Here is a 72089-nt window from a genome sequence, read left to right on the forward strand (position 1 = left end):
CTTTGGCTTAATTTGTTGAGTCACACAGCATATCGCTGAGAGGATTTTTAAAATTGTGAGCACTTGTGTATTCAAACCAGGTACTGCCCAACATAATATGGGTTCCTTTTTAAGTCCACTGACACTAAAGGGACGTTGATATCACTGTTTGACACTGCAGTGATTTTGATAAGATGATTAAACAAAAGGCTGGAACCCAATTGTTTGGAGCTTTGTGTGACTATTTGAATTCAGTCTTTGTTATTTAATGATTAGTCTGCTTTTCTGCTTTATATCTTAAAACTTAGCATTGAGCTTCCTTAAATTGCAGATTCACAATGCACTCAGGAATCAAAGATTTGTTGAACACTTAGTTTGTTTGGAATATTTTTAAATGATTATTATCCTTAGTGCCGCACTGGGGGCACAATTTTAACTTAATCTTCCCAGCAGGAGATGGAACTGGTGGCTGTTTTAATTCCCCATCTAATTTTATGTTCTATTTCCAGAAAAATACAATCATCTGTAACAAATGCATTATATAATGGGTTCACTAAATCTTGGTGGATCCTACATTTGATCTATTGTAGTGCTAGACATTAATAGTTGTTTGTTACGACAACACTTCGGTATTACTAGAAAAAGAGACATGCTGTTGAAACTTTCCATCCTGCACTCATCAGGACAGATGCAAGAATGCCAAATCTCAAAGGAGCAGCAATTTATACTGTATGAAAAAAGAGTGGTTGGTTGGCAAGTGGACTGTGATTGGTCAAGGTTTTACCATGGAGAATGCATTAGGAAACTATTTGGTTTAATTTAAAAATTGCCTGGACATGCTCCTTTTCCCTCCAGATGATAGGTCCCTCTGTATGGGTACTTACACAGTAAGAAGTTTAACAACACCAGGTTAAAGTCCAACAGGTTTATTTGGTAGCAAAAGCCACACAAGCTTTCGGAGCTCTTAGCCCCTTCTTCAGGTGAGTGGGAATTCTATTCACAAACAGAGCTTATAAAGACACAAACTCAATTTACATGAATAATGGTTGGAATGCGAATACTTACAACTAATCAAGTCTTTAAGAAACGAAACAATGTGAGTGGAGAGAGCATCAAGACAGGCTAAAAAGATGTGTATCGTCTCCAGACAAGACAGCCAGTGAAACTCTGCAGGTCCACGCAACTGTGGGAGTTACAAATAGTGTGACATGAACCCAATATCCGCTCGACAATCACCAGGCAAGACTGTTCTCTTCCTGTTGGGGAGCACTTCAGCGGTCACGGGCATTCGGCCTCTGATATTCGGGTAAGCGTTCTCCAAGGTGGCCTTCGCGACACACGACAGCGCAGAGTCGCTGAGCAGAAACTGATAGCCAAGTTCCGCACACACGAGGACGGCCTCAACCGGGATATTGGGTTCATGTCACACTATTTGTAACTCCCACAGTTGCGTGGACCTGCAGAGTTTCACTGGCTGTCTTGTCTGGAGACAATACACATCTTTTTAGCCTGTCTTGATGCTCTCTCCACTCACATTGTTTCGTTTCTTAAAGACTTGATTAGTTGTAAGTATTCACATTCCAACCATTATTCATGTAATTTGAGACTGTGTCTTTATAAGCTCTGTTTGTGAACAGAATTCCCACTCACCTGAAGAAGGGGCTAAGAGCTCTGAAAGCTTGTGTGGCTTTTGCTACCAAATAAACCTGTTGGACTTTAACCTGGTGTTGTTAAACTTCTTACTGTGTTTACCCCAGTCCAACACCGGCATCTCCACATCATGGGTACTTACAGCCAGAGTAAGTGAGCTGCATTGCAAGTCTGACTGATAATCTTACATTGGCTGTTAGTGTAGCTCTTAGCACACTCAGGACTGTTCAGCAAGTGCTGCCCAATTGCAGAAGCATATTTAACATTAGACATTATGTTCTAAATTTTATAAGCACGGGCTGGTTAAGTACAATGGGTACTCTGCCTATTGTGAACAGCTGAATGGAAGTGCTGTTTGTTATGATACAACAGTTATTGGGACGTATAGGCTACATACCTGGCATCAAACCAGCACCAAAATTCATGTACCAGATTACTCAGTTGTGTAAAAGGCAGAACATCCTTTCGGCTTGATGGTACCATCTTTCTAGTGAAAAATACCACCCATGTTGCTACCGCATAGTAGCAGTATGAAATGGCTAGTTTCAACCGTTGCACAATTTTTTGAGATACTTTACACTTTCAGGGTAATTTAAGGTGGACTGGGCACTTTTCAGGCCTGAAAATGGCAGCCTGTCATTCGCATGCATGATACAGAGTAAGCAATGATCTGATTAATATACCTTAGTCTTTGTGGAGTTTGTGCATTCTCTCCATATTGCATGGTTTCCTCTGGGTGCTCTGGTTTCCTCCCAAACTCCAAAGATGCACAGGTTAGGTTGACTGGCTATGCTAAATTGACCATTAGTGTCAGGGGGATTAGCAGGGTAAATACATGAGGTTACGGGGATAGAGCCTGGGTGGGATTGTTGTCAGTGAAAGCTCGATGGGCTGAGTGGCCTTCTTCTGCACTGTAGGGATTCTATGATTCTATGAATATAGAAGCAGGCCAAATAATTAACAGAAGATTTGGTGTTCCAATATCTGATCAGTTTTATATTACTCCCAGAGAGAGGGCTGACAGAAAGAACCTTTTAGTTTGAGAATGTTGCAAGTGGCACAGTAACTGATAGCTATATGATACAGGAGAAGGACACCATGTGAGACACTGCCACAACAATGTTTTGATGTGCATGTGGGTAGTACACTATCATCCTATGTTGTTACTCATGGAATCATAGAATATTACAGAAAGGAGCCAATTAGCACATTAAATCTATGCCAGTGTTTTTTAAAGCAAGGCTAAGTCCAGTCTTCTGCAAGATATCTATAGCCTTTAATACATCTCTTTATTAAGCAGTCACCTAATTCCATCTTCAAAGAATTCAGCCTTGCAATAGGAAATTGCACACTCGCTAAAAGGACATTTCTGACCTTCCGTTTAGTGCATCTTGTAACTATTGTAAATTTGTTGTCATGTGCCACTAACTAGTAGGAACAATGGAGGGTTCTTAAGCCCACTCTCTCCATGCACGGGATTGGCAGCGGGGGCTCAGGATCCGGTGAAATCCGGAAATCACGAACCTTGCCGGTGAGATAAGAGGTTTCCGATTTTCGCAGCCCCTCACCAGCGACATAATACATTTAAATACATTTCAATAAAATTAAAGACCCCTTTGATGTATGGGGTGCCAATTAAGAAGGTTGTTTAAGAAGGTCCTGGAAGGTGTCAAGCTTCTTGAGTGTTATTGCAGCTGCACTCATCCAGGTAAGTTGAGAGTATTCCATCACAATCTTGACCTGTGCCTTGTAAATGGTGGCCAGGCTCTGGTGAGTCTTTTCTTTTATTTGTTCATGGGATGTGGGTGTCCCTGGCTGGGCCAACATTTATGGCCCATCCCTGAAGGGATTTAAGAGTCCACTACATTGCTGTGGATTGGGAGTCACATGTAGGCCAGACCAGATAAGGATGGCGGATTTCCTTTTCTAAAGGACATTAGTGAACCAGATCAGTTTTTACAACAATTGACAATGGTTTCATGGTCATCATTAAACTTTTAATTCCAGATTTTTATTGAATTCAAATTGCATTGGGGGTTTCGAACCTGGGTCCCCAGAGCATTATCCTGAAACTTTAGATTACTAGTCCAGTGACAGTATCACTATGCCACCACCTCCCTTAAGGAGGTGAGTCATTCGCTACAGAATTTCTAGCCTCTATCCTGCTCTTGTGGCTACAATATTTACATGGCTGAACCAGTTCAGTTTCTGGTCAATGTAACCCAAACTGATAGTAGGAGATTCAGCAATGGTAATGCCATTGAATATTAAGAGGGGATGATTCGATTCTCTAAAATTTCCCAAAGCCCGACCATTTGCTTTTATTTTTTCATACTGTCACAACACTACTGAGTCTGGTCCTATCCCATTTTGTTTTAGACCCTTAATCAGGCAGTTATACACCCAATTGGAAAAAAAGCTGGGGTGGCACAGTGGCAAGCACTGCTGCCTCACAGCTCCAGGGACCTGGGTTCGATTCCCAACTTGGGTCACTGTCTGTGTGGAGTTTGCACATTCTCCCTGCGTCTGTGTGGGTTTCTTCCGGGTGCTCCGGTTTCCTCCCACATTCCAAAGATGTGCAGCTTAGGTTGATTGACCATGTTAAATTGCCCCTTAGGATGTGTAGGTTAGAGGGATTAGTGGGATAAATGTGTGAGGTTATGGGAATAGGGCCTGGGTAGGATTGTTGTCGGTGCAGTCTCGATGGGCCAAATGGCCTCCTCCTGCACTGTAGGGATTCTAATTAACATGTGTAAATGAGGGTACTTTGTTGTATATAAGGACCTCATACCATTACAGAATTGCAATTTCTTTTACTACCGGCTTTCTTTATTCTTTGCAGAAGTTTCCAAGGTTGCTTTTCGGTCTGGGTCACTAGGTCTTGAAAATAGTTAGCCTGAAGTTAGAAGTGCTTTTTTTGCCTTTCTAACTCTTTCAGAGTAACCATTGAGGTAAAACTGGCAGAATCTGAAGATAGAAGTTAAATTGCTTTATCGGATGATTCCCAGCCCACTGAAATTGTCCGGGGAAAGTTGCCGCTTTTGGGCAGTTGTCGGGTAAACCCTTACGTAGGAAATCCCTAGAGGGATTCCCCAGGGATCATTGGGGTACCCCCAAATCTGATGCTGGGGAGCCAGGAAGCTATGGCCATTCACCCTGGGGTGATTTTCAGACCCCTGGAGCAGATTGCCCCCAATCTGAGAAAATAACGTGTGAGCCTAGAAGTTGGCGTCACACCTGGCATCAAACAATCCCGGTCTCTTTCTAATGGTGCCCGCCCCCTCACAACAGGTGCACAAATTACCACTCTCCTGGACCGCGCCTCAGAGACCGGCGCAGAGTGCTCCAGTATTCTCGCGGTTGTGACATTTTGGGGGGAAAAGTTCGACCCTCCCCGTATCTGCAGGAGATACAGAATGGAGCTTCACAAAACACATCTCACTCAAGCTCAACTTGGATTCTCCAGAGAATGATTTTAGGAAATTGTATGATTTTCGTTATACATAAGTAAATGAGAAGTAAAAGTCTTGTAGAATTGTCTGAAACCAGATTGATCATTAAAACCAATTCAGAAATATTCCATTCTGAACAATGAGCACTGGATTGAACATCTGGGTTGCAAATGTAATATGTCACCATGGCAACTAGAACTGGGTTGTAGTTTACCGGGTTGCAAAATCCTTATTTGAAAAGAGTTTTTCTCAAAGTTGTTGTTTTTATAGTCACTTAATTTTATTCAGATGTTTATGAGGAATATACTGCTCCAATTATTATCATTGCTCGTATGTGTTCCGAGGATAATTGAAAAGGCTCAAAGCTCCAGAAATAAGTTTAGTGATTTAAACATTACGAAAAAACAAATAGTAGAAATTGGAAACAAAGGATGGGATTTTCCTCATAGCGAGAGGATTTGAGTATAGGGATAGGGGTGTTTTCCTATAATTGTATAGGGCATTGGTGAGGCAACACCTGGAGTGTTGTGTGCAGTTTTGGTGTCCTTACCTGAGGAAGGATGTCCTTGCTATAGAGGGAGTACAGCGAAGGTTTATCAGGCTGATTCCTGGGATGGCAGGTCTGTCATATGAGGAGAGACTAAGTTGGTTAAGATTATATTCACTGGAGTTTAGAAGAGTGAGAGAAGATCGCATTGAAACTTGTAAAATTCAAACAGGGTTAGACAGGGTAGATTCAGAAGGAATGTTCCCAATGGTGGGGGAGTCCAGAACTAAGGGTCACAGTTTGAGGATAAGAGGTAAACCTTTTAGAACTGAGGTGAGGAGAAATTCCTTCACCCAGAGAGTGGTGAATGTGTGGAATTCACTACCACAAAATGTAGCTGAGGCCAAAACATTGTCTGATTTCAAGAAGAAATTAGATATAGCTCTTGGGGCTAAAGGGATCAAGGGATATGGGAGGAAGGCGGGATCAGGACATTGAATTCGATGATCAGCCATGATCAAAATGAATGACAGAGCAGGCTCGAAGGGTCGAGTGGCCTACTCCTGCTTCTAGTTTCTATGTTTCTATGTTTCTATTTGCCACATTCACCACCTGCTGAACCTGCATGCTTACTTTCAGTGACTAGTGTACAAGGACAGCCAGGTCTCGCTGTATCTTCCCCCTCTCAATCTATAGCCATTCAAATAATAATCTGCCTTCGTGTTTACGCTACCAAAGTGGATAACCTAACAGTTATCCACATTATACTGCATGTGCCATGCATTTGCCACTCACTCAATTTATCCAAATCACACTGAAGCATCTCTGTATCCTCTGCATGCTCACCCTCCCACTCAGCTTTGTGTCATCTGCAAAATTGGAGATACTACTACACATTTAAATGTAATTAGCCGGCTTCCAGCCTGAGTTGGATGGCCCTTGTTAATCGCCTACTTCCCCAGCAGGACCTGCACCAAGCAGGCATTGGTACAGGTCCTCACAAGCGAGGATCTAGCGTGTTGAACGCTGAGGGTTGAGGAAGCACCACCACCCTTTCAGCAATGAGAGGCATCCTCCCCAGCCACACCACACAGGTATGAGGTTTATCTGACCCGATCCCTGACTCAGCTCCCCCTTGGCCCCTCAGCTCCCCCCTGCCCCTCAGTCCCCCCCCCCCACTCAACCCCCCTCAGACAGACCTCTCACTCAGGCCCCCTTTCCCCCTCCCCTCACAGACTCCCCACACAGCAGTGCTGATTCCAGTCTTGGGTCACCGTCCATGTGGAGCTTGCATGTTCTCCCCGTGTCTGCGTGGGTTTCCTCACGGTACTCCGGTTTCCTCCCACAAACGAAAGATGTGCGGGTTAGGTGGATTGGCCATGCTACTGCCCCAAGATGTGTAGATTGCGAGGATTGGCTATGGTAAATGTGTGGGGTTACAGGGATACCCCACGCAGGTCTTTTGAAGAGTTGATGCAGACTCAATGGACCAAATAGCCTCCTTCTGCACTGTAGGGATTCTATGGTTCTTCACCTTAATTGAACCAGAGGCAGAATTGGTGCCCAACTAATGGCACTGAGAATAATTAGGAAGCAAGAATTAGCAGCAGAACATGAGCGGCTAAGGCAGACAGCAACTGTAATGGAGACAGGAAATGCTGGAAAGTCTTCGGGGTCATCCAGGCTTGAAACGTCAGCTCAGTTTCTCTCTCCACAGCTGCTGTCCGGCCTGCTGAGATTTTCCAGCATTTCCTGTTTTTGCTTCAGATTCCGCAGTATTTTGTCTTTAGCGACAATAATGGGTCCTGCTGAAGGGAGGAGGCAATTCTCCTGAGGACAGCAGCCTCGCCAAACACAAAAGTGATCAAAAAGCAAGGTGGAAGGTAAAGCACACGATCTGGCACAAGATCACCCGGATCTAACATTTATCAACATGAGAAAAGACTTTAACCACTTGCTTTGAACCTGACAACTGTGCATTAACATGCACCAGACTGGATTCAGCGTTTTTTAATGTTGAAAATCCCCTTTTCATCCTCTGTGGCCCATTAACAAACTAATCGAGGAATTTAATGGGCCATTAATTGGAGGCAATTGGACTCCCAATATCCGCTTCTACTCTCCCTTCAAAAATTGTGTAGTGTTCCAGAGGTAGTGGGATCCAACGGCACCCTCCAGGAATGCAAATTTCAAACCATACCCGCACTTATTCCTCTTTATGTGATCTTTTATAATTTAATGGCTTGCATTAAGTCACATCTCAGCCTTCTCTTTTTGAGAGAAAAGAGGCTTAAGCTGTTCATCATTTTGTTAGGTTCTAGTCCATCATGAAATTTCAGTCAATAATTGATATTTTTAAAAGCTACAAATGGATATAAAAGGATAGCTACCTGAGGATCGCCAGAATTCTCTTGTAGGCTGGACCAATCTCCCGTCTCAAGAGGAAACAAAAGCAAATTTCCACATTGACGTTGACTCAATCCCTTTTCCTAAAACTAATTCACAAGTGTAATATCAAATTAAATGGGTCATTCAGATAAGAAGGTGCCAGCTGTCTCAAACTCTCAAGATGTGAAAGTGATCAGGTCAGGTTATATTATCGACCTGACCATCTACCTTATTTGGAAAAGGACTTTGGACTTGTACAGGTTATATGGTGAGACACCCATGCTTTATTTTGAAACAGCAAGAAGTTGTTCTGTGGACAAATTCCACTGACAACCATCGACCAGCTGCCAGACATCCAATAAGTCAAGATAATAAATAACAATAGCTGGAAGGTGGGAGATTCTCAACAAAGAGAAGGTCTTTCTCTAGCCTGTTCCAACTTCAAGTTCACATGAGAACGTGCCTGCTGGAACTTCAACGACAATAAACCTCACAGCTCACTGACAATCCTTTGCTTTACAAAATCTTCGCTTCAACCGAAGCATCAACTCATCGAAGAAACTCTAGGTCTGCCACAAAAGGTACTGAGACAATCATAAACTGTATCTGCATTGTCCCTTATCTGTTTCAAATCTTTACGTGAGTGCTAATGTGAAAGAGTGAAAGAGCATTTTTGAACGTCTGGGACAAATGTGTGACAATAAATAACCATCATTATTTTTAAATTCACACAAGGCTGTTTGCTGGAATTACTTAAATTGTGATAATCATTCTGAGGGTAAGAAAACACACACCCCTACCTTACAAAACACACTTATAGTGGACAGTAAGAAAATACATAAATTCTTTCTGTGACACTTTCCTGATAGATCTAACCCTGCAGTTGTAAGTATAGATATTGATAATTTTATTTCTACTTGTCCTTGCTAGCAATTTAATTTTTACAAAATCTACAACCACTTGGTGACAGAATATTGCAACCTTGATTCAGACTACAGAGGAAACCTATCTTTTGCTCTGAGACTCAGTACAGTCCAAGGTCATTCAGGCCAATAAATGTAATAATGATGCCTGTTTCCAAGCCAGAGTTCACACTCTATAATATATAAGAAATTTATGCTTATGGCTCTCAGTTCTCTACAAGATTATGACTAGATCAGTACATTCGAAGCTGGCAATATTATCCGTGCAAGGCTGAATCATTGGGGGCAATTTTCATTTCCTGATTGCCTCATTTGAGGTCAAAAATGGGCCAGGAGTGGGCGGAAAATAAACTGGCTGTTTGTGGCACCTATTTACCATTGCTTTTACAGCTGATCAGAGCTTCCACAGAATATCAATCCTAGCAGCCAGAGCTCTCATCTGAAAATGATTACATTTAAATTGGGGTCAAAGGAGAGCATTACATTGCTAATACCATTTCCTGCCTTGACCAATTGCATGGGCAATAGATATCCTGAGATGCTGTTTAAAAGGGTCCACACCTGTTTTTTTTTAATGCCCAGTTGTACTGAACTTCTGGAGGCATTTTGTTTGCGGTAGTCTGTGGGATTCTTTTGTCTTTAAAGAATTTTAAAATGCTTGTATATACTGTCGTAAGGTTTTGAATTGCTAAAGGGTCTGAAGTTGCTTTTATATTCTGCTCTGTCGAGAGTAGAAGGAGGAAGATGCAATCAGATTTATAGCAGGAAGGAGACTAAACAGAAGGAGGTGCACTTATAGGAATCCGCACAGTTTCATTGGCATTGATAGACAGGGAATAACAGATTGAGAGTTCTCCGAGGAGCTGTGCATAAGAAAGCTTAATTATACTGAAAAGCAGTTGCAGAGTTGTGTCACATCATCCTGCAAGAAGACTGACAGTCAAATGCTAGGACTGGCACAGCTCTGCCTGATGGAGACAAAGTGACTGCTGCCCTCAACTTCTTTATCTTCAGTTCCGTACAGGCTGACAGAGGATAGCAGCCCCATCAGTCACACGCGGTTCACAATTGCTTTAAGCAAGTGGTTGATGCTGCCTTTGCTGGATTCAACCCCCACCCCACGGATATCAGGATAAGTTTCTGGATTTCACACAGTTGACAGGATTCCCCCAAGTCTGGGATATCATTGATTGCACCAATGTCATTACATGTCTTTCTGCACACAAAACATTCCTACATTTCAAGAACTCCAACTTCACTAATTTCTGATTTGATTTATTATTGTCACATGTATTAGTATCCAGTCAAAAGTATTGTTTCTTGCGTGCTATACAAAGCATACTGTACATAGAGAAGGAAAGGGGAGAGTGCAGAATGTAGTGTTAAGTTGGAATTGGTGTATTTTGTGGGTCTGTGCTTGGAAGCTACCATTTTATATTGTGTTCATTGTCCATCCCCATACTGGTTGTCTCACTTGAAGACTAGCTGCTTGGAGGCAGGGGCTAATCCCTGTACTTTTGGCCCATGTAAGTCATAGAAATCATAGAAACCCTACAGTACAGAAAGAGGCCATTCGGCCCATCGAGTCTGCACTGACCACAATCCCACCCAGGCCCTACCCGCATGTCCCTACATATTTTACCCACTAATCCCTCTAACCTACGCATCTCAGGACACTAAGGGGCAATTTTAGCATGGCCAATCAACCTAACCCGCACATCTTTGGACTGACTTTCAAAAGAGCAGCTCTAAGGGTCAACAGGAGCTCTCATTAAGCAGAGACAGGTCCCCAAACAAGAATGCTGATATCTGGATATGACTGGTTGCATCACAGCCATGAGTGTGTTGTATGATAATTTGTTTTCTGTATGTTGTATAACCTTGCTCAGCAAAAGGGATAACACAGGAAGGGGAAATTCAGTGGGATTAAGGGAAGCACACTGATAAGGCAGATGATAGCCTGGAATAGGAGGCAGCAAAAATTTCTGCAGCTGAATTTCACACTAGGGCAAGAACCCTATACGTGACCCCCCCCCTTCCCCCCCACTCCCCCAGGGGCATGCCTCTGGCTGGCTGGCTCTCCTCACTGTCATTTAATGGTCACTGGGCCTTTATTTGGCTTGAGGCTGGCCTTCTGCTCCCTTCCACCACAAAGAAATTCCGTCTCAGAGAGTTGCTGGCCAATCAGATAGCTGCCAGCTCTCTATTCTCAGCAGTGCCACTGGGAGTGGTGGCCACTTCTGGGATTGCAGCAGCCGGGAATTCTCCCGAGAAAGGCATTCAGCTATGGAGCCAGCACCTCCACGTGAGTTTGGGATCTGTCTGAGTCTGGTTCATGCTTTCCCCACGGGGTCACAGCAACCAGCTCATACCTGTCTTTACTGAAATTAATTTGCCATTTACATGCCCATTGTAGGAGCTTTGATAACGTGTTCTTTTATTTTGTATTTTATATGACTAGCAACTACCAGGATAAAAATGGACTGTTACACTTCTCTCTCCAACAACGTCTTAGAAGAAATATCACTTGTGGCATGAGGTAGTCAGGATGGAATTACATATATTGTCATGTTTGAAGAAATATAGTGAAATCCTGTTCAATTATCTTTGAGATCAGACAGAATTTCTCTTACAGATTACCTGAGACTACTCACTGCCCTCAAGAGATTAATTAAACTGGAAAGAAGCTATCTTTTTGCATATTCTACATAAATGATTGGAAACAAAAATAAATTTCAAAGGACCAATTTTCTGAATGCATTCCCCCCATGGACATGAATGTTCATCCATTAAAAGAAAACCAAGTAGAAAAGTATGGATAGCTTAAGTTTCCAACATGAACTGCCAGTAAGTAGGGCACCCCATTTTCACAAATTCAGCCCTCATATAATCAATTCCTCCTTCTTGTTCTAAGTCTATTTCTTTGGATATAGGATTCTCAGGAGCCAATAATGTGGTCTCTCCATTTACACTATCAACCTGGCTTGGTGGCACAGTGTTTAGCACTGCTGCCTCACAGCTCCAGAGACCCAGGTTCAACTCCAGCCTTTGGTGATGGGAGTTCACACAATCGCCCCAAGTCTGCATCAGTTTCCCCCAGGTGCTCCAGTTTTCTCTCACAGTCCAAAGATGTGCAGGTTAGGTGGTTTGGCCATGCTAAAGTGCTCCTTAGTGTCCCAAGATGTGTAGGATAGATGGATTAGCCATGCAAAATGTGTGGGGTCACAGAGATAGGGTGGGGGAGAGGGCCTGGGTAAGATACCCTGTCAGAGAATCGGTGCGGACTCAACTGGGCAGAATGGCCTCTTCTGCACATTAGTGCCAAGTGGGCACTTCCCAATGGGCACGACATGCCCCAGGGGTTTCAATGGCCTCCAAACACCCCAGCATGGCCATTGCAGAAGATCTCCACTGGTGCAAACCGATACATGCTGGCATGACCTCACGCCGGAGAGGTGGGAACATCCTGGGAGGGGTGGGGGGGAGCGATGATCACATGCCGAAATCACTAATCAGATTGAAATCCAGTCAATTGCTAATCTGCCTCTTGCCCTTTCTGGGCACGATCCAGTTTGCGCCAGTAGAAAGAGGGCCAGACGATTACAAACTGTTTGGTGCCGAGTGCTGAACTATTCTCCAGGCACAATCTGCCGTTTTTCAGTAAGATTTCCCCCTTTGTGTTTTGAACCCACAGTGCAGTTCAGCACAGATATTTACAACTCTTCAGTCTGGGTCCCCTTATCTCAATGTTCCATATTACCACCATGAGACACACTCCACACATAGGGTTACACCACAACTGGTCCACATTGATTCATATGAATTAATTATTAATATTAATTAATATTAAAAAATAAGGAAACAGTTACATAGTTAAAATGTAGTTGTACATTTAAAAGGTAAATAATGTGTTGGCTTACAGTTCCTCTGCAATCCCTAGCTTTTTGCTTTTCAGTCACTCAGTCTGAACAAACAATCAACATCTATCACGGGAATCTCTCTGAGGGGAGGACATTTCCGAGTTAGAAACAGTGTACCAAGGACGAACTCAAAGCATGCACCGAACAAAGCAACCTTGTAAATAAAGTTTCTTTGTTCAACTTAAGAAGCCTCAGGAGTATATCTTCACAGGCAGCTAGTGTCATAACGAGGGGACATGTTCTCTCTTCCTCTGTCTTTTATTTTGCTTGTTGAATTTGCCCTGAAGAGGCTGCTCTGGCCCATTTCTGCATCAGTTAAAGATGGGCGGTATCTTCAGGACGCAGAATGCTTCGCCGGCAGTGGCAATGCGCCCAGCTCGCTGGCGGTGGCAATGTGCCCAGCTCACTGGCAGTGGCAATGCGCCCAGCTCACTGGCAGTGGCAATGTGCCCAGCTCACTGGCAGTGGCAATGTGCCCAGCTCACTGGCAGTGGCAATGTGCCCAGCTCACTGGCAGTGGCAATGCGCCCAGCTCACTGGCAGTGGCAATGCGCCCAGCTCACTGGCAGTGACAATGCGCCCAGCTCGCTGGCGGTGGCAATGCGCCCAGCTCACTGGCAGTGGCAATGCGCCCAGCTCGCTGGCGGTGGCAATGTGCCCAGCTCACTGGCAGTGGCAATGCGCCCAGCTCACTGGCAGTGGCAATGCGCCCAGCTCGCTGGCGGTGGCAATGCGCCCAGCTCACTGGCAGTGGCAATGCGCCCAGCTCACTGGCGGTGGCAATGTGCCCAGCTCACTGGCAGTGGCAATGCGCCCAGCTCACTGGCAGTGGCAATGCGCCCAGCTCACTGGCAGTGGCAATGTGCCCAGCTCACTGGCAGTGGCAATGCGCCCAGCTCACTGGCAGTGGCAATGCGCCCAGCTCGCTGGCAGTGACAATGCGCCCAGCTCACTGGCAGTGACAATGCGCCCAGCTCACTGGCAGTGACAATGCGCCCAGCTCACTGGCAGTGACAATGCGCCCAGCTCACTGGCAGTGACAATGTGCCCAGCTCACTGGCAGTGGCAACGTGCCCAGCTCACTGGCAGTGGCAATGCGCCCAGCTCACTGGCAGTGGCAATGTGCCCAGCTCGCTGGCAGTGGCAATGCGCCCAGCTCGCTGGCAGTGGCAATGTGCCCAGCTCGCTGGCAGTGGCAATGCACCCAGCTCACTGGCAGTGGCAATGCACCCAGCTCGCTGGCAGTGGCAATGCGCCAAGTTCGCTGGCAGTGGCAATGCACCCAGCTCACTGGCAGGGGCAATGCACCCAGCTCACTGGCAGTGGCAATGCACCCAGCTCGCTGGCAATGGCAATGCACCCAGCTCGCTGGCAGTGGCAATGCACCCAGCTCGCTGGCAATGGCAATGCACCCAGCTCGCTGGCAATGGCAATGCACCCAGCTCACTGGCAGTGGCAATGCACCCAGCTCGCTGGCAATGGCAATGCACCCAGCTCGCTGGCAGTGGCAATGCACCCAGCTCGCTGGCAATGGCAATGCACCCAGCTCGCTGGCAGTGGCAATGCGCCCAGCTCGCTGGCAATGGCAATGCACCCAGCTCACTGGCAGTGGCAATGCACCCAGCTCGCTGGCAGTGGCAATGTGCCCAGCTCACTGGCAGTGGCAATGCACCCAGCTCGCTGGCAGTGGCAATGTGCCCAGCTCACTGGCAGTGGCAATGTGCCCAGCTCGCTGGCAGTGGCAATGTGCCCAGCTTTGCCTCTGACCAGCATATCTGGACCACACTTCCTCTCCGTTGCTTCTGAAACATTCTCATCTCATTGCCTGGCTGACCTCCATCAGTCATTGTGTTCCCCTCAGGATCAGCCTCCCTCCAGTTTCACCTACCAAGGGAAAAATATGTCACCAACTGGACTCAACCATTCTCAAGTCAATTGATTTGCAGTCCACAGCATGATAAGGTGCCGGGAAAGTCCATGCCCATTCAAAATCAGTTAATTATTTGCTGAAGTATGATAGTGCGTGTGAAAATTGTTTTTTAAATTCCATATCAAAAGAGAAGCAGTGCAGAAGAAAGCAAGAACTGCCATATTTGGTCTTGTTATAAACTCTATTAGACTGGATCTAATGAAGGCCTGAAAGTTTGCATTGTGTTGAGAATTAACAGTTATCTTTTTGCTCATATCTTGAATGCTGCAGTTTGTAATGTCATGCATCAATTTTACATAGCATTCCCTTAACCGAGCTCTACAATGAGAAACAAGATGTTTGCTGCTTTGTCAAGGACTTACGTGTTCAAGCTGGGATAAATTGTTGTTCCTCCAATGACCATGAGGGCGAATCTCCCAGAAAAATTCAAATTCTCACATAAACTGGAGTAAATCATGCTTTTTCTTTCAGCGGAAGTTTCAAAATGAATCTCCCACACTCTGTGCACTGCAGTGTGCACTAGCATGATTCAGTCTAAAAATCAGTGGGCAGGGCCTATTCCCACTGGAGAGGCCGTCTGCATAGCGCTGAACGGGTCATTGCGATCTGTCAGAATGGAGATCAACGCATGCACGGTGGCCCCTGTCTGCCGGCCTCCTGATTGCTGGCCAATTCGATCGCTGGCCAGCCCCGCGACCCCACATTGCCAGCCATGCAACCCCACCACAGCACAATCGCTGGCCCCCCAAACATGCCCGGTCCAGCCGCGCCCACACCCAGCCTGCTTCAATGTTCATCCCCCCACCCCCACTGCAGCCCCAATCTCCGCATCCCATCCCCCAATCTCCCCCCTTCCCACTGGCAGTCCCAACCACATTCCACCCCCCACCCCCCACAGCCCCATCGCCCTCCCCCCGATGTCCAGTCCCGATCGCTGACTTCCCTCTCTCTGTTACTCAGCCCAAATGCAGAGTGGCAGTGGGATCCCAGCCCCCACTGATCATCCCCCAGAGGCCCCACCCCTATTATGTTCCACCCCTTGGCACTGCCCTATGCCCGGTGGGCAATGTCAAGATGTCCCCTGGGCATTGGCACTTTGCCCCTTGGGTCATGCCAAGGGCCTAGGCTGGCACAACTAAGGTGGCAATGCCCAGGTGGCAACCCCCAGGTGGCAACCCCCAGGTGTCCAATCCTCTGGAAGGGGTCGATTGCCCCCTCTTCGCTCCAGTGAGGTCGGGCCACTAGTTCCCTGCAAGTGGGGAGCTATACTAAACCCCGCTGCAGTGAAATACTCCTGGTGGGGTGGGCTGAGGCTAGCGGGCCTGGAATTCCAGTCCGGGGCCCACTAATGGTATTCCAATTGTATGTTAATGGCCATTTCAATAAATTATGCAGCTCCCCCAAATTTCCGGAGATGATGGTGCCAAACATCCGTCTGCCGGAGACCCGTGGCACCCACGAAATGGCCTCCGCTGGAGTCTCCCAGCCCGCAGCAGGATGGGAGAATCACCCCTCTCCCACCCCGGGATGGGAGAATCACCCCCACCCTCCCCCCGGGATGGGAGAATCACCCCCCACCCTCCCCCCGGGATGGGAGAATCACCCCCACCCTCCCCCCGGGATGGGAGAATCACCCCCACCCTCCCCCCGGGATGGGAGAATCACCCCCACCCTCCCCCCGGGATGGAAGAATCACCCCCACCCTCCCCCCGGGATGGGAGAATCACCCCCCCCCCCCCCCCACACCGGGATGGGAGAATCACCCCCACCCTCCCCCCGGGATGGGAGAATCAGCCCCCCCCCCCCCACACCGGGATGGGAGAATCACCCCCCTCCCCCCGGAATGGGAGAATCGCTCCTACATTTTTGATGCTTTTCCTGTGCTTATAGGAGAAGTCTGTTCACAACCTCAGTACAAGGCTGTTGGAGCCCAACTTAGTACTCTGCAGTCACCTTTTCACAGGCTATCAGTCAGACCAAGCGCATCGCAAACCTAACCTTCTGACAAATGATGCATTGTACATTCTGCCAGCTTAGAAATAAACAGCCTGGGATTTTTATGTAGGCAGGTTTAGAAAGGAACACCAGGCCACACGCAAGCACAAGTGCTTCTGCTCGACAAAGATGAGAGTGGAACCTAGTTAAACCAACATCAATGTATCCTCTTTTTCAAATGGGCTCTTCAGCCCGTTCCTCAGAGAAATGATTTCAACAGCTCTTCCCTCAATGCGATAGCTGGTTATTCTGCTGGATTCTCCCATTTATAAGTCACTGCTTTTCCTTCTAGTTTCGAAGTGTACAATTTTAGTATCTTTTCATTTACCTGACTACGATTGACAACTGACAACTCTTTCCAACATATTAATGTTACTTATGGTTTATACAACCCAGTAGCAGTCACTACCTGAAAGTGTTCAGTGTGATTTTATCCCTGATCTGTATCTGTTTCACCCCCTCCCCACCCTCACTATGCCCATCCTCAGCTGCACAAGGAGTACTCTCCTACCCAGAAAATAGTTTGAAGTTTCCTTTCTATTTCTAATTTTAGGTTTCTATGGCTATGAGCAAGACTCTATTGGCCTGCCATAGCCAAGAACATGGTGACGGCTCTATAGATATGAAAAGTTCAGAGTCGAGATCCTAGCACTCATGGCTGTTATGTCCTCCAGCTTTGAAGTCACTGAAGTATATAGAGTTAAAGGGAAGCCTTTTAATCTGCCTGAGGCTAGCATGTATGCCCATCCCACAGCCCAGGGGCTGTATCAAAATCACTATGTAAATTTGCCACAAAGTGTCCAACTCTGAACCCCGATCTGTAAGCCAAGTGAAGCTGTTAGACACCAGATCAGAAACCCCAAAGTATATTATGAAGTTAGACTGGACTCCAACATTTTTTGATTATATTGCCTATTTCTCTTAGTTACAATTTAAGCATAATAGACATAAACTCTTCTTCAAAGTCAGCAAACTATACCGACTGTTTTATTTGTTAACAGTCCGAGAGCCTTGAGATACCCCTGGAGAGAAAGATAGAGAGAGACAGCAATCCCCTGACAGCTCCAGAACAGCAGCCTCCAGAGAGAAAGAGAGAAAGACCTCTTGCTTCTTGCAGACCCAAGCAGAAACTGCCTGCTTTTCTCTGTAAGCTTAGCTCATCCCCTTCACATGTCCCTGCCTCTGTCAATCAATCTAATCAAACCCTATTCTGAAACCCTCAGGAAAAACCAAAAATAAACCAAAAAAATGCATTAGCTCAGATTAAAGCAAACACCCCATTATCTAGGATCAATTGTACTCCTGCATTCATAGTATGTAAACTGCCTGGTGCAGACAAATTGGCACTGTATAAACAGAGCTGACTTCTAAACATACCCTTCACAAGAAGCATGATATAAATACATTTCTTAAGGCACAGCATCACCACAAAGCCTACTTCCAGATTTCAGGATTCCTGTATATCTCCAAAACCAAGACAAGGTTCTTTTTAGGCCAAGCAAATAAAAACTCCAATGTATCCAATTAGTAATGTACCTAGTAATTTTAATGTCATTCTACATCTGGAAACATAAGATGAAAATAAATAAACAAACTTTATTAGTGGCTGGTTTAAATTTGAGAAATTTCCAGATAACCCAGTCAAAGTGGACTGTCTAATAAGATAAAAGAAAGACTTGTATTTAGATAGCATTTTTCATAACCATTGGATGTCTCAAAGTGCTTCACTTAAATTGTAACTTTATTACAACTGGAAAGAGTTGTAAATGCATGCATATTCCGCATAAACAATCGCACTTCACTTTTGAACTGCAGTCACCCTTATTGGAAAATATGGCAATCAGTTTGACCCACAGCAATCTCCAACAAACAGCAATATGACTACAATGACTCAGGAAGCCTGACTGGAAAGAAACATAGTTTATTACAGAATGCAAAGTAAAACCACCACTGTGGTGTACACACACCAGTCCCTGCCTGGGACTGCAGTTCAGCAGGCCCAGTCCTGGGCTTGCCTTATAAAAGGCTCAGGGAATGAGTTTCAGCTGGGCAGGCCACTGTTTCCAGGGGAACTCATACTCGACGGGCCCCACAGGGAGATCAATCAGTGATTCCCCGTGAATCCCGTGGGGGTTGTTGATTGAAAGGTAGTTTTAGCCAGGGATATTTCCCCCACTCTTCTTGAAATTGTGCTAAAGGATCTTTTATATCCAACTGAGAGGGCAGATGTGCATCCCCTCGGTAATGCACTTAAGGGACAGCCTTGTTTTTTGTGGTCAAGTCCTGGACCACCTTCTGACTCGGAGATAAAAATGCTATCAAATGAGCTGTGGCTAAAACACAAAACCAGATGGGAGGGAACTCTGAAATAGAGGTAATATGGTAAAAGTTTGATCAGAAAATGTTGGAAATACTCTGCAGGGCAGGTAACATCTGTGGAGGCATCTGGAGGCATCCAATATTTTCCTTTCAGATTTCCACATCTGGAGAATTGTGCCCTTTGGAATATGTTACAGATCTGCTTGGCCATAACAATGATTTATTTAACCGGACAGTGTTTATGAACTCAATGCTGTTTCCAGCATTGTTAGAAGATTTTCGCAGCGCATGTGTCACATTGCAGGCCTGGATGCTTTGGACCTGAGGCAGTTTCAAACGTTGGATTTCATTGATGAAGTAATATCACTCTATTATTTGGAGAAGAATTCTTTTCAATGTTAGCTTCAGGTGAGACAGGGTGTGAACCATCTAAAGCCTAAGTAGGATTTGTTAACTGTGTTCCGTGGGTAACAAGCCCCATGTAGATAACAATCGACAGAACTGACTTTATTTTAAACAGCAAAAATACGTGTGGATTACTGTGATGCTTCTACTTTTTTTAGGAGCTCATTGTGAACAGGTTTATTGGAAAAGCATTCATCAGGGCTGGGAGGGGGTCAGTTGATGTAAGTCCAGGAACAACTGCGTTTTCACAAGCTATGGCGCTACTCATCTTTAAATCTTTTTATTTATGCTGATGCATAACCCACAATTGTCCAATCCTGGAGTATAGACTCCGTAAAATGGGACTGGAAGATCTGGGTAAAGTTGGGGTGATGGGGAGCTGAGTAAAGTCAAGAATGATGGGTGGCACGGTGGCACAATGGTTAGCACTGCTGCCTCACAGCGCCAAGGACCCAGGTTCAATTCCTGGCTAGTCTGTGTGGAGTTTGCATGTTCTCCCCATGTCTACATGGGTTTCCCCTGGGTGCTCCGGTTTCCTCCCACAGTCCAAATATGTGCGTGTTAGGTGGATTGGCTGTGCTAAATTGCCCCTTAGAGTTAGGGGGACTAGCTAGGGTAAATGCATGGGGTTATGGGATTAGGGCCTGGGTGGAATTGTGGCCAGTGCAGACTTGATGGGCGGAATGGCCTCCTTCTGAAATGTAGGATTCTATGATAAGAAAATCCTTGTTTGATCAACGCCATCAGAGATGACTGGGGTGGGGCCTTGTTGGCAGTGGCGGTTTAGCTGGTGAATGGGCTCACATTCTGGTGATGTTGTCGACACCGAGATGACGGCTGCCATTCTGGATGATGGTCTCGGCTCCCTGGCACAAATCACTGATGCTCACATTGATGAACTGCACGATATGCAAAAGGAAGTGGATGAAGCACAGGAAAGAATCCTGTCAGTTGAGTGGGCAGTTTCCTCGTTGGAGATTCACCTTCAGTCTCTGGAAATCCTGCTACATGATATGTCGGACATCCTAAATAATTCAGAGAGATAGAGCCAGAGAAGGAATGTCCGTGTGCCCAATCCCCCAAGAGGAACCCTGGATAGCTTCCCGGTTGAATTTGAGATCCGACTACCATGCTTTCATCATCTTGATTTGAAGGCTGGGCGTATCAATTTCAAAGAGTCATACTGTATCCGCTCTTCAGGATCTGGGGTCGGTTATAGTCCCTGATCACTGGTCTTGCATTGTCTTGACCTCCGTGTTCACCGAGGGTGAAAGGAGACGGCCGGATTCAGTTGGATCTCGTCTTCTGCCAGGGCCTCGGTCTCTCGCTACCGGGGCTTCTGGGCGACGATTCAAAGGAGGTGCAGAGGCTTCGGTGAAATTACAGACGGATCCTTGGTGTTGCTCGACAATCCTGCCAAGGCTTTGGCCTTTTCAAGCTCTGTGGATTTTTATGTTATACTGCAGTTCATCATTAGTCCTGAACTACTATCTTTGGGATTATAATCTGTCCACGCTACTTCTGGCCCTGTGTCAAATCCAAACTCTGGGGGGTCTAGTGTTTGTAATAGGGAGATATTTCCTTTGTTTGTGGGCTGATAATGAGTTACTTTCATTCCATTGGGGAGCGTGCTGGGTTGGTTACATGGTATCAGGATTGTGCGACATTTATCTGTTTCTTTATGAATTGTAATCCTGTAATGGAGGCTTATATGGTCAGGCATCCTTTATTTTAATTATGGATAACATGAGTAGCACCACAGTTGGGTTTTGGGCTAGTGGTTTGGTGCTAAGGTGGTGAATCTGGCCTTATAAGTCCTCAATGGGTGAGGGAAACCCCCTTTGGAACTAATGGTGTTGTGATGTTCTTTTTTTGTTGTTAGTTTGGGATTAAAGAATCTTTGTTGATCTCCTGTGAAGGTACAGGTAGAGCATGTATCCTGGAAAGGACCGGGTTTTACTTTCATTGGTGCCTCCAGTATAGCTGGATTCACACCCGAGAGTGGTCAGGGGATCCTTGGTGGTCTAACCTTTTTTGAGTTGGTTGGCATGTGGGACACTTGCCTTTATCAATCGAGGGATAGATTACAAAAGCAGGGAAGTCATGTTGGAGTTGTATAGAACTTTGGTGAGGCCACAGCTGGAGTACAGTTTTGGTCACCGCATTATCGGAAGGATGTGATTGCACTGGAGGGGGTGCAGAGGAGATTCACCAGGATGCTGCCTGGGATGGAGCACTTAAGTTATGAAGAGAGGTTGGGTAGGCTTGGGTTGTTTTTGTTGGAGCAGAGAACACTGAGGGACGACCTGATCGAGGTGTACAAGATTATGAGAGGCATGTTCCGAATGGATAAGGAGCAACTATTCCCCTTCGTTGAAGGGTCAGTCATGAGGGGACATAGGTTCAAGGTGAGGCGCAGGAGGTTTAAGGGGGATGTGAGGAAAAACTTTTTTACCCAGAGGGTGATGACGGTCTGGGAGGGTGGTGGAGGCAGGTTGCCTCACATCCTTTAAAAAGTATCTGGATGAGAACTTGGCACATTCAGGGCTATGGGCCAAGTGCTGGCAGATGGGATTAGGTGGGAGTTCAGGTGTTTCTAATGTGTCGGTGCAGACCCAATGGGCCAAAGAGCCTCTTCTGCACTATATGATTCCATGATTCCTATATTTTCCTTGGCTACTCAATAGTTTGGAATATACGGTGAGCATATCATCCTGTTGGGAGGAGGAGATTCTTGTCCTCCCCTGAGATATCCTGACTGTGGATATCTTTATGACTCCTCCTCCTGTTGCTAGGGTTTCCTTGATGGGTGAAAATTGGGTGGAATGCTGTTGCTGGCGGGGCCTCAACAGTGTTGGGTTGCTCTGTTTTGTTGCATTTGACCCCAAAGAGGCTCCCTTATGCTGTGTAGCCCAATTCCTGTTACCCTGTGGCCAAGGTTGTGCAACACTGCGCCATGTGCTCATGGCTTTATCCTGTTATCCTTCACTCTGTGTAATATCCTTTCATTATCCGTAGAAAGGGAGGCACAATTACAATGATTGTAATTGATATTTCAAACTAATTGTAATGATAATGCTGGTCTTTTCTGTATGTATATGTGGGAAAATGATTATGCTGTACTGTACCAATCCTTGAGGGTTTGTTATGATGATTGTAATAACGGAGAAAAATCTTCAATGTAAATATTTTTTTTTAAAGTGAAGCGTTGAGCAATCCTACTTTTCCTGTACTTACTCCTGGCTTTCAGCATTCGATCATTTCCCCGTCTCTTCTCTCCCTTTTATCCTTTTGTTCCGTAGAAAAGAAAGTCAAGATAATGGGGCTCTGCCAGTATCTTTATAAAGGAAAGTCTGGCTGTAAAAGATAAAAGCAGGCCTGCCAGAAATGCCTGGTAAATCTTGACTTCTTCAGCTGAAAATTATTCAGGTGAGCAATTAGCTTTTAGATGTGTAAAACTTGTTATTTTGAGTCATTTGTCACTGTTTGACTTTTGTTAGCGAGTGGTCCTGATTCACATTTGGTGTTGCCAAACTATGGGACTGAGTGAGATCCATGAACAAAATACAACGGCTCCTTTAGGTTAAGTATGTTAACATGTTGCTAGCTAGAAGCACTACAATGCAGAAGGAGGCCATTTAGCCCATCAAATCTGCACTGACCACAATCCCACCCAGGCCCTATTCCCATAGCCCCACATTTTTGCCCTGCTAATCCCCCTGACACTAGGGTCAATTTAGCATGGCCAATCCACCTTACCCACACATCTTTGGACTGTGGGAGGAAACTGGAGCACCCGGACGAAACCCATGCAGATACAGGGAGAACATGCAAACTCCACACAGACAGTGACCCGAGACCGGAATCGAACCCGGGTTCCTGGTGCTGTGAGGCAACAGTGCTAACTGTGCCACCATGCCACCCTAGTTTGGACAGATTTTCGTGACACTTTTTGCCACACAAAACATCCTAGTTCTAAGAATCTGATTGGAGAGTTTTTGTTTTCCTAATTTTAAAATGTGTATCTTCTTTGTTCCGGAAAGAGTCTCATTCTTGTTTTGTTTACCAAGAGCCTGCACATGCCAATGCAATTTGCTGCAACATCTGTTGTAAAAATAATATCATTGCACGCTTCCCTGGGCCTCACTGTGATGATGTAATGCAAGGCTGTTCCACTCCTCAGTCATACTGACAACGTCTCTGTATATTACTTTACCTCCTCCTAGTCTTTACTTCCTGAAACACAGTGGGGGATTCCTCAACATTTGGAAATGTTATTCTAGATTTAGCCATAGGTTAATTTACAGCACAAAATCAGACTGCTCATGTTAATTATATATCAATTGTGTTGAATTATATGCAGGTGGAGGACATTAATTGAGGTGTAACATATAAAGTGGCGCACTGAAATTGTGCATGGCTGCATTAGGAAGTATATGCTTGTGACATTTCACTCTGTTAATAAATACAAGATTGAGAAAAGACCAGCTCCTGTGTCATCTTTCACCAACCAGCTTTCTGGAGTGCAACAATTCTATCTCACTGATCTATGCTCTCTCTCCACAGGTCCTGCCACAGCTGCTGAATATTTTCAACTTGTTCTGTTTTTATTTCAGATATCCACCTTCTTCAGTATTTTGAGCTATGCCAGTGTTCATCCTCCACACGAGACTCCTCCTACTTACTGTTTCTCACTTAAAAATTTATCGTTCTCTTCCTTTGCCCCTGTGTGCTCATCCAATGGCACAGTGGCAAGCACTGCTGCCTCACAGCGCCAGGGACCCGGATTCAATTCCAGCCTTGGGTCACTGTGTGGAGTTTGCATGCTCTCCCCGTGTCTGCATGTGTTTCCTCCGGGTGCTCCGGTTTCCTCCCACAGTCCAAAGATGTGTGGGTTCGGTGGATTGGCTATGCTCAATTGCCCCTTATTGTCAGGGGGACTAGTGGAGTAAATATGTGGGGTAAATACGTGGGGTTACTGGGTGGGATTGTTGTTGGTGCAGGCTCAATGGGCTGAATAGCCTCTTTCTGCACGTTAGGGATCCTATGAATTTCTCCCTAAATGCATCCATGCCATTTGCCTCAGACACCCTATGGGCGCAATCTTACTGGCTGTTTATGCACATTCCTGCTGCAGCGAGGTCGGAGAATTTGGCACCCAGCCAAATCTCCGTCCACTGCAGCGAGATGGGAAAATCCTGTCGGTGTGAATGGCCATAACATTCCAGCTAATATGGCAGCACATTCCATTTTTCACCACTGAATGAAGAAGTTTCTCCTGAATTCATCCAATTTTTATCCGTTGACTATCTCACATTTACAACTTGGCTCATCGTGCCTGGATGGAACCATCTGAAGTCATTCAGCCACTTAATTTCCTTCCCTCTGTTCAAGAAAATGAAGAACTTTTATCCTGCATTATCATCATCATGTGCCTAAGATTGGGTATTTATGGGAGGAGCGGTGGGCAGCTTTTAAATCATGTCCAATCTGACATCATTTAACTGGAATCCTGTGAGAAAAGTTATCTATATTGAAGCAAACATACCTCATTCTTTATCATTTTAAACACTGGTTGATGAGGGCTGTTCACATTTCATGTGTTTCAGATTTTTAAACCAGTATTTTATCAAATTGAATCCTGCAATACTGTTCAGTTTTCCACTCAAACTGCAAGAAAGCTCAATCATCTACAGGCCGGTTAGCTTAACATCCGTAGTTGGGAAAATGCTGGAATCTATCATTAAGGAAGAAATAGCAGGACACCTGGAAAAGAATGGTTCAATCAAGCAGACGCGGCATGGATTCATGAAGGGAAAGTCATGTTTGACTAATTTACAGGAATTTTTTGAGGATATACAGGAGGTTACAGGCTAATAGGCTGGAGGAAATAGATGTTCGGAGGGAGGATGTCCTGGCAGTTTTGAATAAACTGAAGGTCGATAAGTCCCCTGGGCCTGATGAAATGTATCCTAGGATTCTTTGGGAGGCAAGGGATGAGATTGCAGAGCCTTTGGCTTTGATCTTTGGGTCCTCGCTGTCCACGGGGATGGTGCCAGAGGACTGGAGAATGGCGAATGTTGTTCCTCTGTTTAAGAAAGGGAATAGAAATGACCTTGGTAATTATAGACCGGTTAGTCTTACTTCGGTGGTTGGTAAATTGATGGAAAAGGTCCTTAGGGATGGGATTTATGACCATTTAGAAAGATGCGGATTAATCCGGGATAGTCAGCACGGATTCGTGAAGGGCAAGTCGTGCCTCACAAATTTGATTGAATTTTTTGAGGAGGTAACTAAGTGTGTTGATGAAGGTAGGGCAGTTGATGTCATATACATGGATTTTAGTAAGGCGTTTGATAAGGTCCCCCATGGTCGGCTTATGATGAAAGTGAGGAGGTGTGGGATAGAGGGAAAGTTGGCCGATTGGATAGGTAACTGGCTGTCTGATCGAAGACAGAGGGTGGTGGTGGATGGAAAATGTTCGGATTGGAGGCAGGTTGCTAGCGGAGTGCCACAGGGATCAGTGCTTGGTCCTCTGCTCTTTGTGATTTTTATTAATGACTTAGAGGAGGGGGCTGAAGGGTGGATCAGTAAATTTACTGATGACACCAAGATTGGTGGAGTAGTGGATGAGGTGGAGGGCTGTTGTAGGCTGCAAAGAGACATAGATAGGATGCAAAGCTGGGCTGAAAAATGGCAAATGGAGTTTAACCCTGATAAATGTGAGGTGATTCATTTTGGTAGGACTAATTTAAATATGGATTAAAGGGTCAAAGGTAGGGTTCTGGAGACTGTGGAGGAACAGAGAGATCTTGGGGTCCATATCCACAGATCTCTAAAGGTTGCCACTCAAGTGGATAGAGCTGTGAAGAAGGCCTATAGTGTGTTAGCTTTTATTAACAGGGGGTTGGAGTTTAAGAGCCGTGGGGTTATGCTGCAACTGTACAGGACCTTGGTGAGACCACATTTGGAATATTGTGTGCAGTTCTAGTCACCTCACTATAAAAAGGATGTGGAAGCGCTGGAAAGAGTGCAGAGGAGATTTACCAGGATGCTTCCTGGTTTGGAGGGTAGGTCTTATGAGGAAAGGTTGAGGGAGCTAGGGCTGTTCTCTCTGGAGCGGAGGAGGCTGAGGGGAGACTTAATAGAGGTTTATAAAATGATGAAGGGGATAGATAGAGTGAACGTCCAAAGACTATTTCCTCGGGTGGATGGAGCTATTACAAGGGGGCATAACAATAGGGTTCGTGGTGGGAGATATAGGAAGGATATCAGAGGTATGTTCTTTACGCAGAGAGTGGTTGTGGTGTGGAATGGACTGCCTGCAGTGATAGTGGAGTCAGACGCTTTGGGAACATTTAAGCGGTTATTGGATAGGCACATGGAGCACACCAGGATGATAGGGAGTGGGATAGCTTGATCTTGGTTTCAGATAAAGCTCGGCACAACATCGTGGGCCGAAGGGCCTGTTCTGTGCTGTACTGTTCTATGTTCTATGTTCTATATAACGAGTGCAGTTGACAGAGGGGAACCGGTGGATGTGGTGTATTTAGATTTCCAGAAGGCATTCGATAAGGTGCCTCACAAAAGGTTGCTGCATAAGATAAAGGTACACTGAGTTGGGGGTAAAGTGTTCGCGTGGATTGAGGATTGGCTATCTAACAGAAAGCAGAGAGTCAGAATAAATGGGTGCTTTTCCGGTTGGCAATCAGTGACTAGTGGCGTGCCGCAGGGATCGGTGCTGGGGCCTCAACTATTTACCATATACATAGACGATCTGGAGGAGGGGACCAAGTGTAGGGTAACAAAGTTTGCGGATGACACAAAGATGAGTGGGAAAGCAAATTGCTTGGAGGACACAGAGAGTCTGCAGGGAGATTTGAATAGGCTAAGTGAGTGGGCAAGGATCTGGCAGATGGAGTATAACGTTGGTAAGTGTGAGGTTATCCACTTTGGAAGGAATAATAGTAAAATGGACTATTATTTAAACGGTGAAAAATTACAACATGCTACTGTGCAGAGGGACCTGGGGGCCCTTGTGCATGAATCACAAAAACTCAGTTTGCAGGTGCAGCAGGTAATCAAGAAGGCAAATGGAATGTTGGCCTTTATCGCGAGAGGGATGGAGTATAAAAGCAGGGAGGTCATGCTGCAGCTGTACAGGGTACTGGTGAGGCCGCACCTAGAGTACTGTGTACAATTTTGGTCCCCTTATTTAAGAAAAGATATATTAGCTTTGGAGGGGGCACAGAGAAAGTTCACCAGGTTGATTCCGGAGATGAGGGGGGTAGCTTATGAGGAGAGATTGAGTAGACTGGGCCTGTACTCATTGGAGTTTAGAAGGTAGAGGGGAGATCTTATAAAGACATATAAGATAATGAAGGGGCTAGACAGGGTAGAAGCAGCGAGGTTATTTCCACTTACAATGGAAACAAGAACTAGGGAGTATAGCCTCAAAATACGGGGGAGTCAATTTAGAACAGAGCTGAGGAGGAACTTTTTCTCCCAGTGGGTCGTGAATCTTTAGAATTCTCTGCCCAATGAAGCAGTAGAGGCTACCTCGTTAAATGTGTTTAAGTCACAGATAGATTTTTAACCATTAAGGGAATCAAGGGTTATGGGGAGCGGGCGGGTAAGTGGAACTGAACCCACTATCAGATCAGCCATGATCTTATTGAATGGCGGAGCAGGCTTAAGGGGCTAGATGGCCTACTCCTGCTCCTATTTCTTATGTACTTATGTACTTATCAGTGCCAGAAGCGATGATTAATTTATTCTAGCTCATTGCATTTAACAGGATTTTCATGAGTGTCACTGAAACTTGGGTGTTATCCTCCATCAATGCTCATATGATGGAACATCTTAGTGCAGCATAGCAAATATCTCAGTTAGAGTCAAAGGTTTACAGCATGGAAACAGGCCCTTCGACCCAACTTGTCTATGTTGCCCTTTTTTTTTAAATTGACAAAGCTAGTCCCAATTGCCTGCATTTGGCCCACACCCCTCTATACCCATATAACCATCTAAATGTTTTTTAAAAAACAAATTGTACCTGTCTCTTCTACTACCTCTGGCAACTTGTTCTAGACACTCACCACCCTGTGTGTGAAAAAAATTGCCCCTCTGGACCCTTTTGTATCTCTCCCCTCTCACCTTAAACCTATGCCCTGTAGTTTTAGATTCCCCTACCTTTGGGAAACGATATTGGCTATCTAGCTGATCTGTGCCCCTCATTATTTTATAGACTTCTATAAGATTACCCCTACACTTCAGAGAAAAATGTCCCAGTCTATCCAGCCTCTCCTTATAACTCAAACCATCAAGTCCCGGTAGCATCCTAGTAAATCTTTCCTGCACTCTTTCTAGTTTAATAATATCCTTTCTATAATCGGGTGACCAGAACTGTACACAGTATGCCAAGTGTAGCCTCACCAATGTCTTGTACAACTTCAACAAGATGTCCCAACTCCTGTATTCAATGTTCTGACCAATGAAACCAAGCATGGTTAGTAAACTTGTTTATTTCTTGTTAATTTACAATTTATTATGAAATCCTTTCCATTTTAATCAGTTTTTTTAATGGCCTATTGCTGTTTTCAAACACCAGACCCTAATAACACAAGTACAGATTACAGGACAGCACAGCGAACATCAGTCATTTTGATTTTGAGTCGATGACAGGAATACTACATGGATCACGTCAATAATAATCTGCAGGGTAAACAATCCAGCTTTGCTTGTGCTAATGGGAGGTTAAACAATCAACCAAGGAAAACTTGTTTAATCTAATTACATCACAGTAAGTATACAAAGTTTGCAACCCATAAGGTTAAGTTGTGCTATCCTATTCCAGTCATTTGTAACTCAGCTCAAGGACCAGGCAATTTAACCCAGACTGATAAATCCAATAGAAATATCCCACTATTTTCCAAAGAAATCACAGCCCACATAATATACTGGTAACTTTGTGGACCAAAAATTATTAGGAAGTTGCATTATTATAACAAGCACTCAGAATCGTACAGCGCAGAAAAGGCCCTTTGGCACATTGCGTCTGCATTGACAATAACTACCACTAAAGTCACACTAATCCCATTTTCCAGCACTTTGCTTCAAGTGCTCATTCAATATCATCCAGCTAATCAAGTGCTCATCAGTATTAAATAAGCAATCAAGAGATTGGGCAAATTTAACCAAGTCATTGCTGCAGGAATGTCAATGTGTATCAGTGTCAGCCCAAGACCAGATCAATGGAGAGGGTTAGCAGCAGGAAGAACATCCAGCTATAAAACTAGCCACCAAATCCAAATGACGGTTAACCATAATGGAAATGGCACCCACATTTAACTGTCTGAACTGTGAGGGATGGGCAAGGGACATCCAATGGACAAGGACAGCTAAAGAAGAAAGTCTGAAGCGGAGGGGACAAAAATGATTAAACTCAAAACGGCAGGTCTAGATGTCAAAAGCCAGTTAAGAAGAAGCAGATAGTTAGAAAAGGAGGTAAGAAAAACAGATTTCTAGGAGACAAAGTGGAAAGGCAGCAAAGTAAGAGAAATCAATAGTGGATACTGTGATGTCATAAGGGGTCAGGCAATTATATAGGCAGGGTTCTGAGATATAACATAGATACCCAGAAGTCTAAGTTCAATTAATAAATAATTTATTAATTAATGCGCATCCATCATCATAAAAACAAAAAAGGTTCTAGAGAGGGCTCCCATCCAGTCCTTACTGAAATTCTAAATCAGGTTTGATGTTCATAGCCCACACAAAAATCTACCACCACCACCATCCTCTCTTTCACCCTAAGACTTCCTCTCTGCGCAGAGCTCTTCTTATATAGTCTGATAAGGCTGCATAGCTGACCCTTGTTTGCACTGATTCCACATCAGTCTGTCATGTGACTTCCTGTGGCCGTCTTGGTCGGATCACTCAGCAGCCATGTTGAATGGGGGTGGATATGATCTAGAAAATGAAGGGGAAAATGTTGGAAATACTGCCCCACCTAGCAGCCAGCCTCTTGCAACATTATAATATGAACATTACTTCTGTAGACAGGAAATGGTGTTGAAATGAAGTACAAGATGATTGCAATGGACAGAACCATCATCGTAAAACTAGAAATTGGGGGTGAAATGTGGAATGTAGTGAGCTATTATACATCACAGAATGGCTGTGAATCTGAGAACATGCAAAGGAAGCAAAGAGTTGCAAATTCTTCCCAAGCGAGGCACTGATTACTCAACATCGAGCGCAGACGGAGTGGAAGCTCAAAGACCCATATGTAAATGGGGAATTCAGAGAGCAGATGGAGAGATGGACACTGTAGAAGACTGGTGAAATTTGGTGGCAGGTTTAATTTGGAAAACTGGCAAAGTGTGTGAAAGTTCATCAGAGAGGAGAAAGGTAGGAAAAGAAACTTAGTCATGAAATGAAAACACAGAAAGTGTAGTAAAAGAAATGAAGGAGCCGTTAAAGAAATGGAACAGGGATGGAAAGAGTGGTGCAAAAAGGAAGGCAATGGAAGTGATTGTTGGGGAAAAATTATATGGAAGTCTGGATACAGAAGAGGGACAAAAAGATAGCTTCAGAATAACATCTGCTAGAAGATAGGTTAACAAAAGATATGAGGAATAAATGTACTCCTAGATATTGAGTTATCTGTAAACAGCGAGGAACTAATTAGCTGGAAATTGATTATTTTGTGTAAGTGTTCCGGGGGACACATTTCATGGCTGGACTGGAGAGTCATCTGATGTGAAACAGAGCCAGTTCAAACCAGCCCTCTTCTTATACAAGGCAGGTGGCTAGTATTAAACATAAAGAGTTCTCATCTTTCCAAGCTTAAAGTATGATTATTACCAACATTGGGGATCCAAAAGTCAAGAACACATAGCACATACAATTGAGGATGGAGATGGAATAACCAACATTTATAATATTTTAGCTCTACTATCAACAAAAGAATTGCAGTGTGCTTTGGTGATGTACTCGTTTATCACAATTAGTGTGGGTGCATCAAACTGAAAGGACTGACACCTATGCCGTTGAGTTCTGGTAACCTTTTTCATTCAATTGAGAGATATAATCATCAGATCTGAAAGTGTGCCCATGGTGCACGGTATGGTAAGTAAATAGACCCTCACTTGGATGTATTTGATTAGCTTTTCTGCACCAAATATGGTAGGTGTTCTCAGATTGATGAGCCACATCCTGATTGATTCCTTTTTATTCATCTTGATAGGTCAGGACATTTGCTTTCTTTATTCTTTCAAAAGACCCATTCAATTCAGGAATACTTTCTGATGGTCTTCTAGGATATGTGTAATCCACTTTGACTCAGATTTTGTGCATGCAGATGAAAAGCCCCTTTTAATCTTTAAATGCTGTCTGCTGAAAGGGAAACACAGAGAAAAGGCAGTGACATCTATGCCTGACAAAGATCCGAAGGCTGATACATCATAAGATCTCCAAACCTGTTCTATTTTGGGTCCATCCAAACAACAAACTAACCTCCTGGTAATGAGACTACAAAAAGCTGGCTTTATGACCTACAGAAAGACTACCAGGTTAAGAAATTCTTGCAAACTTTGGCATATGCCTTTGGCTGTTGAATTCACCTAAACTGCTGTCCAAGTATGAAGATGGCTTTACATCAGATCTGCAAAGTAATTTCTCCAAAACAAGACAACTTTATGGATTAAAACTTGTGAAGATGCACTATTCTCTTCAACTGTATCTTCCTTGAGTGTGCTTTTGTGTGAGGGGTGTGTCAGTGGATGCTATAGCATTGGGTTTTGAGGTAAGTGCTTAAATAAGCAATCACCTTCCTTTATTCAATCCCACAAAAAGCTTACTGCTGATTATTCAAATTGTTCATACATTCAGGAGTTAAAATGCACACACATCTTTCTCACAAAAAAATTCACTGATTACAGACAGTTGGGAAGGGGGGTGGGGGGAGACAAGGATTGATTAGTTCTCTCTCACCCTGTCTGAAACATTTGACCAATTGATTAACCTGGTGACACCACTGCCACTCTACAGAATCAATCGTGAGGGATGCCAGCAAATCAACTGGTGATGGTAGTTTTGTATTGAAGTGGTGTCACCAGGTTAGCCAAATGCAAGTCTCATAAAGCAAGTTACAAAGATGAAGACGGGTTCCATTAAGACTTGAAGTTAACCTGAGTTATTCTGGGCAACTGAACAAGCCCAGGGTTTGGCAATGTAAGCAAGCTTTATCTTTGGTTAGCAATGGCTATTTCCAGCCTTGCATTTGAAAAGTCCTGTGAGACTAGCTCAGATCTAATGCAATCTAAATCAACTTAGCGATCACTCTGTACCATTCTACATGCTATTCATCGTATTATGTGTATATGAATGGGGGGGGGGAGCTAGAAGTGTTGACTAGGATCAAGGAACTAATTGATTGGGGGGAGGATGCAGGGGTAAGGGGAATTACAAAATTAATGGTAGAGGAGAGGGTGCAAGTGAATGAAGGCGGTAATTTAGATAAGGGAGTAGAGGGAGAGGGTGTTCGCGACTCATCAAAGCGGGTCCAGATAAAAGCTGGAATAAGGACACTTTGCCTGAATGCACGAAGCATTCGGAACAAGGTAAATGAGTTGATGGTGCAAATCAGCACAAGTGGGTACGATCTAGTGGCCATTACAGAAACGTGGCTGAAAGGTGACCAGGACTGGGAGATGAATATCCAGGGGTGTCAGGCGTTTAGGAAGAATAGACAGGAAGGAAAAGGTGGTGGGGTCGCGCTATTAATAAGAGATAATATCAGGGTAGTACTGAGGGATGACATAGGCTCTGAGGAACAAAACGTGGAATCGTTATGGGTAGAGATGAGGAATAGTAGAGGGAGAAAGACACTAGTAGGTGTGGTATATAGGCCCCCAAATAATAATGTTGAGGTAGGGAGGGCTATAAACAAGCAGATAAGGGATGCGTGTAAAAACGGAACGGCAATAATCATGGGGGACTTCAACATGCACATTGACTGGCAGACTCAAGTCGGTAAGGGTGGAATGGAGGAAGAGTTCTTAGAATGCTGTCGGGATAGTTTCCTTGAACAGCATGTTACGGAACCGACGAGGGAACGAGCTATTTTGGATCTGGTATTGTGTAACGAGGTAGGTAGAATTAAGGATCTTATTGTGAAGGACCCTCTTGGGTCTAGTGACCACAATATGGTCGAATTTCTGATTCAGATGGAAGAGGAGAAAGTTTGGTCCCAAACCAGTGTCCTCTGTTTGAACAGAGGGAAATATGATAGGATGAGGGATGAATTGGCTAAGGTAGACTGGGAGAGCAGGCTGGCAGGTAGGATAGCTGAGGAACAGTGGAGGATTTTTAAGGAGATCCTTTTCAGTTCTCAGCAAAAATATACTCCAGCAAAAAACAAGGATTGTAAGAAAAGGGAGAACCAGCCGTGGATAACGAAGGAAATAAAGGAGTATTAAAATAAAAACAGCTGCGTACAGAGTGGCCAAAAATAGTGGAGAAACAAGTGATTGGGAAAAATTTAAGAAACAACAAAGAGAGACTAAGAAAGCGATAAAGAAAGGAAGGATAGACTATGAAGCTAGGCTAGCAATTAATATAAAAAATGATAGTAAAAGTTTTTATAAATATATAAAAAGGAATAGAGTGGCTAGAGTGAATGTTGGACCCTTGGAGGACGAGAGGGGGGAGTTAATAGTGGGAAATGAGGATATGGCTGAGTCTTTAAATAAGTTTTTTTGTGTCGGTCTTCACGGTGGAGGACACAAATAGTTTGCCAAATATTAACGATAGAGGGTTGGCAGCAGGAGAAATACTTAATACAATTAATGTTACCAGAGAGGCAGTGCTGGGTAGACTAATGGGACTGAAGGTGGACAAGTCCCCGGGTCCGGATGGAATGCATCCCAGGGTATTGAAAGAAATGTCAGAGGTAATAGTGGATGCGTTAGTGATTATTTATCAAAACTCGTTGCATTCTGGGGTAGTGCCGGTTGATTGGAAAACGGCTAATGTTACGCCGCTGTTTAAAAAAGGAAGGAGACAAAAGGCGGGTAACTATAGGCCGGTCAGCTTAACGTCTGTAGTAGGGAAAATGCTGGAATCCATTATTAAAGAGGAGATAGCAGGGCATCTGGATAGAAATGATTCAATCAATCAGACGCAGCATGGATTCATGAGGGGAAAGTCGTGCTTGACGAACATGTTGGATTTTTATGAAGATGTGACTAGGGCGGTTGATGGAGGAGAACCGGTGGATGCGGTGTTTTTGGATTTCCAAAAGGCGTTTGATAAGGTGCCCCATAAAAGGCTGCTGAAGAAGATTAGGGCACACGGAGTTGGGGGTAGTGTGTTAAAGTGGATTGGGGACTGGCTATCCGACAGGAAGCAAAGAGTCGGAATAAATGGGTGTTTTTCCGGTTGGAGGAAGGTAACTAGTGGCGTGCCGCAGGGATCGGTACTCGGGCCGCAACTGTTTACCATTTATATAGATGATCTGGAGGAGGGGACGGAGTGTAGGGTAACGAAGTTTGCAGACGACATAAAGATAAGTGGAAAAGTGAATCGTGTGGAGGACGGAGAAGATCTGCAGAGAGATTTGGACAGGCTGAGTGAGTGGGCGAGGATATGGCAAATGGAGCATAACGTTGAGAAATGCGAGGTTATACACTTTGGAGGAAATAATAACAAATGGGATTACTATCTCAATGGAAACAAATTAAAACATGCTACCGTGCAAAGGGACCTGGGGGTCCTTGTGCATGAGACGCAAAAGCCCAGTCTGCAGGTACAACAGGTGATCAAGAAGGCAAATGGGATGTTGGCCTATATTGCGAGGGGGATAGAATATAAAAGCAGGGATGTCTTGATGCACCTGTACAGGGCATTGGTGAGGCCGCAGCTGGAATACTGTGTGCAGTATTGGTCCCCTTATATGAGGAAAGATATATTGGCATTGGAGGGAGTGCAGAGAAGGTTCACCAGGTTGATACCGGAGATGAGGGGTTTGGATTATGAGGAGAGGCTGAGGAGATTGGGTTTGTACTCATTGGAGTTTAGAAGGATGAGGGGGGATCTTATGGAGACTTATAAGATAATGCGGGGGCTGGATAGGGTGGAGGCGGAGAGATTCTTTCCACTTAGTAAGGAAGTTAAAACTAGAGGACACAGCCTCAAAATAAAGGGGGGTCGGTTTAAGTCAGAGTTGAGGAGGAACTTCTTCTCCCAGAGGGTGGTGAATCTCTGGAATTCTCTGCCCACTGAGGTGGTGGAGGCTACCTCGCTGAATATGTTTAAAGCGCGGATGGATGGATTCCTGATCGGTAAGGGAATTAAGGGTTATGGGGATCAGGCGGGTAAGTGGTACTGATCCACGTCAGATCAGCCATGATCTTATTGAATGGCGGGGCAGGCTCGAGGGGCTAGATGGCCTACTCCTGCTCCTATTTCTTATGTTCTTATGTTCTTATGAATGTAATTAAGGGTAAAATTGAAATTAAAAATAATTACTGACTGTCCAATGTTCAGAACTGTTGTCTTATAGACCTTTGAAAATGCTAAAGCTAGGCTGACATAGCAAACAACAAAATTATAAACCATAAAACATATGAGTTAAAACCTGAACTTAGTGACAGAAATAAGAAATCATTTTTATAGCTGTTTTGCTGACTACCATGTCTAACAGACTAGATAACCTGAAGAAAAGTTAATCATTTAAAAAGTGTAAAGTTTTTGTTTAGTTCTTTTGAACTATTAGAACAATCTACTCTTTGTTAATTGTTTGCTTAAAAACAAAGATCAAATCATCCAATAACTTATATTAAGCAATATTAATGAAACAACATGCCAAATACTGTGGGAATACCAAACACACCATAAAACTTCAAATGACTGTGGAAATGTGAGGACTGCTTATTTTTTTAATTAATTCATTCATGGGACATGGGTGTTGCTGACTGGCCAGCATTTATTGCCCATCCCTAGTTGCCCTTGACAAAGTGGTGGTGAGCCGTCTTCTTGAATCGCTGCAGTCCATGTTCTGTGGGTTGACCCACAATGCCGTTAGGGAGGGAATTCTAGAATTTTGACCCAGCAATTGCAAAGGAACGACAATATATTTCCAAGTCAGGATGGTGAGTGGCGTGGAGGGGAACTTGCAGGTGGTGGTGCTCCCATGTATCTGCTGCCAATGTCCTTCTAGATGGAAGTGATCATGGGTTTGGAAGGTGCTGTCTAAGGGCCTTTGGTGTATTGCTGCAGTGCATCTTGTAGATAGCACACACTGCTGCTACTGAGCGTTGGTGATGGAGGATTGAATGTTGTAGATGTGGTGCCAAGCAAGCGGACTGCTTTGTCCTGGATGGTGTCAAACTTCTTGTGTTGTTGGAGCTGCACCCATCCAGGCAAGTGGGGAATATTCCATCACATTCCTGACCTGTGCCTTGTAGATGGTGGATAAGATACACAATGCAAAGTTAAGTCATTTTGTAAACTACTCAGTGATTTTAGCTGGCTTCCTGCTAATGGTTGTCAATTCTAAGTAGTACCGGACGTAGATCAATTGGGAACTGGGCACCATGGCTATAGTTGGCTTGCTTTGCTATCTCCGTTTGCTTATTGAATCCACTCACATGAGCAAAGCAAGTTCTGTCAGCAATCATCAAGGCTTGCATATCATGTATTTATTCGAATTGATTGTGTGAAGCATGGGATCATGACTGTAATGTTGTTGTAACATAAAGCAGGAATGCTGGATGACCCATCGTGATGTACTAAGCATTACTAAGGCACCGGGTCCTGAATTTCTGAAGTGATCTTTCAATCTCCTACCAACGATGGCTGGGACACCAGAGAAACTAATCTGGATTCCAGTAATAAATGTCTCTGAAATTGACCTTATTCTCAATTATTAGTGTCAAAAATTTTTTTGTAATCATTGTTTTATGACAGATTTTAGGGACAATTTGAACTGGAATTTTCCTCTGAGCTGTTCCCACTCTATTGACATAATTTCCCAGACCAATATGTCTAAGACATAGAGGGGCAGCATGGTAGCACAGTGACTAGCACTGCTGCCTCACAGCGCCAGGAACCCGGGTTTGATTCCTGGCTTGGGTCACTGTCTGTGCGGAGTCTGCACATTCTCCCCATGTCTGCATGGGTTTCCCCAGGTGCTCTCCTTTCCTCCCACAGTCCAAAGATGTGTGGATTAGGTTGATTGGCCATGCTAAATTGACCCTAGTGTCAGGGTATTAGCATGGTAAATATGTGGGGTTATGGGAATAAGGCCTGGGTGGGATTGTGGTCGGTGTAGACTCGATGGGCTGAATGGCCTCCTTCTGCACTGTAGGGATTCTATGATTCTATGATTCTATGATAACATTGTTGTTAAGTGACACACCACCCAGAGGCACTTAAGCAATTAACAGTAACCCTGTTACTAACTCCAATGGCGAAAGCAAATGATGTGTGTGGGTTTCCTCGCAGTACTCTGGTTTCCTCCCACAGTTCAAAAGATGTGTTGGTTAGGTGCACTGACCGTGCTAAATTCTCCCTCAGTGTACCTGAACAGGCGCCAGAGTGTGGCGACAAGGGGATTTTCACAGTAACTTCATTGCAGTGTTAATGTATGCCTACTTGTGACACTCAATAAACCTAAACTTATGTGACCTTACCTTTGCAATAACACCATCTATTTTGCAAATAGACACTTTGGAGAGTTTCAGGGTTTTTTTCATGCTATTCTGCGGCAATAAAATTTCAGTTCAACTTGGGCTGAAGATATTCACTCTGTGGAGCACCATCCCAATGTAGGTGCTGGGACACATCTGCTTGGCATCTCCAGCACTGATTCAGTCAATATTTATGGGTTAGGGGCAATGCATCATTAGGTGACCTTCCAGAGTGTCAGGTTACTCCAAACTCTTCGAAAGTTTGTTTGCACGCATAAGCAGGGATTCTGACACACTTCCAATGGGAATATGGCACCGGAGCTGGAGCAGTTCCAAAGAAATTCACAACAGTGCAAGCATTGGATTGATATATTTGTACGTTCCACTCACTATTGAGAATATTTGCTCCAATGTTCGTCAGACTCCCAGCGCAGCAATTCCCCACGCGTGCCTTACCTTCAGCTTATGCACAACACTTACCTCCATCTCCTGTCATACAAATGCTTCACTGCAGAGGTTTTCTGTACTTGCATCAATCATGTGAGGTTGTAGAATATTAAGTATGTCGAGATTGTCATTTAATAGTTACTGACAGGTTTCCCCTTGTTTAACAGATCAATGCATAAATTGAATATACTTTTTTTATTGTGTTAATGGCTTCTCCAACTTGCTTCTGCATCTCTCCAGGTTCTTGGTGAATTTCAGGTTCCGCGAGCAGCAGTTACCCATTGCTTTTAAATATGTAAACCCAGGCATTGGTGTCGGCAAGTGTCAACACCATGAACACAATCAGGGTAAAATTGCAATGTTTCAGTATATAATCCAGGCTGGAATGTCATGGCAGTACTGAGGGAGAGCTGCACTGCTGTATTTTGCTGAGCCATCAAAGATTCCATGACAGTACTTGAAGAATGGTTTCCACACTGTCCTCGCCAGCATTACTCAAATGACAATATACAATTAGTTTATCTAATCATTTATTTCATTGATGTTTTGGGATCTTTGCACATAAATTGACTTTCATGCTTCTCTACATTACATAGAACATAGAACAGTACAGCACAGAACAGGCCCTTCGGCCCACGATGTTGTGCCGAGCTTTATCTGAAACCAAGATCAAGCTATCCCACTCCCTATCATCCTGGTGTGCTCCATGTGCCTATCCAATAACCGCTTAAATGTTCCTAAAGTGTCTGACTCCACTATCACTGCAGGCAGTCCATTCCATACCCCAACCACTCTCTGTGTAAAGAACCTACCTCTGATATCCTTCCTGTACCTCCCACCACGAACCCTATAGTTATGCCCCCTTGTAATAGCTCCATCCACCCGAGGAAATAGTCTTTGGACGTTCACTCTATCTATCCCCTTCATCATTTCATAAACCTCTAAGTCTCCCCTCAGCCTCCTCCGCACCAGAGAGAACAGCCCTAGCTCCCTCAACCTTTCCTCATAAGACCTACCCTCCAAACCAGGCAGCATCCTGGTAAATCTCCTCTGCACTCTTTCCAGCGCTTCCACATCCTTTTTATAGTGAGGTGACCAGAACCGCACACAATATTCCAAATGTGGTCTCACCCAAGGTCCTGTACAGTTGCAGCATAACCCCACGGCTCTTAAACTCCAACCCCCTGTTAATAAAAGCTAACACACTATAGGCCTTCTTCACAGCTCTATCCACTTGAGTGGCAACCTTTAGAGATCTGTGGATATAGACCCCAAGATCTCTCTGTTCCTCCACAGTCTTCAGAACCCTACCTTTGACCCTGTAATCCACATTTAAATTAGTCCTACTAAAATGAATCACCTCACATTTATCAGGGTTAAACTCCATTTGCCATTTTTCAGCCCAGCTTTGCATCCTATCTATGTCCCTTTGCAGCCTACAACAGCCCTTACAATATTTACTATATCCAAACATAATTGGGGCGGCCCGGTGGCTCAGTGGTTAGCACTGCTATCTCACAACACCAGGGTCCCGGGTTCGATTCCCGGCTTGGGTCACTGTCTGTGTGGAGTTTGCACATTCTCCTCGTGTCTGCGTGGGTTTCCTCCGGGTGCTCTGGTTTCCTCCCACAGTCCAAAGATGTGCAGGTTAGGTTGATTGGCCAGGTTATAAATTGCCCCTTAGAGTCCTGGGATGCGTAGGTTAGAGGGATTAGTGGGTAAATATGTGGGGGTAGGGCCTGGGTGGGATTGTGGTCGGTGCAGACTCGATGGGCCGAATGGCCTCCTTCTGCACTGTAGGGTTTCTATGATTCTATGATTCTATGAAATTTATGAGGTTACGGGGATAGGGCCTGGGTGGGATTGTTGTCGGTGCAGGCTCGAAGGGCCGAATGGCCTCCTTCTGCACTGTAGGGATTTTTTTTTTAAATCATTGATTGTGAAATATTTGGGACATTTTGAAAACATGTAAAGCACTATAAAATTATGTCTTCCTTCTTTAAGAGAAAAAAAAGCTTAATTAGCACCAAAAAGCACAGAAAAAGACTAATATGTTACATAACCCACCATTAAAAAAAATCAAGAAATTACATTCATGCATAACATTAATTAAGTTTTGTTTATTCATTTCAGTTGACTTCTGAATATCTATTCATACAGTCACATAAATCGAGAGACAATGACAGCTTGAGCAAGTTATTGAAGTCAGAAATTTATGAAAAGTGTATTAACATCAACACAAAAACAAGGATGAATCCAAGGGTGTTCTGGTGTTAATTTAGCTCCCACACATTGTTGGTTTAAAGGCAGCTTCCCAGTGTTGATGTAAGTACTTGACGTTCAATTGAAAGTTGATCAGTTAACTCAACAAACAAAAGGATCTTTAAAATCTTTGTAAAATGTAAGCATATGTTTAATTCTATTTTCCCCAAGGTAAAGGGTGCTTTTCCACCGTGGGTATGAGTGTTTGCGTCAAATACTCCCAATCTGAGTACAGCACAGCTAGATGTAGATTTTAATTCCCTTTATCCCCAAAATATGGCCCATCTCCTCCCTACCTAAGACCAGAAGAGAAACGTTCACTGCACCAGTGCGCTTTTTTTGCAATTTCTGCACCAGTGGTTTCAGGCTAAGGTTGACAATTCAGTGCCTGTCGGTGCCTAGCGACAGTTTTGTGCAATGGGTACTCATCCACTAGGGAAAGGAACTAAAGAATGTCCAAATTCATGTCACAAAGGACATTTACAGCCATCAGAGGTTCTCACCCAGCCTGTGCTGGGTGTAAACTCGGCCCAGAGAGGAAAGTTCAAGGTGCCATTCTAATGGATGTGCATGCAAAGAGCCTGAATTCTTAATAATGCATAAAACAAAATTTTAGCATTGAACAAGCTTAGCTCCACTTTGTACAAAGCTGGATTTCTGCTTATATTTATGTCTTCCACTGTACTTACAATCTTAGTAGGAAACTGAGTTCGAGCTTGTCAAAACTGGACTTTTGCTGCCTTGTTCCAATTCTCAAGCCCAGGAGAAAGTTCTGCACTGTCATACTTAGACACGATGCAGAACTCTCCACCTGGGTCTTAAGGATTTAATGATTTAAGACCAAAGACATGAATGTCTGACTCCCAGGACATTTGAAAAAGCACAATTTCTGTTTATAAATTGTCCAGGATTTTAAGGAACTCTCAAGTATCTTTTAAGACAAATGGGCGTTCATCACAATTTACGCTCCAAATTTGGTGTCAAATCCAAGTGATCTGTGTTAGGCCTCTACAGCAAACCTCACACCACTTCCTGCCAAAAGTCAGCTCAGCACCTGAAAGTGGTGGGATGGAGCTGTGCCTGGAAGGTAGTCTTGGGCTTTTGGGAGCACGGGGAGGAGGACAGCAGAGTATTGCAGTGGGATAATGTTTTTTTATTTTATCAGTGTCACAAGTAGGCTTACATTAACACTGCAATGAAGTTACTGTGAAAATTTTCTAGTCACCACACTCCGGTGTCTGTTCGGTACACTGAGGGAGAATTTAGCATAGCCAGTGCACCTAACCAGCACGGGTCTGGAATTAATAGGGCGGGACAGGCCCGAGGAAATCTCGCCTGCACAATGCACTTTCACGATTCGCAAACAGGAATCCTCTTCCATTGATGATCGCCGGAGGGATGCTTTATGTTGATGTCAGTTGGGGAAGCCCCTCAATGCTGTGTCACTCAGAAAATGAAGCCATTGTTTCCCCAGAACCCACGAGCGAGTCTCTCCCCTCCCCCACCCCACCCGCCCAGGGCTCTGTATGGGGATTTCAGCTCCCTTATCCATGACACAGACATGGGGCCAGGTGCCAGCGTGCATGCGGTGCTCAGGTAGGAGTCAGACTAGGTTGCACCAGGGCATCATCATAATGGTGCTTAGCAAGCCATCATCAACCTCCTGTCTGCCAAAGAAACTCGCCAACACAGAGTACCCAGGCCCATCACTCTGGTGTGATAATGTTGCAGGAGATAGAAGGACTTTGGAGGGGGATGAAACCCATAGACACAAGCCCCTAGCAACTGAATAGCCTGGTGATCAGGGCCTCCCTAGCAGCCCTCGCATGCCTCATTTGAGCTGCCAGCCCTCCAGCGCCTGGGTGGTGTTGCTCAGCCTGCTCCTCCTCCTCCTCCTGCTGGACGGCCTCCTCCCCAGCGACGCCCTGCTGGTCAGCCTCCACATCCTCCTCCTCCTCCTTCAATAAGTCACCTCTCTGCAGAGCCAGGTTGTGCAAGGCACAGCACACCACCACAATGCGGGAGGAGATCAGGGGGCTGTATTGTAGGGCCCTGCCAGAGCGGTCCAGGCACCGGAATCACATTTTGAGGAGCCCAATGAACCTCTCCACTATCGCGCGAGTGGCTGCATGGGCCTCATTATAGCGGGTCCCCACCTCAGTCACAGGCCTTCGCACAGGCGTCATCAGCCATGTCCAAAGCAGGTATCCCATATCACCATCGAGCCACCCCCACAGCCTGGGCTCCTCCTCAAATGCCTCCGGGATGTCCGAGCTCCTGACAATGAAGCTGTCGTGCACACTGCCTGGATGTCTCATGCAGACGTTCATATTGTGGTCACACAACAGTTGGACATTCAGGAACTGAAACCCCTTCCTGTTGATGAATCTGCGTGGATTCTGCAGTGGGGCCTTGAGGGTGACGTGGGTGCAGTCAATGGCCCCCTGTACATCAGGCATCCCTGTAATGGCTGCAAGCCCTGCAGCTTGGGCTTCCTGCTGGGCCTGGTCCAGGTTAAATTTGATGTACTGCCCTGCCCGGGCATACAGGGCTTCAGTGACCTGCCTCACACAGGTGTGCACAGCTGACTGGGAAATGCCACATACATCTCCGCTCGGGGTCTGGAAGGAGACAGTCGCATAAAAGTTCAGAGCGGCTGTCAATTTGACAGCCACCGAGAGTGGGTGCCCACCCACCCGCCCCGGGGTGCCAGGTCCTACAAGAAGGGGCACAGGTGTTGCACGGTCTCCTGATGGAGACGTCGGTGGGGCCACAGTGTCTGACATCTGTTCAAATGACATTCGTGCACAGAACTGCCGGGGTCTCTGCTCCCTCCTTCTCCTGCACTCCTCCCTCTGGGCGAATGGTGGCCATCTCCTGCCTTTGGTGGCCGTTTCCCTCTACTCCTGCAAGTGGTAAGGTCTGGGTCTCCTGTGCCCACAATTCTTCCTCCAGCTCCTCCTCCTCAGCTCCAGCAGCAACCAAAAGAACAGCAAGATCAATTGGTTGCATTGCAAAAGCCATCTCATCATCTGAAGAGGGGGTGGAGTTAGAGATGGAGAGATTAAAGAACGCTGCTTGCTCCTAGCCCAGCAACAGTCACTGTCCATATAGCCCATTCCCCCACCCACATGCTCCCAGAATGACAGCTCCTTGAAAAGTTGAGAGGCTGCAGCATTACAATTTACAAGGGCTTTGTGCACATCCTTCAGCTGGCAGAGTGCTGAGTGCACTAGGACCCAGCAGCATCCACAAGACCCAAGGTCAGTGTGCTGAGACCCGGGTCTTTGCTGCAAATCGGACATCCTGCTGAGCAACAGCCCCCCACCCCCCCCCCCACACACTCGCAGAGCCCCAACCAACCCGAGAAACAAAATGACCACAATGAAAGGACCACCATAAGAGAGCCATCAGATGCTAGGCACTTACCTCCTCACTAACCCTCACTAATGGAGCATCCGAATCGGACTTTTATGGAGCATGTCTGTTTCGCGCAGATTCTGGATGGGTGAACGTGGTGGTAAAGGGGGACGTGCTGGTAAGGTTTGGCGTGGCAGCCCACTAAGTCTATTGAAATGCATGCAAATGCATTTAAAAGACCGTCGCGAACGTTTCGGGTGTGGTCCCGATCGCGGCCATTTTCGGGCCTTGGTAAATGGGGAACCAGCACAGAGGCGGTCACGGATCGCGTTACTCTCCTCGCGCCTGACTTTACCTGAAAATGGGTGCATCTTGATGGTAAAAGGCATAAGACATAGGAGCAGAATTAGGCCAATCGGCCCATCGAATCCACACCATGGGCCCCTTAAGTGAGTGGTGCTGTGAAGAATAACGCCATAATATCACTTATTTTTGGTGGCGGAGATGGAAGGACACATCCAGAGTTCAGTAAGTAAATTGATAATACGACGAACAGAAAGTGAATACCAGGTGCAAGACTTTGAAGACTGGATTTTCCTCATCGCACCTTCAGTCCCTGCAGCCAATATGCTTGGCCAGGAGTACATTTCATATCTTCAACCTACCCCCATCACAATTCCCACTGCCAATTATTCTGTTATTATTGTTGTGGGTCTTAGCTTAATTCATTCTTGGTTAGGATGGATAAAGACTGTTGGTGGCAAGACCTTTGGAAAACTTTACCTTTTATGAAACATTCTTCGAACTATATACAAGACAAAACTTAATGCAAGGCTTCCCACAGAACCAATCCTCAGTCTGCTCTGTTGTCATGTGCTCTTACGTCACTGATGATGTAGACTGTCTATTTGCATATTTAGCATTAATCCTCTACAATATTATTAGTAGGGGAGCCACCTACGTGACATGAAAAATCCCAGTAGTGCTGATACCTGAAGAAGCAGTCAGGGACCAGAAGAGGGCAAACTGAAGATGAAGCTGCAAATTACTCTGCGGGCCTCAGTCACGATTGAGACCTAAACAGGAGAGGCCTCTATTCAGCCCTATCTGTCCATTTATGGAATCTTGAGGGTACCGTGAATAAAGCACCAACTGCCTCAGCTCTCTCCCACTTTACAACAGTTCCTAAGACCCATGTCTTTGGCCCAAGGAAAGGGATATGAGGTGATGAGGAGAAAGTGGGTCAGGAGGCTTTGGGTTTGCAGAGGCACCATCACGTTGAATTAGTTTCTAGATAAATGTAATGGATGAAAGCTCCAGTTCATGATCATTTCAAAACCAGAACTGGAGTTTTCATTTGTATCCCACCAAGGTCGAACAGCCATGTAAAAGGGGGATAAACTGATTCTGAAGTCAATTGCCGTACTGTTTCCCCAAATCAATCCCCCTTCTCCTGATCCCAGTGGGAAAGCCAAGGCTATTTGGGTCAATTGAAACTCTGGAGGAATGTTGTAAACATCTTCATTGGCAATTTCCTGCAGCCTCTTTCACTCTGTCACTGTAACTTCAGGGAGGGGGGCTGGATGAAACCATATTTACCACAGAAAGGAGATTTCCATTGAGTGTTCAGAAAGGTACAGCAGAGAAGAAACCACAAGGAAGTACATTCCCAAGTTTGACTAAAATAGTTCAGACATTAGAGACAAATCACTGTCATTCCAATTTATTCCAATTCTAATCTACTTAGATAAGGTATGATGGCTGTTATCAGACCCACTGAAGGATACAATGCAGATGGACAGGAACATTGTTAGTAATGAATCCCTTGAGGTTTAATTGATTAAGAAAAATTAGCCGTTCTCCTCCATTACTCTCCATGATATTTGCTTTTATTAAACTAATCAATTTTCATTGCTCTCAGAAGTTGATGCTTACAACCCTGAAAACTGCCATTACCAAATGTTATTATGCTAATACCGTTTATTTAAATATACTGCATACCATGCATTTTCATAAACTCTCAGACCTCCTCCTTTATGACTGATTTTCCAGAGAGCTATTTCCAATCTCCAGTGAGAGTTCAAGATCTTTTTGTGCTTTGGGATTGACAGCTAAATTTAAAATGTTATTTTTTTTCCTCCCCGCTGCTGGAAGTTGCTGAATGTATGTGAAAGTAAGTGTTGCATGTTCCTTCCTGCACATTCTCTGGCTGGTGAGTTAGGACAAAGTCCCCAGAGACCTGTATAAATCCATTCCCTCAGGAAGAAATGTTGAAGGTCAGGTACAGCTTGTGTTCTGTCGCATTAATAATTCTTCTTATGAAATGGCTTCAAATGCTGAAAATATGAAACTAAAGCAAATAAACTGCTGAAAACAAGCAATCGTTATCTGTAAAAGATAAAATACTGATTCTGATGAAGGAACATTAACCTGCTTTCTCTGTCAGGCTTGCTGTGTGTTTTCAGTGTTTTATACTTTATTTCTTTATTGTAATCACTTGCACATTCATAAAGTTTATTTATTAATCACAAGTAGGCTTACGTTAACATTGTAATGAAGTTACTGTGAAAATCCCCAAGTCACCACACTCCGGCACCTGTTCGGGTACACTGAGGGAGAATTTAGCATGGCCAATGCACCTAACCAGCATGTCTTTCAGACTGTGGGAGGAAGCTGGAGCACCTGGAGGAAACCCACACAGACACAGAGAGAATGTGCAGACTCCACACAGTGACCCAAGCTGAGAATTGAACCCAGGTCTCTAGCACTGTGAGGCAGCAGAGCTAACCACTGTGCCATCATGCCATCCCATGAAAGATGTTTTTGCATTTCAGATAAGAACATGGGAATAGGAGTGGGCCATTTAGCCTTTCAAGTCTGTATCCATCTTTCAATAAGATCCTGGCTGGTTTGTGACCCAATTCCACATCCCTCAACTTCCCAAATCATAGAACTATATAGAATCATAAAATCCCTACAGTGCAGAAGGAGGCCATTTGGCCCATTGAGCCTGCACTGACAACTATCCCACCCAGGTCCTATCCCCTTAACCTCACGTATTTACCCTGCTAATCCCCCTGACACTTAGGGGCAATTTAGCATGGCCAATCTACCTAACCTGCATATCTTTGGAGTGTGGGAGGGAACCGGAGCATTCGGAGGAAACCTATGCAGACATGGGGAGAACGTGCAAACTCCACACAGACAATCACCCGAGGCTGGAATTGAACCCGGGTCCCTGGTGCTGTGAGGCAGCAGTGCTAACCACTGTGCCACCGTGCTGTCCTTAAAGGTAAAGTCACCAAAGTCCCAGATGATGATGGGCTGCTCTCTCCTTTGAGAATGAGAGCTGACAGGTGGTGATTTAGCCTGAGGATCACCACATCTCAGGTGAGGGACAAGGTCGAGAAGGCGGGCCTTCAAATCCCTCATTAACTTCGGTGAACAAAAATCCATTAATACTGGATTTAAATTTAACAGTTGACCCAGCATCAGACACTGGGTGTAAAAGAGAGCTTCAATTTTCTACCACCTTTTGCACAAAGAAACACTTCCCTAATTTCAATCCTGAAAGGCCTGGTTCTAATTTTTAGACTATTCCCCTTGTCTTAAACTCCTAAAAGATCTTAAATAATTCCTATCTACCCTATTGCAAAATTCCAGCAGTGCTGGAACCTAAAGAACCAGTGAGGGCCTGGAAGAGGGCAGTCATACCCTGAAGACGAACCTGCAAATATTCTGCAGACCTCAGTCAAGATTGAGACCTAGGCAAGAGAGGCCTCTGTCTGGCCGTATCTGTCCATCGATGGAGTCTTGAGGGAATCGTAGACAAAGCACCAACTGCCTCAGTTCTCTCCCACTTTACAAATGGGTGGGAAGGCAAGCTGTGAGGAAGACACAAAGCGTTTGGAAAGAGATATAAATCAGTTAAGTGAGTGGCCAGAATGGTGGCAGATAGAGTATAATGGGGGAATTTTTACTTTGGTCTTCCGGGTGACGTTGTGCCACCCACCCCTTGGATTTCTTTTTAACTAAGTATTTAAAAATGTGATGAGAAAAGCCGGCAGTGGAGCCAGTGGGATACACACTGCTTTTCTTCCTGAGCTGGCACTTAGTTAAAGAATGAGAAAATCCCATCCATTGTCTTGTCACCACATGCATTGGATAATTACGTGTATCTTGTACTCTAAGTGTAGTTTCTATTTTGGTTCTCCAAGCCCTGTATAAAACTTCTCACTAAAACAAGTAAAATTCTTATAACCAAGCAATGCTGCAAGAGAAGTATGCTGTGCTATCAAGTTGGTAACCAATGATGCCAATAGCAAAATGGCCCGACCAATATTTCTGTATGAACGTTCTCCCGGCAACCACCTTCTCTCAATATCCAACCTGCAGGTTCGAATTGCAATCCCTGATTAAATATAGTAACAAACTGTTCCCTGGGACATTTGTTTGCTGCATTGAGGCAAAGAACAGTTGGTCTTGTATAAAGAGATGTATTATTTTCTTTAGTTACTGAGTGTTCTAGTTAATTTTAGACCTGTTTCTAAGTTCTAAGCTTGTAATAAATATGCACAGTTATTTGCTGTAACCCCATGTTTGTGAAGGAGATTATAAACTAGAAAGTGAATATTTCATAGAATCATATAACCTCTACAGTGCAGAGGGAGGCCATTTGGCTCATCGAGTCTGCACCAACTCTCCAAAAGAGCATCTTACCCAGGCCCTAACCCCCCGCATTAACCCTGGCTAATCCACCTAACCTACATGGACTCTAAGGGGCAATTTAGCATGGTCAAACTGCCTAACCCGCACATCTTTTAACTGTGGGAGGATACCAGAACATCCAGAGGAAACCCACGCAGTCACCCAAGGCCAGAATCGAACCTGGGTCCCTGGCTGTGAGGCAGCAGTGTTAACCACTGTGCCACCATGCCACCTGTTTGTATTACTGAACAATGGAAAGTCCATCTCCAGTTTATGAATTGCACAGCAAGGTGTGTTTAGGAGTTAGACCCCATTTTCTGAGGGAGCCAAGGTTGTATTGATTACAATTTGAATTGCTTTCAATGCTCCATGCACATCATTGGAATCCATGTGTGTGCTCTTTTACCATGAACAGGGAAACCACTGATCTTAACCATCGGGTGAATCTAGCTTCCAGGACCCGAAAAGAGGTAAGTCGGTTAACTTTTACTTTTCTTTTGTAGTCAGCAAGTGAAGCTCAAAGACTCGCAAGAACAATACTGACCTCCCTGCTATCCCCTAGCTCCTGCTTCCTTCTCCGATTGTGGAGCCCTCTAATACCCTGTCCAGATAAACATTAATGCTGAGATCATTCATTCAGCTGGCAATTGCCTGCAGCCTGACGTTCTGCTCCTGCTCTCTGACCGGGTGCTGCTCACTGATTTGGGATCAGTTTCAGAGAATTTAAGTGGAGAATCACTGAAGAAAGTTATGTCATGTCTTAAATGACCCATGTGTTGTGAGTGGACTAACAAAAAGCGAGGTGGGTAATCACATACCTATATGTTAGGCCTTCTATATGTTAGTGCATTGGCCATGCTAAATTCTCCCTCAGTGTGCCTGCATAAGCGCTGGAGTGTGGCGACTCGGGGATTTTCACAGTAACTTCATTGCAGTGTCAATGTAAGCCTACTTGTGACACCAGTAAATAAACATTGAACTTTCATGGTATTTATATGTATATCAGTTCAAGTTACATTAAAGAAACCATGTATTTATTGCATATTGTTTGTATTTCTGAGACTCTTGCATTCATTATATTCTAAAGGAGTAAATAATTTTCAATCATTTGTTGGGAATTTGACATGTTGCTAAGGTGTGTGAGCAGCTCGATGTGCAAAGGAGTTACCTTCAGATACCACCAGCAGAGCAAAGCCGAAATCTTGCAACTTCTGTTACTCATGAAGGTGTGTTTCAGTGCCACTGGACTAAGTTCAGCATTTAGCACATTCCAGAAGATTGTTTCTTCAGTCTCGTCGGAGGCTGAGGGGACATTAGCCTCCTTCACAATGTCATTTTCCATAGAATGGACAAAGCAGAAGATGATCAGCAGTCGTCATGTTGCTCAGTGGACGCAAATCACAATTTGACGCATAACAAGAATAAATGCATATTCGCGGTATTTGAGATTGACTTTCTAAGGTACAGTAGCTGGAGTAAAACATACATAAAACAGCATTAAAGCTATTCAGACACTTCTGATCCCATCTAATGTGAAAGGGTTGGCATCATTCCTCAGTACTATCAACTTTTATCACAAATTCATTCCTAATTACACAGAGTCTCTTGAAAAGCTATTTTGGAAAGATGCACAATGGGAATGGACAATCCGACCGCACACAGTATTTGACACAGAAAAGACAAAGTTAGCATCTTTGTCAATCCTGATGCATTTCAATCTACATGCATGTATCACATCAGATGCATCAGGAAATCTGATTGGATTCTCACAGTACATTGAAGGAAGTGAACGGCCAGTTGCCTACACGTTCCATTCTTTATCAGAAATTAAACATTAATACTCTACTATCGAGCCAGGAAACAGATGAACATTGGCGCAGGTATCTTTTTGGCAGGAGGTTTAATTTCTGCACCAACCATCAAGTGTTGGCTATATTGTTAGCTAATTCAGGATCAGGTCATTGATCTCTGCACAGCTACAGATGGTCAGATTGTCTTCATCGGTGAAACTTCAAAGTCAGTATCTTGCCAATTCATGCAACCAGGCCATTGATATGCCACCTTCGCAGGCAGAGTTAGAAATACAAAGAACAAGAAACAAAGAACAAAGAAAAGCACAGGAACAGACTCTTTGGCCCTCCAAGCCCGTGCTGATTATGATGCCCTAAAAAAAACCTTCTGCGCTTACTTGGACCGTATACCTCTATTCCCTGCTCATTCATATGCCCAACCAGATGCCTCTTAAATGTTGCTAATGTGCTTGCTTCCACCACCTCCTCTGGCAGCGCATTCCAGGCACCCACCACTCTCTGCGTGAAAAACCTCCCCTGCACATCTCCCTTAAACTTTCCCCTCTCACCTTGAACCTGTGCCCCCTTGTAGTTGACACTTCCACCCTGGGAAAAAGCCTTTGACTATCCACCCTGTCTATGCCCCTCATCAGGTCTCCCCTCAGCCTCTGTCTTTCCAGTGAAAACAATCCTAATTTATTCAACCTCTCCTCATAGCCAACGCCCTCGAGAGCAGGCAACATTCTGGTGAAACTTCTTTGTACTCTCTCCAAAACTTCCATGTCTTATAGTAGTGTGGCGACCAGAACTGCACAAAATACCCCAAATGCAGCCTAACCAAGGTTTTATATAGCTGCAACATGATTTGCCAAGTCTTGTACTGTACCAGCCAGTGAAGGCAAGTATGCCAAATGCCTTCTTAATCACCTTGGCCAACTGTATTGTCACGTTTAGGGAACTGTGGACCTGCACGCTCAGATCCCTCTGTATGTTAATGTTCCCAAGGATTCTGCCATTTACAGTATAATTCACATCTAAATTTGATCCTCCAAAATGCATTACCTCGCATTTGTCCGGATTAAACTCCATCTATCATTTTTGTGGCCAAGTCTCCAATCTATCTATATCCTGTTGTGTCCTCTGACAATCCTCGGCACTATCAGCAACTCCACCAATCTTCATGTCATCCGCAAACTTACTAAACAGACCACCCACATTTTCCTCCAGGTCATTTATATATACTACAAACAACAGAGGTCCCAGCACTGATCCCTGTGGAACACTACTAGCTACAGATCTCCATTCTGAAAAACACCCTTCCACCGCTACTCTGTCTTCTATACCCAATCCAGTTCTGTATCCATCTAGCCAGCCCACCCCAAATCTCATGTGATTTTAGTTTTTGTACCAGTCTGCCATGTGGGACCTTGTCAAATGCGAAATTACGAAAGTCCATATAAACAACATCCACAGCCCTTCCCTCATCAATTATCTTTGCCACCTCTTCAAAAAACTCAATCAAGTTGGTGAGCTAAAACAATGCTGCCTGTCACTAACTAGTCTATTTTCTTCCAAATGTGCATATATTCTGTCCTTCAGTATCTTCTCCAAAAGCTTCCCCACCACTGATGTCAGGCTCACCGGCCTATAATTTCCTAGATTATCCCTGTTTCCTTTCAGAAACAAGGGTTCTCTGGAACATCGCCTGTGATCAAAGAGGGTGTGAAGATATTTATTAAGGCCCCAGCTATTTCTCCTCTTGCCTCCCGCAGTAACTTGGTGAAACAACTTGTGACAGTGATTTCACATGTGACCATGAATCTTGTTGTGAGAGGAGTTGACGGCAGAATTGACAACAGACAGTATTCTGCAGAAATTAAAATTGCAGCCACTGGTTCAGGCACTGCCATTGTATGTGTATTTTAGAACGCAAATATATAGTTGGGATCAACACATGATGAGCAGTTAACACTCCCTCTTCTCTCCATGGAGGTGTGGCCATGCAGCATATGAAACATATTGTGCAGGGAACAAACAGGATGAACACAACATTTCCTTTCTGATGCATGCACGCAGGAATTGGCAATCTTAAAGGAACTGTGCAGTGGAACAAACAAGTTGCAGACAACAAAGAGAAATTAGAGTGAAGATTGGGAGTGAGTATCACAGAATTGCAGAATCTTTACAGTGCAAAAGGAGGCCATTCAGCCCATCAGCTTTGTACTGGCACTGTGCAAGAGCATTCTACTGAGTCCCAGTCGGTCTGCCTTATCCCCGTAACCTTGCAAATTCTTTATTTTCAGATAGCAATTGAACCCTCTCAGGAAGTTTGTTCCTGACTTCAACTTGCCTCTGGGTGGCAAGTTTTTCCTCACATCACTTCTACTCTTTTTGCCAGTTATTTTGAATCTGTGTCCTCTAGTTCTTGATGCTCTCATGAGTGCGAACAGTTTGTCACTATTTACCCGGTCCATACCCATGAAGATCCTGAATATTTCAATCAAGAATCCTCTCAGCCTTTTTTTCCCAAACAGTCCCAATATCTCCAATCTGGCCTCAGTTCTTTATCCCTGGAATCATTCTTGTGAATCTCCTCTATACTCTTTCCAGTGTCTTCATATTCTTCCTCAAGTATGGCGTCCAGAACTGGATGCAGTACCCCAGATGAGGCCTAACTAGCTGTTATAATTTTGTTTACTAAACTCTTGTGTGGGACTTTATCGAAAGCCTTTTGAAAATTCAATACAATACATCCATTTGTTCCCTTTAACTATTCCACTATTAACATGTTTCCATGGGTTTCCTCTGGGTGCTCCTGATTCCCCCCACAGTCCAAAGATGTGCAGGTCAGGTGGGTTGGCTGTGTAAATTGCCCCTTACTGTCCCAAGGCATGTAGGCTAGATGGATTAGCCGTGGTAAATGTGTGGAGTTATGGGGATAGAGAGATGGAGCGGGCCTGGTTATATGCTGTGTCGGAGAGTCGGTACAGACTCAATGGGCTGAATGGCCTCCTTCTGCACTGTAGGGATTCTGTGACCCTCTGTGAACCTCAAAAACTCTCCCGGCAGCAAGCAGGTCATGGGCAAAGGAGGATCCATTCGAAGTGATGTGACAGATCAGTGCCATTTCAAAGGACTTAGATGAGGACCTCAGTGCATCAGCATGTAGGAGAGCATTGAATGGGCATGCACTATGTAGATGTGTACATTGGCTGGCCAGTCAGACAACCAACCCTTTCATTGTCAAGAAGCAAGAATGAGTTTAGCTCCAACTTACCTTCTCTGCAGTCTCTGTTCCATCTCGCTGTCATGAAGCAGACCCAGAGGTATTGACACTGCTGCCCATATATTAGTTGCAGTGTTTATGTGCATCTGCCACCCCAGTGAGGAAGGGGTAGCGTTCACTAGCAAATTTGTGAGCTCACCACAGCACTTCTGAAAATACTGCAGAGTATTTCCAGACAGTTTCCAATTGAAAAGACTCCATAAATTTTACTTATATGCCATGAGTGCTGAGTCATTTAAAGAATGATAATGTAGAGCCTATCTTGCTGCTTCATTTTTCTTTTTTTCGAGAGTGGACATTGACAAGTCCTGCATTGTCTAACTTTGGTGTCTTGGTGTCACATGAGCTGGTTGGGCTGCGAGTGACATTAGGATAGTGCTTTGTGCTCACGATTGGGCAGATGCAGGGGATGCACTTGGACCTGCCCACATCAATGATAAATGCTGCATGGACAGCATGGCTAACGCCATTGTGGCTGTGGAGAGGATGTTTCCACTAGTAGGAAAAACTAGAACCAGAGGGCTAAACCTCAGACTAAAGGGACGATCCTCTAAAACAGAGATGAGGAGGAATTTCTTCAGCCAGAGAGTGGTGAATCTGTGGAACTCTTTGCCGCAGAAGGCTGTGGAGGCCAGGTCATTGAGTGTCTTTAAAACAGAGATAGATAGGTTCTTGATTAATAAGGGGATCAGGGGTTATGGGGAAAAGGCAGGAGAGTGGGGATGAGCGAAATATCAGCAATGATTGCATGGCGGAGCAGACTCGAGGAGCCGAGTGGCCTAATTCTGCTCCTATGTCTTATGGTCTTACGTGCAATTGAATTTCATACCCAATATTGACAACTATTTCTCTGCACAGTAGATCTACTGTTGTCAGGCACTGGTTGTTAGGCCATTACCATGATGGGAGATGAATAGGAGTTGTAGGTAACCACTAAGGCAAGGATGTACCAGCCAATCTTTTTCAGCCCATCATTTACGTGTGCTCAAATTTAAATTGGCGTGTATTAACATGATAACTACTGGTGATGCTGCAAAGTAAGAGAATTAGACGTCATTTTTCCTGTACTACAGGCATGCCTTCTTATCCTGTCCCTTTTCCTGAACTCTGCTGATATTGCCTTCCCATCAGCACTTCTAAAGACAGACAAGTAGAATGTTTGCTGAAAACTGGTTTCACTGCTACTGCTAAATGTGTGTTCAGATTTTTTTTTATTGCTGCTAGCAAACTCAAGGCTGGGATTCAGCCAGAGCAGAAATTGCTGCATAGTTTTCTTTTAAACTAAATGAGACCATTTTAAATGGGTGCACTACTCATTACTGTTCCATCTAAGGACACAAATGACTGCACTAAGGAATAACACCGATTCTAATTTAATACACACTGACATTCTAATCATCAATAACACATTGATGTATTTTGGGTAAGTTTCTTTATCTCAGTATGCAAATAACATAATTAGTATGTGGAAAAGAAAATTTATGCTGATCACATCAAAGGATCTGGAAGCTGTAATTAATTCAGCCAAAACATCACCAATTTGATGTCCAGGTGATACATGAACAACAGCTCTTTTAAAATCTACTTAATTGAATTTATCACATTTTAGCACTGCCGGATCTTTTTTTTATATTAATGTTCCAAAAAAATACACCATTCATTTCACAAAACTCTTGTAACTTGTATTTTGATTTAGAAAAACGTTATTATAGTTATTGAAAAACTGATTCTTCTCCTGAAAGGTACTAAAGTTACACATTGTTATATTTCTCCAAGGGTTTTGAAAGGGGCTGGGCCAGGCCTTTGGCCCGTATATCAGAAAAATGCTTTAGAGTTTGTCAGCTGAGTATCTTTCATAGTGATCAATATAAAGAGAATAGGAAAACATTCAAACTGGTTAGAAATTGTCAGTGGGTGATAAATCTCTCTACAGAATGTTAACATTGACTTTCAGTTGAAAAGGGATTCCACGTTGCATCTGATTATTGCTGTCCCCTTCATTCTTCATTACAGTTACTGGCTGAATTTTCCCATTTGGCAAACACTTGTCAAAAGTGCTTTGAGACAAAATGCCCTCCCAGTGAAGTGATCCTGCCAAATTTTGTGGAGTAAATCTCATTATAATAATGAAGGCAGACTCCTGTCACTATTAACCGTACGCAGTGGGATCTCGTCTCTGGTAACAGCAAGGTAGAAAGGAAATGGGAAAGAGCTGAACTGTGCCAAGTCGGTGCTTGAACAGGTGGCATCCAAGTGCCCTCTGAAAGGAAAAGAAAATTAATTAACGTGGAAGATTTGCGACTAAAGTATCAGCTTTAAAGCCCAGCAAAGACCAAGATTAAACATGGAAACATAGAAAATGGGAGCAACAGTAGGCCATTCTGCCCATCAAGCCTGCTCTGTTATTCATGTCTGATCTTCAATCTCAATGGCATACTCCCATCCCTCCCCACACCCTTTTACACCTTCAATGTCTGAAAATCCATATATTCACTGATTTGGCCTCCATAGCCTTCTGAGGTAGAAAATTCCACAGATTCACCAGCCTCTGAGAGAAGAAATTCCTCCTCATCACAGTCCTAAATGGCCTACCTGAGACTGTGACCCCTTGTTCTATATCCCACCAGCCAGAGCAAACAACATTCTTAGATCCAGTCGATCCAGTCCTGTCAGAGTATTGTGTGTTCCAATGTGATCCCCTCTCATTCTTCTAAATTGCAGTGAATACAGCCTGGGTCGACCCAATCTCTCCTCATACGACAATCCTGCCGTCCCAGGAATCAGTCTGGTGAACTTTCGTTGCATTCCCTCTATGACAAGTATATCGTTTCTGAGATAAGGAGACCAAAACTGCACTCAGTACTCCAGGTTTGGTCTCACCACAGTTGTGTACAGCTGCAGTAAGACATCCTTGCTTCTGTGCTCAATTCCTCTTGCAATGTAGGCCAACAATTGTCCTAACTGCTTGCTATACCTGCATGTTTGCTTTCAATGACTGTTGTCTCAGGTCCCTTTATACATCAACATTTCCCAACTGACTACTATTTTGCAACAATACAGTGTCTTTAAGAAATGTATTTTTAATCATGTTTCTTTGCAGGTTTTTCAAACAGCTCCTAGCATTTTATTTTGGCATTGTTTTGTGTTTAGCAGGTGACTCTAATTGTTACTGAAGGAATATAATGGATATGTTTATTTTTAATCTGGCCTAATGCAGTGTTCTGGGATTTCATGAAATGTTTGGAATTGTTGGATGGAGCATGATTGAGAGGTCAGGTAATTCTTAGGGACAGTTTTTCCACAGAAAGGTCCAAGGTTTTAGTTTCATTTTTCTCAAATGCGGTTTGGACTTGAGACAGAAAGCAGTATCTCTAGTTTTCCCCTCTCTCTGGAGCTGGAAATTCTGCTGTCTGTAAGTTGCTGTTCGGAGTTAGTGGAGGCAGGCAGTGTCTCTGTCTCTGTCTCTCTCTCTCTTCAGAGGCTTTTTGGAAAGTTCCAGGAATGGGAAGTTTCAGAGTTTTAATCTAACATTCAAAGGACCAATTCACAGCAGGTGTTAAAAAGCTGCGAAATCCAGCATCATGTGAGCATAGTTGCTTTTTGTGCCAAGTCTAGAAAAGGGTGTATTCTTGTGAGATGTTGTTTGATGTGGAACATCATAGTTAGCTGTTAAGGTTTATACTATATCATATTGTACGATATAATATATATCAATATATAATTGGTAAAAGTTATGCTAAATCTGTTTATTGTATTTTAACAGTGTTCTTAAATAAACTTTGTTTGATAAAAGCTTCCCAGTAGGTCACTTGAATCATACTTGGAGTGAAACACCTAATGCTCACCCGTGCCAAACGTAAAAACTTAGGGTCAAGACTAACTTCATAAAACACCTTGGAGTTTCTAGTCTGGGTCTTAACAATTTAAATAATACTCTGCCATTCTGTTTTTCTTACTGAAATGGACAACTTCACACTTAATCTCACTATACTGATCTGCCATGTATTTGCCTACTTACTCAATTTGCCTAAATTGGCTTGAAGCCTCTTTGCTTCCTCCTCAGCACTCACAATTCCACCTAGTTTTGTGTTTTGTTGACCCCCAGAGCGCTGGAACCAAGAGGTCTGCGTGTAGTCGACCTGAGCTGCCATTGTTTGAAAATCTTTCAATGTTGACCGTGAAGGCAGACTGAGAAATGCAGTAAAACCCTTTGTCTTCAAACACAGTGTGGCACAGTAGCACAGTGGTTATGTGCTACAATGCCAGGGACCCAGGTTCAATTCCAGCCTCGGGTAACTGTCTGTGTGAAGTTTGCACTTTCTCCCCGTGTCTGCATGGGTTTCCTCTGGTTTCCTCCCACACTCCGAAGATGTGCGGGTTAGGTTGATTGGCCATGCGAAATTGACCCTAGTGTCAGGGGGATTAGCAGGGTAAATGTGTGGGATGACGAGAATAAGGCCTGGATGGGATTGTGGTCGCTACAGACTCGATGGGCCGAATGGCCTCCTTCTGAACTTTAGGGATTCTATGATTCTATGATATCATGGTGCCATCTTGAATTTAAACAACATCTTAAAGCTGAACCAACACTTTGGCCTGAGTTTTTCGGTTGACTGGGGCGCAGTCCCTGTCATCGCTGTTGACTCCCACAGGCCAGCTGCTATTTTACGCTCTAATGAGCATTGATTGCCAGCAGGTGGGACATCTGTCCTCACTCGGAAGGAAAGGGACTCAAAGATTCCCCTTCCACTCATGATGGGGAAAAGGTGGGAGAATGGGGTTGAGAAACAGATCAGCCATGATCAAATGGCTGAGCAGACTTGGTGGGCTGAATGGCCTAATTCTGCTCCTATATCTTATGGTATTATGGAAATCCAGTTAGGAGCTGCCAGCCAATCAGACTGGCTGACAGCTCTCGATTGGACACAGGAGCTAGTGTTAAAGCCCTGGCAAACAGAGAATCATGACTGGTGACCCAACAGCTGATGCCACCCACAACACACCTATAAGGAGCAGGAGGCATAAAGCTCCTGGTGAAAGGAACTCTGCGGACAGCACTGAGTACAAGAGTGAAAGAATCCCAGAGACCTCATTTGTGATCTACAATCAGGACTGATCGCTACTAAGCTGCAAATCCTGTGTCAAACTTAACCTTCTACAAAAAATTGACACGGTCAACGACAATAACCGGGCTCCAAGTATAAAAGTGAGTTCTGAAAGCTCCTTACAGGACTGAGTTGACTGAAAAACACACACAAGATCACACTGAGGGAGGGTGCGAAACCCATGACCTGCTAACACCATGAAAGATTCCTCTTCCACTCACGATACAACTGCAGCAGCAGCTGGACGAGATGACAAACATGGGAGTCATCGCCCCAGTCACACAACCGACCGCGTGGTGTTCCAGGATGGCCCAGTTCCAAAACCGAACAGATCCATCTGTATTTGACACAGCTCAATAAGGCCATAGCTAGAGAATCACATCCCATGTCTTCCGAGAATGAAATCCTGACTTAACTCTCAAAACATGCAGAATTTTCAAAGCTGGACTACAACAGGGGCTTTGGCATTTCCCCCTTAGCGACGTACCCAGGCTGCTGACCACATTCATTATGTGGAGATGCCGGCGTTGGACTGGGGTAAACACAGTAAGAAGTTTAACAACACCAGGTTAAAGTCCAACAGGTTTATTTGGTAGCAAAAGCCACACAAGCTTTCGGAGCTCTTAGCCCCTTCTTCAGGTGAGTGGGAATTCTGTTCACAAACAGAGCTTATAAAGACACAGACTCAATTTACATGAATAATGGTTGGAATGCAAATACTTACAACTAATCAAGTCTTTAAGAGACGAAACAATGTGAGTGGAGAGAGACAATACACATCTTTTTAGCCTGTCTTGATGCTCTCTCCACTCACATTGTTTCGTCTCTTAAAGACTTGATTAGTTGTAAGTATTTGCATTCCAACCATTATTCATGTAAATTGAGTCTGTGTCTTTATAAGCTCTGTTTGTGCACAGAATTTCCACTCACCTGAAGAAGGGGCTAAGAGCTCCGAAAGCTTGTGTGGCTTTTGCTACCAAATAAACCTGTTGGACTTTAACCTGGTGTTATTAAACTTCTTACTGTGTTTACCACATTCATTAGCACCTTTAGAAGATCCTACTTTAACCACCTGCATTTGGAATCACTGCCAAAGCTATCAAAATCCACACAAGAATTGACAAGGCAGCATTGGTCTTCCAGTGGCCCCACGGGGTCTTGGCATCCAATGCTATCAAAATGGTCAGGGAGCAGGAACTCTACATGTCCATTTCAAAGCCAACTGTAATCTATGCCAGCGAGAACAGCAAAGGTATCATGTAAGTTGGATATCTTTCACTAGCATTGCCTACATAATATCCTTCACATGAAGAGGCTGCATCACCAATGAGGGAATGCTATAGAAGACTGGTCAGAAATGTCTGAGGAACCATATGAGGGGTAAACAATTGAGACTCGCAGGACACGTATTTTGCCGCCCAGAGTGGCAGTAGAATTTTATTTATTTATTAGTGTCACAAGTAGGCTTACATTATCACTGCAATGAAGTTACTGTGAAAATCCCCTAGTTGCCACACTCCAGCAGCTGTTCGGGTACACTGAGGGAGAATTTAGCATGGCCAATTCACCTAACCAGCACATCTTTTGGATTGTGAGAGGAAACTGGAGTATCTGGAGGAAACCCATGCAGAGATGGGAAGAACGTGCAGACTCCGCACAGACAGTGACCTGAGGCCGAAATTGAACCCTATGTCCCTGGCGCTGTGAGGCAGCACTGCTAACCACTGTGCCTCCGTGCTGCCACAAGATGGAAAAGGGAGATGACGCTGGCCAAAGAAGACCTGACAAAATACAGTTAAGGAGGCTTTCAAGACAGCACACAACCTGCGATGGACGGGGGCAAGTGGCAGGGATCATGTTGCTCACTGTCCTGAATTGGGCTGGAGGAAATAATTCAAAGTAAGTCTTTTCTTTATCTGTATGATTGCAAAGCTACATTATTTCCAGCAGAAGGCAATTTATCAAATGGCAGTGTTTTGAATACTTCCACATTGCAGACTCCACTTCTGAAAGAAAAGTTACCAAAATCTAAACAATAAATGAAAGCATGGCGAAAGATTGTGTTGTATCAGAAATTGTCAGGAAATCGGCACAATCAAAAAATAAAGTGCATATGACTTCTGTGATAAAAACAATGTATCTTGTAACTTATACATATTCTACAAAATATTACCTCAGCTTCCAAAGTCTCCATGTTATTGTGAAATGAAAATATACCACGGGGCATTTCAGATTATTTTGCATTCAACATGTGGTTTCCATTACAACTCTGTTTTCTGTTTATGCTCAATTCATAATGTTTATCTCTTCTAATCCCAGCTAGCCATCTGTCAATGTGTACATTTTTGAATAATATGCATAACGTCTGGAGGGAGCATTGCTGTACCGCAGCCAGACCGCATCCAGTATTTCTCCTGCCACTGATCTGATTATACAAACAAGATAAACAATCAAATTGTTTTCACTTCACAGCAATTCATTCGTATTTTTTCAGGATATTTGCTCTTGAACGGATATAAATCATATTTGTATGGCAAGTGACAACATGAGAACATTGAAGAGTTAGAACATTGGATGCAACATGTAAGATTCGGTGGGGGTTCAACAGGGTAAATGCTGGGAGGATGTTTGCACTGGTGGGAGAGTGTAGACAGTAAGAAGTCTCACGACACCAGGTTAAAGTCCAACAGGTTTATTTGGTAGCACAAGCCACTAGCTTTCGGTGATCATCAGGTGATTAAGGGGCAGCGCTCCGAAAGCTAGTGGCTTGTGCTACCAAATAAACCTGTTGGAATTTAACCTAGTGTTGTGAGACTTCTTACTGTGTTTACCCCAGTCCAACGCCGGCATCTCCACATCAGGGAGAGTGTAGGACCAGAGGGTAGAGTCACAAAATAAGGGGGTGCTCATTTAAGATGGATAGTTTTTTTTTAGTTTATTTATTGTCACAAATAGGCTTACGTTAACACTGCAATGCAGCTACTGTGAAAATCCCCTAGTGAGGATGTGAGGAAAAATTTCTTCTCCCAAAGAGCAGTGAATCTTTGAAATTCTTTACCCCAGGAAGTGGTGGAGGTGAATCCATAAACATTTACAAGACTGAGATCAGTAGATTTTTAATCAGTCAAGGAATTAAAAGTTATGGAGATAAAGCAGGAAAGTGGGCTTAAGTGTTAGATCAGTCATCATGGAATCATAGAATCTCGACAGTGCAGAAGGAGGCCATTTGGCCCATCAAGTCTGCACCGACCACAAACCCACCCAGGCCCTATTCCCGTAACCCCACATATTTATCCTGCTAGTCCCCCTGACACTAGGGTCAATTCAGCATGGCCAATCAACCTAACCTGCACATCTTTAGACCGTGGGAGAAAACCGGAGCACCCGGAGAAAACCCACGCAGACGTGGGGAGAACGTGCAAACTCAACACAGACAGTGACCCAAGGCCGGAATTGAACCTGGACCCCTGGCGCTGTGAGGCAGCAGTACTAACCACTGCGCCACTGTGCTGCCCCTGTCATGATTTTATTAAATGAAGGAACAGGTTCAAAGGGCTGAGCGGCCTACTCCTGTTCCTCTTTCTTATGGTCTTATGCTCTAACAATGACAGATTTAGTACTGGGAAGACCCATGCCTGATATGTGCACCCAGGCCCCCTTCATACACTTTCTGTAGGTGGCCCTTGCTGCCTGAATTAAGCACAGGCCTCAGTTCAATATGAAAATGTAAGTCTTGTACCCTTTTAAGACCCATCCATGAAATATAGTTCATCTAGAGTAAAATAGCAGTGGAGCTAGGCTGGGTCATTGAATTTATTCAAGACAAAGTTAAATATCTGATAGAATAAAGAGTCAAGATGGGGAGCAGATGGCAAAATGGAGTTGAGATCAGCCATGATCTTATTGAGTGGCGGAATAGGCTTGAAGGGCTGAATGGCCTACTCCTAATGCTCAATCCAATGGTCCAAAAAGCAGGCAGACCTGCCCCATTTAGCATTTCCTGTCTGGAAATACCCAAAGCATTTGGTCCTTAAAGGTATTTCTCCAGACAGCCAACAGAAATATAAGTGCTATTTTCACAATTACCAGGAGGAATAGGAGGCCCCTTTCTGGCTCCACAGTGCTACTTCATGCTGCTGGTCCATCCTCAACATTCTTCCCATTTTCCACTCCTCTTCCAACTTCTCTCCAGGATTACCTTTCACTGTCTCCGAGGAAAGTCCCCCAATTTCCTACAGACACATGGGTGAGGGTGACAGGCACTGGCAACTCACACACACATATTACAATGAGGTTGGAGTATTAATTCAGCTTGATCATTGGGGTTCCCATTCAGAGCACATGCAGGAGGTGTCAGGCATGTATCTGAACATAGGTCATGAAAGAAAATTAGCCCTCAGGAACTCCTTGAACATTTCAGATCAACATACTCTCCAATGCTAAAGGTCTTAAAGGAAGATTGGAAAGCACGCACTCATTAAGCAGCAATCATAAACGTAATAGTGAAATCATTTGTCCAGCTGTGTCGTATTTTCCAATTTCTTCAAGGGCACAAAGTTAACGTGGCCTCAATGGGAAGCAAATTGGACGGGTTTTCCAAATGGCCACCAAGTCGCTCTGAAATTCCTGCCTCTGCAGCAGCTTTAGCTCAATGGCCCAGACCTTCTGGTCAGCGGTGTTGCCACAGCGCTCACTGCTGACTCCAATTAAAAGTGCACTCTGACCTTGTTTCCCTGCTGCAGCTGGAACTTCCTGGAACATGGCGTTGTCACAACACATCACAACTTTTTTTGTAAAGATATATTTTATTTGTAGAATATAAGAACATAAGAACTAGGAGTAGGAGTAGGCCATCTGGCCCCTCGAGCCTGCTCCGCCATTCAATAAGATCATGGCCGATCTTTTTGTGGACTCAGCTCCACTTACCCGCCTGCTCACCATAACCCTTAATTCCTTTACTGTTCAAAATGTATCTATCCTTGCCTTAAAAACATTCAATGAGGCAGCCTCAACTGCTTCACTGGGCAGGGAATTCCACAGATTCACAACCCTTTGTGTGAAGAAGTTCCTCCTCAACTCAGTCCTAAATCTGCTTCCCCTTATTTTGAGGCAATGCCCCCTAGTTCTAGTTTCACCCACCAGTGGAAACAACTTCCCATCTTCTATCTTATCTATACCCTTTATAATCTTATATGTTTCAATAAGATCTCCCCTCATTCTTCTGAATTCCAATGAGTATAGCCCCAGTCTACTCAGTCTCTCCTCATAAGCCAACCCTCTGAACTCTGGAATCAACCTAGTGAATCTCCTCTGCACCCCCTCCAGTGCGATATCTGAAAGAACATTACAAACATTCCAAAACAGCCATCACACAAAAGTTCAATAATCGGCAGCATGTTCCCTCATCCCCTCCCCAAAGCGGGTCGCTGGCATCCGGGCATCAGGCCCCTCCCGATGGTTGCCCCTGCCTGACCGCCAACATGCCCCTCCATCATGGCTCCTGACATGCCCTTCCATCATAAACCCCAACGTGATCCACCACTGCATGAGCCCCTGCACAGCTGCTCCGTCATTGCCCCTTCTCAGGCCCCATTCCCTTAGCACTGCCCCTGGCACATTGGCAGTGCCCAACTGTCACATGAGCGATGCCCAACTGCTGCCGCTGGGGTGTCTGGTGGCCACATGCTATCCTGCACAGAGTTTTATATGTCCATTACCCAAGACCTGAAAGACCACCACTGACAATCTTCCTCACCACAACTTCATGTTCCTTGTGTTTATAATTCACATATTATTTCTATGATTTCACCGCACTCTAACTGCAATTTTTCCAGTCAGAAACACAGCACCTCCAGCACTCTTGCACCACTCCACTGGAGAGTCAGTCTGGATTATACACTCAAGTTACAGGCAACAGACTAGAACTCACAGCCTTTTGACTCAGAGATGAGAATGCTGCCACTGAGAGCTAGCTGGCACCCTTCTAATCATAGAGTCCCTACAGTGCAGAAGGAGGCCATTCGGTCCACTGAGTCTGCACCAACAACAATCCCACCCAGGCCCTATCCCCGTAATCACACGTATTTACCCTGCTAATCCCTCTAACCTACGCACCCCGGGACACTAAGGGAAAATTTAGCATGGCCAATCAACCTAACCCGCACATCTTTGGAGTATGGGAGGAAACCGGAGCACCCGGAGGAAATCCACACAGACACGGGGAGAATGTGCAAACTCCGCACAGTATCCAAAGCCGGGAATCGAACCCAGGTCCCTGGAGCTGTGAGGCAGCAGTGCTAACCACAGTGCCACCTTTCTGCCATCTATTCTCCCTCAGATGGCATCTTCAAAACTCCCATAAGAGAAGTTCAAAATTAACTATTCTGTCTTTTAAAGCCTGATTTATTATTTCAGTTGATTGCAGAATACTAGAAAATTTTAGGGCCATGAAGGAACCTAATTTCAAAAGCCTGAAGATTATTTATTAAAGAACGGCTTAGCAATGTCTTTCGAAATACAGGGGCTCTAAACGCTTTTGGCATAAATGTTAGCATTTATAGCTTTTCACAACTGTCCTGCAATCGGACCCCAATCATCCCACACTTAGTCATTTTTCGACAGAGTGGTGAGTTGTGCGCTGGGAGGGTCTAAACACACTGGTAAGTCTGGCTGCTAAGTGATTGGGCCCCACTTGAAAGGGACCCCCAATCTCACAGTGCCCTGGAAGACCCCTGCCTTCCCCCCATGGATATTGGGAACCCACACCCACCACTATCAACGGGTATGTTTCCCCAACCCCTCCCCAAAATGAATCACCAGCATTGGGGCATGAGCCCCGACATGCCCTCCCTTTCATGACACCCCTTGGCACCATCCCTGGCACACTGGTAGTGTCCATCTGGTGGTGCCCAACCAACACTGCTAGTGTGCCAGGTGGCACTGCCAGTCTGCAAGGTGGACACTGCCAGTTGGGCACTGTCCAGCTATGTCCCTGACCACCCAGGTGCTTTGATGGTCTCCGAGCCCCCAAGCCTTCACTAGTGGAGACCAATAGTGATTTTCGCCAAGTTTGCACTGCGCCTGAGAACTCGAAAATCCTGTGAGCTGGGAGAATCTGACGTCAAATGGACTAAACATATTTAAACACTATTTTAAATATGCTAATCGACCTCGCAGCCTTTTTCGGTGTGATGTAATTTATGCCAGTAAAATGGACCAGGATGATAATAAACTGTTCAGCACCGGGCACATAACCCGTTTTTAGGCCCCCACACTATTTTCCAGGATTGGTGCGATTTGCGCCAGGCATGGCAATGCCAGGAAATCGCCCCCATAGACTCCACTGTCAAACTGAAGATTACCCAACACTCAATCAAAAACATTCTTCCCATATATGGAGAAGTCACCCTTCAGAAACACAGCAAGATTATAATGCGATGATTTAACATTCTGACCATGCTGCCAAAAATATTGATTTAAAATGGAAGGTTATTGAAACTGCAACACCAAAACAGATGGAAAAATTGAGTCAATGATATCCACAAATTCCTTAGAAATGTTCCTGCATCATCTCCTTCGGCAAACTAACCAAGAGACAGCTGCTGTGTCAGCTCCTATTGTTGTAAACAAACCACACTGGCCATAATTTATTCATGCCGGGAATCTACAAATAGGGACAGTTGAAAAAATACTCAAACAAGAAGGATAAGAGGTGCACTCATCAAAACTCATCCTTTTGATATTCCCACATAGCATCTAATCGTACTTTGTAGGTATCCCCTACAAATACCAATGTTTCACATTTCTTGGAAATGAATAGGGTTGGGAAGCATTTTCTGATCAGGGCCAGTGTGATCTCCTGGACTCGTTTTGATCGCCACAGGGGGTCGGAGAGGAATTTCCCAGATTTTTTTTTCCCCATATTGGCCCTGGGGTTTTCACTCTGGGTTTTCGCCTCTCCCTGGAGATCACATGGTCTGGAATGGGGGGGTGGGGGTGAGTTAATAGGTTGTGATGAACAAAGCATCGTAGCTGTGAGGGACAGCTCGGTGGATAGGATATTAGGATGTAGATAGGCTGGAAAATTGGGCGGGGATCCTGGATTCAGGATTCAATCCTGGACCGGGGAGCAGCGGGGGCTTGGAGGGCTGAAGGGCCTGTTCCTGTGCTGTATTGTTCTTTGTTCTTTGTTCTTACCTCAGTTACTATGCCCAGAATTCCTTGACCTCGCCTGTAGCTGGGATTCTCCGATCCTGCCTCAGTAAATGGCGTTTTAGCTGAGTGCCAAATACATCCGTTCTCGCTGGCAGTGGTGGTGGGGCAAACAAGATCAAAGAATCCCACTCAAAATCTTTCTAAACGTTTTTAATTCTGAGTGCAGGATCTTTTTTGATTTCTTTTATAAATTTAATTTTCATTCATATATGCCTATTTCTTACAGTTTCCGATTTAATGCCTTACTTTAGAATCATAGAATCCTACAGTGCAGAAGGAGACCATTCAGCCCATCGAGTCTGCACTGACAACAATCCCACCCAGGTCCTATCCCCGTAACCCCACGTATTTACCCTTGAGTAGGATCAATGGTTTCTACACGCTGGGGATACCTACAATCACCGAAAACCCTCTGACTCTATCTACCCAGTTGACTCTGCTTGTACAATGTGAAGGAGATGTAATTCTCTGCCAGTTGAAACATAGCATCAGTGAATATCTTGATGCAGTGGTGAGCAGCAAGCTGTGTTATTCCACATGCTACCTGAAAGGAGCCTGTCGCAAAGAAGGTAAGCATGACAGTGACCTTCAGAACTACAGGCATCAGGTTCCCTTCAACTCCATTGGAGGAAGTCTACCCAGTTAGTGAGGTGACAGTGGTAGCCTTAATCTTCTCTTGCATCAACTCTTTGATATCTGCCAATAACTAAGTCTCTGCTTATATACTGAAAGGGCTGCATAAGTCGTTCTACATCTCCATTGAGGATATTTGATGCCTTTATTACCCTCTGGATCTGGCACAGCTCTGGCACCTTCATGCACCATAAGAAGTTTAACAACACCAGGTTAAAGTCCAACAGGTTTATTTGGTAGCAAAAGCCACACAAGCTTTCGGAGCTGCAAGCCCCTTCTTCAGGTGAGTGGGAATTCTGTTCACAAACAGAGCATATAAAGACACAAACTCAATTTACATGAATAATGGTTGGAATGCAAATACTTACAACTAATCAAGTCTTTAAGAAACAAAACAACGTGAGTGGAGAGAGCATCAAGACAGGCTAAAAAGATGTGTGTTGTCTCCAGACAAGACAGCCAGTGAAACTCTGTAGGGGTTACAAATAGTGTGACATGAACCCAATATCCCGGTTGAGGCCGTCCTCGTGTGTGCGGAACTTGGCTATCAGTTTCTGCTCAGCGACTCTGCGCCGTCGTGTGTCGCGAAGGCCGCCTTGGAGAACGCTTACCCGAATATCAGAGGCCGAATGCCCGTGACCGCTGAAGTGCTCCCCAACAGGAAGAGAACAGTCTTGCCTGGTGATTGTCGAGCGGTGTTTATTCATCCGTTGTCGCAGCGTCTGCATAGTTTCCCCAATGTACCATGCCTCGGGACATCCTTTCTTGCAGCTTATCAGGTAGACAACGTTGGCCGAGTTGCAAGAGTATGTACCGTGTACCTGGTGGATGGTGTTCTCACGTGAGATGATGGCATCTGTGTCGATGATCCGGCACGTCTTGCAGAGGTTGCTGTGGCAGGGTTGTGTGGTGTCATGGTCACTGTTCTCCTGAAGGCTGGGTAGTTTGCTGTGGACAATGGTCTGTTTGAGGTTGTGCGGTTGTTTGAAGGCAAGAAGTGGGGGTGTGGGGATGGCCTTGGTGAGATGTTCGTCTTCATCAATGACATGTTGAAGGCTCCGGAAGAGATGCCGTAGCTTCTCCGCTCCGGGGAAGTACTGGACAACGAAGGGTACTCTGTCCACTGTGTCCCGTGTTTGTCTTCTGAGGAGGGCAGTGCGGTTTTTCGCTGTGGCGCGTTGGAACTGTTGATCAATGAGTTGAGCGCCATATCCTGTTCTTATGAGGGCATCTTTCAGCGTCTGGAGGTGTCTGTTGCGATCCTCCTCATCCGAGCAGATCCTGTGTATACGGAGGGCTTGTCCGTAGGGGATGGCTTCTTTAACGTGTTTAGGGTGGAAGCTGGAGAAGTGGAGCATCGTGAGGTTATCCGTGGGCTTGCGGTACAGTGAGGTGCTGAGGTGACTGTCCTTAATGGAGATGCGTGTGTCCACATCATGACCTTCATGCACCGCCAGTGTATCCTGGACCACCTTTCCTTCCTCTGACACCCCTCTTACCCTTCATACTTCTCTCCTCCTCACAGGAGGTTGGGTCTCCCATTGAGACCACACAATGTTCTCGGCTCTTTTAATGCCTTGGGTGATGGACAAGAAATAAATAGAGAAGTCAGCAGGCAGAGACCTCTAACTAATATAAGTTTTAAATGGAAACTCTGTTTCTTGAATGAAGCACTCCAGCAGTAACAGAACTCCGAATTACTAGGATGAGATTCCAGGCTTAGCTGAACATTACACCTGCCCTAATAAGCTTCCTCATAAAAAAATGGGAAATAGACTCTGCAAAACTGAGCTTATTATTGTAGACACAACTGCAGTCAATGGTCGTTAATGAACTTGCTTAACATGATTAAATAAAATTTGAATAACGCAGACAGGTTACTGAATTTTAAGCTTACCCACCTGCTGCATTGTATAAAACTGGCATAATGATGTGAGGAATAAACAAAACACAAATTCATCACGCCCGATAATATGGGGAACATTCCCAATTTGGGAGTGTATTATTCAGCCTATAGTAATGTGTAAATCATCCAGCAACTCACGGTGGGGGAGATAACAAATGAATCATGAATCCACACAAGTTGTTGGATTTGTTCATTTACATTTTTTTTATTCATTGGTGGGACATGGGTGTTGCTGGCTTGCCAGCATTTATTGCCCATTCCTAATTGCCCGAGGGCAATTGAGAGTCAACCACATTGTTGTGGCTCTGGAGTCACATATAGGCCAGACCAGTAAGGACAGCAGATTTCCTTCCCTAATGGACATTAGTGAATCAGATGGGTTTTTCTGACAATCGACAATAGTTTCATGATCATCAGTAGATTCTTAATTCCAGCTTTTTTTTAAATTGAATTTAAATTCCACCATCTGCCATGGTGGGATTCAAACCCAGGTCTCCAGAACATTAGCTGAGTTCCTGGATTAATAGTCTAGTGATAATACCACTAGGCCATCACCACCCCCCTTTTTCAACAAAGTCACTTGTGGCTACTGGACTTCTTTTTTGGCAGAGGAAGATCTGAACTGGTCAACGAATGGCAACACGCCTGAAGCCTTTTGATGGCCAAACTGAAGACTCAGCTCAATCGTGGCCAGAGATAACTGGTAGTCAGTGCTCTGGCCTCCAATGCAGCAAAGGTAAACCATCTCTTGTGATAGTTCTTTGCTGTTCCAAAGACAGCAACACTGCCCCTAAGTTAGAATTGCCCTCAGCAGCAGTGTTAAAGCGTTAAAAGAGTTGTTACCGCAATTATAATAACCAGCTTAATTTTTCAAGCATCACTGTACTGACTTGGAATAATAATTATTTTTACAACTAAAATTCACCAGTAAACCTCCTCCCCCACATAAGAATGAATGAGAAATTCCTATCATTGGCTGGTAACTGATAGATGATGTACTGCAGTCAGTAACTGGCAGATTAAAATATTCCAATTGCCGGTTACTAGAATCCTGGCAGTGTATGAACAATTTATTATACGTTGCCTGCTGTGGTGAGAGGTAGTGTATCTGACTGACAAGAATGGACTGAGCTGCAGAAAGGGCAGTTTCTTCCCTACCATGGTTGAAAGATGTTTTTGTACTCAATTTTCCAATGATATATTGGTCCATCATCAATAACATTAAAAAATGAGAAGTCTAGCAGACATTACAATCATTCTTCTCCTCTTCACTCCACTCCTTCCTGTGGGCCAATACTCACACTAACAATGGAATCACTTTAACTTGAGCACTTTTGACATAACAGGTTATGATAGATTAATTTTTTTTAAACTCACCAGTTGTTGTGAGGGAGGTTCTGGAGAAATGTTTTTGATCCTCACCTTTCAACCATGAATAATTTCTCAACTACCCTCAAGGCAATTCTCCCACCCTATTTCCCCTCTTGCCAAGCTGCACAGGATATTTGACTCATATTCTTCACCAAAAGTATTTAACTATTAAACCACAAGACTGGGCATTTGTTCCACTTGCACAGCTATTGCGAATGAAAGAAACGTGTTTTTTAATCATAGTCTGCATAATGTTTACTAATTTTCAAATGATGCCCTTTGGTTCTCTGAGCACAACTCAAATTAAATATCCTGCTTAGATCTGTATCATCTATCCCTCTCAGCATCAAATCTGGATTATATTGCCCCTCTATGATCTTGTGTGTCTCTCATAATCAATGTTGATAAGCCTTTGGAATTAATCTTCCATAATTTGCTTATGAAACTGCAATTTTTATTAGTTTTCTTCCTTGAACTTGTATTTATATAATGCCTTTAATGCAGAACAATGCTCACAGAAGTGCCAAAAACAGACACTAAACTAAAGAAAAAAGTCAAAGAGGTGAATTTTAAAGATGACCTTAAGGGAGGAGAGAGGACTGAAGACACAAAGTTATTTAGAGTGGGGATTCTAAGCATTGTACCTGGATGGCAGCACGGTGGCACAATGGTTAGCACTGCTGCCTCACAGTGCCAGGGAACTGGGTTCAATTCCAGCCTTGAGTGATTGTGTGGAGTTTGCACCTTCTCCCCGCGACTGCGTGGGTTTCTTTCGGGTGCTTCAGTTTCCAACCACACTTCAAAGATGTGCAGGTTAGGTTGATTGGCCATGCTAAATTGCCCCTTAGTGTCAAGGAGACTAGCAAGG

The sequence above is a fragment of the Mustelus asterias genome, chromosome 1 (assembly GCF_964213995.1).
Source record: "Mustelus asterias chromosome 1, sMusAst1.hap1.1, whole genome shotgun sequence".
NCBI classification, from domain to species: Eukaryota; Metazoa; Chordata; class Chondrichthyes; order Carcharhiniformes; family Triakidae; genus Mustelus; species Mustelus asterias.